Here is a 72,089-nt window from a genome sequence, read left to right as displayed (position 1 = left end):
CATTTTCTTGTGTTACTTGATTATCATCATCCTACTAAATATCATAGCAAAGAACAAGATGAAACAATGGTGTGAAGGGACTTACTACTAGCACAAGGCTAGGGTAACAATCTTAGTGCAAGGATGATGAAGAAGTGATGGTGCTAGAGACTTGAACAAAGCTTCTTCGTGAGCCCTTCAACTTGTAACTACTTTGATTGTTCTTCAAGCTTGGAGGGGAAACTTGTATGAAGAAGATGAAGGTTATGAGAGAGGGTGGTGGTGAAATCGGTTATGGGGGAGGAGGGAGCCGAAAATTAAGGGAAGGGGGTGAGGTTGAGTGAAGGTTTTGAAGTGATGATGAGTTTCCTTGGAACTAGAAGCAACCTAATACCTAGTGTCATCATTCATAAGATTCTTGGCCAATAGAAGTTAAGATCTCCTTTACAAAAATCTAAACAAAATATATATGTAATCATGGCAGATTTTTGGTTGGGGGGGGGTAAAATGAAAATTTTGTTAACTAATAGGTATTAAATTAGAAGGTTAAGGGTATTATCAAGAATAGTGGGTGTATGCCATGTTTACATGGTGTATGCGGATTTTTGTGACCATAATTATTTAAGAATAATAAAATAATATTTCTGACAAAATTTCGGTGTCCCGGGTAATGTCCGGTTGTTCGGTCGGATACTGTTTCGTTAATTTGTTTAATTGTTCCGTAAGATGTCTTATAGGTATATTTTTGTAACATAATTAATTCCTAACACTTAGGAAAATATTCAGGACTATTTAGTCAAGTTTTCTGCATACTACTAGTATGCAAACACGCACATGTAAGTATGACACAGTAACAGGAAACAGTTAAATAATTCAACACAGTCACTAAGCACTTTAATTATCATTAAATAATCGTACGGATACATGCAAATACGAGGGTTGTCACATCTGCAGCAGCAGCAACAGCAGCAGGATCCTTTCGAGGATTCCCGATTTGTGGCAGTCACTCCGCCACCACCACCACCAGTGGAACAGCAACCGCCTCCGGAGCCACCGAGGCGGAGAAGGTCAAACGCACGGATGTCCGTGCGAGGAGGAGTCCGCATCAGCACTCCCCAGCCCTCGAGTGGCAGCCACTATCCGCCACTCCAAGAAGAAGAACCGCAAATGGGAGGGCCATCAAACCCCATCCCAGAGATAAACTCTGCGCCTGTGGCGCCACCATTGGGTTTTGACAACCCAATCCCTGCCTACGCAGGTTAAGCGGCGTATAACCCTTTTGTACAGCCGGCTCATACCCATTACGACTATGCCAATGTGGACCCATACCAGGAGGCATGGGACTACAATGTTCGCCATCCAGAGGGACCCTATGGTGGTCTTTGGACCACTGGTTACCTAACTTATGGGTACCAGCGTCCGACACCTCCTCAACCTCTGTATCAGCCGCCGCAGCCGCAACTGATCCCGCCAGAACGCCAACAAGAGGTTCTCGATAGGTTGAACCAAGTTGAGCAAGAAGTTCGAGAAGACTGCAGGGAACGTCAAGGCTTCTTCAAGGGTCTGTCAGACCTACTCAAGGGGAAGTCCAAAAGAAGGGGACATTGAAGACCTTTGTTTATTTAATTTATTTAGTTGTAATTAAGTCCCTGCGTGGACTTTTGCTTCAGTACTCAGCCCCTGCGTGGGCTTGTCTTTTTTACTCTGCCCCTGCGTGGGCATGTCTTTTGTTAACCCATGTGTGGGTTTGTTGTTTGTTTCGCCCTTGCGTGGGCATGTTATTTTTTTGTAGAAATCCCGTTTAGGGCAAAAGTTGTACTTGTCTAATTTATTAATGAGATGTTTAATTTAAATTTTCATTTTGTTTGTTATTAATTATGTGCATGAAACATGTAAATCTTTTACAAGTTTATATTGTAAGAAACATGTAAATCTTTTACAAGTTTATATTCAAATAATTATCCCAAGTTATAAAAATCTTTTTATGCCATGTGCATTTAAATCAATTTTAAACCTTTTCAAAATAAGTCAGTTAAATTGTATTTACCAGTGTAAACTGACATATTTTTCCAAAAAGATTAAGTGCAGGTACTACGCGTAATAGGTTGGCCTCTCCTTAGCATCACTTAGAGTCTCGCAAGCTTGGATGCCAAATTCTGTTGAACTATGTTTCCTCTTTATTTTTGATCCGCCTGTGGATCTGTTTCAAATACATTGTGATACTTAAATATTACAATATTTATTCGGTTGAAATAAATCTATCTTTTTGCTTCTGCTGTGCATTTTAAATTTGTGTTGTTTGACTATGATGATATCAACTACGTTACGATACTCTCCACCGGGCCCACCGATGATACGTGGAAAATAGGGGTGTGACAACAACTCTCACCAAAACTATTATTTATTATTTTAATTGTCTAATAGGAAACCCTAATTAAGACCCCCAAGTGATCCTGCATAAACCCTAAAATTTTCAGAACAATCGGAATCAGGATCAGGGCCCCTAAAATTCAGGGGGGGGGGGGTAAACCCTAGTTGGTATTATCTCGACAGCTTGCTGTAGGAAAAGAATTAAGTCGAAACGTCAACTCACCTAGGCTACAAATGAACGTGGCAACCCTATGCTGGAAGGGGTCCCCTCGCGCCACGCGACAGGCCCTTGCGCCACGCGAGGGAGACCACTTTCCAGTATAAATAGGGGAGGTTGGCACTTAGCTTTCTGCGTCGGTTCGACGTACAAATTCGCTTTACACACTGAGATATCGTTCAATTACTACAAAACACACACGAACACGAAACGATGCCGCGACAAACAGGGTAATAACTCGATCGCTGCTACGATTCAATATCTGATCGATTGAAACTATCCAATGGATGTTTAAGTGCTGCCCACATTAGGGTTATACTTTGTCATTCGTCGTAAATACGATGGATGTTTAGTATTGCACTTTGTCATTCATTGTGAGGGTTTGTATCTCGTGAGTTATCGTAAATGTTGTATTAGTTATTGACCTAGTTTTCGTGTGCATTGTTATTTGAATTAGGTTAACAAGGCTAATCAGTAGGCTAAACTCTGCCCGTTTAAATCTGCAATGTGAGTCATTCTCTTTTTATCAAATTGTTTTCTTAAAACTCTACTTGTTCTTAAAGTTATAATTACAGGGATTAAGTTTTTGTAATCTTCAATTACTGCCGGTATGTGGGGTTTTGTATACATTACTTGTTACCCGTCACCAATGGACAACGAGATAGCCAATGGGTGATCTGACCATAGTCACAGATACAGTCGAGTGACAAATACCGATTTGGGGTAATTGGTTGATAGAAACATTGTAATCACCCTTAATACTGTGGATTATAACAATGTGTCATTTTGTGCAACTTGAATGACTCGCCAGTATTTCTTGCTGATAAAACCTTTTTAAAACATGTTTCATGTGATCTGCTGTGAACTAAGGAAAGTGCTGTAGAGCACTAGCAAGCTTGAAGTAGTGGCTTAATAAAATAAATAAACATGTTTTGTAAAATAGGGGTTTCTCGGTGAAATTCCCTTATTGTAAATTACGGGTTTTATCCCGAACTGTGAAATAAAATAATCGGGCATTTCAAGTTTTAAAAGATCCTGTTAAAATTTCCGCTGCCATAATAAACAATACCACGGGTTTCTGTCCTGCGGCTCCTGGACCGGGTCAAACCGGGTCGGGGGCCGTGACAGAAAAAGGTGGTATCAGAGCCACTGGTTTAAGCCAATTAAGTATTTAGAAATACTTAATTCTTTGATTGCCATTCTGTGATTTTGTGAAATTTTTAGTTTACAAAATTTTAAACTTAGGATTGTGTGCGTCTTCGTGTGTGCTAACAGAATGAACGAACTATCAGAAGCCCTTCAGAATTTTTCTATCCATAGCACAGATATGGATACCACGGGTACTGTCACTGGATACCAAGCAGATGTTGAGGAGCCCATGGTGTTCAAAGCCCAACCATAGGAGAAACCAAAAGTAGTGAAAAAGAGGCATAGGTGGGTAGGCTGGAGGCGTGTACGCAGGAAAAAGCCAGCAACACAGAAAACTATGAAAAAGGAAGACCCAAAAGACAAGGGAAAAGGCATAGATACTGGGGAGAGTTCCAGGAAGAACCAGGAAATGCTATCTTGGGAAGAAGAGTTGGACCGTAAATTGGCACTTGGTGACATCATCAGACCTGCCGATGAAACTCTCTTTAGTTACCCAGCTGAAGCCCTACTTCCTGTTAACCTAGAACCTACCATTCCCGACCCCATTGTTCACCCTAGACCTCTACCAGGAGCACTGGAAGCATGGTGGACTGCCGACTGGCAATTCCAGAACCTAATGAATAACCCTAATACTTTCTTCCCTCAGTTTGACCCGGAACCTGCACCGAACCCACCAATGAGCAATGAAAACTTAGCTGAACTCCGCCACTATGGTGAGGAGCTGGTGGATGCCGGAAATAGAATTCGGGAGGTGGGAGAACAGATCTCCTGGAAGTACGACGAGAGGGAACGTCGTTTCTGAAATGCCAGCTAACAGGGATAGTAGGGAGTGGGGTGGTTGTAGCTGTATAATAATAATAATAATAGTAAAAATAAAAATCCTGTAAAATAGCTAAAAATAAAACTCTGTAAGATAACGAGTGTGTACGGATGCATAATATAATATAAAAATCAAATAGTCGCAAGGTCGACAATTTTGGCTATACGTGTTAGCTTGATTATGTGTAATTTGTGTTATTTGACTACTTGTTAATTTACAGAATGGGTAAGCAAAAGATTTCGGACATCTATCGTCAACTAGATAACGCCCAAAAGGATAAGGGACCCTCATCTCAATCAGATACCTCAAGATATTCAATAAATACTAAGGAGGGAATATTTATTCGTAAGGCACAGCATGAGAACCCACTTACTACCAAGAAAAGAAATTGGATTATTAGAAAAAGCCACGAGAAAATAGGGACGTCCAATTTAAAAGAAGTAATAGTTAATAAAGAGACTCAGGAAATGGGTAAAAACCCGCCGTGGGAAGATGAATTAGATGAAAAATGAGCAGATCTCTATATGTTAGCCACTACAGCAGTAAATCTTGATCCTTAATTAAGATAAACTGCCAAACCCAGACCAACCCCGGAAATTAGATAAATAAATACGAGGCAATAAAATAAATACGGAGCATAATCGTCCTAGCCAAATTAGATAACAGTATTTCAGTTGTAAGTTGTAATAGATATATAAGGTTGTTGTGTGTGCTATTTAAAATAAAGTCTGGTTGTACAATGTACCAAAATGTTTGTACTAAATAATAGTTTGTGATTGATATACTTTCAGATGGAACACGCTGTTAATGAACCAGTTAATGAAATTAATCAATTGGAACACAATAACGAGGATCACTTCCTAAACCGGCAAGACATAGAAAACATCGTCGCTCAAGGAATAGTTAATGCTATTCCAACCATCGTCGCTGCGGTAAAAACTCATGTTGAGCCTTCACAAGCTCACCCTAGTAAACGCACTGTAACACCCCGAAAACGGGTTTGGTAATCAAACCCCGTTAATACTAATACACGGGTAAAATACCGTTAGCGGTAAAGGTAACCCGGTAAATATTAGGATTTAAAATAAATAAACCTAATATTCAATAAAACGAGAATAAATGCTTTTGAGGAAATAAAGTTTATAAGAAGCCTGAATTAACAGGACTTAGAATAGACTGAGTCATAATTCCCCGAACCCACTAAGTTAACTAGGAATATTTAACCTAGTTAATAAGTGGGAGTAGTGTTAGAAATAGTTAGATTGTGGCTTACTTAATAACTAACAAAATATGAGGGACCAAACTAAGATATCTTGAAAATGGTTTTAATAAAAAAAATAAAATAACACAACACACACTAAAAGTGTGTGTGTGCGTGCGTGGGGATGGCCAGGAGAAAGCTCCCATGGAGCTCTAGCCCTAAATCCAACAAATCTCTCAAATTGAAGCTCAAATCAAACCTAAATTGTCCGCATGTTTACAAATTCGTGATCACCTAGTCGTGGGGATTAAAAGGTATGTTGAATTTTATGATTTGGTGATACTTTGAGATTATGATGAACAATCATAATCAAAATTCTGGAATGAATGTTGAATCTATGAGTGTTATTGTGATTATATCTTGGTTTAGAAACAAACCCTAGTAGAAAATTTGATCAATTGTTGTCAAAACTAGGGATTTAGTAATTACCCTATTATGTGCTAAGTGGGTTTTATGTTAATATGATGAACACTCAGATTAGAATGTATGATTGATGAATATTGAGGTTATAATATAAGTTCTAGATGTAGTTCATGAACACTCGACTTTGTGGTTTGAATGTGTTGATGTAAATCTTGGTAAAGATAACTAGTTATGAACTAGTTAGTAAATATGTAAAATTATGCACATTAGGTGTTTGTTAAAATGCCTAAATGAGAACTAAAGTGTTGAAATTTAGAGTGAAAACGCGTATTTGAATGATATGGTAATTATGCGTAATATAAAGAGATAAGGGTTCTAAACATCACGTTGATTTAGATTTAATGTTGTAAACCATGTGATTGAAAATAGTTAACTTTGATAAATTAAGTTAATTAATCATGAAGTCGAATAGAAGCTTCGACATAGAAAATAAGTGAGGTGGAATGGTCGCGATTTTGATGACTAATTTAACCACCATATAAATGTTGATGATAGTTTGACTCAGGACAAGCTAGATGGAGGCTTGGGGTGAAGCGGGTCAAACGAAACAAGAAAGAAGAAAAGGCGTAACTTGGATACAAGGTAAGTAAAACTTACACCCCTTTTTTTAATTACTATACACTTAGTAGCGAAAATTGATCGTGAATAATATTAAGTAATCGAAATGCGATGATCCGGTATGATACAATGCAAGCCGGAATGAATAAAAAGGTAGGAAATCATGAATTATGGAAAAAGGGGCAAAAAGGTAAATTAGTCATGTAATGACGAACAAATAAAGATGCTTTTATGTAAAACGAGTTAAAGGGAAAACCGGGGTAGTTTAAAGGGACGAAATGATAGCTAAATACCATCTCATACGAATAAATGGTCAATTAGGCTAAATGGGTCAATTGGTGTTGTTAACACCATTTGACAACTCATTTGACAAACGCTTGTTGAGTTTTGTAATTACAAGAGATAACATAAGCTTGCGTTGCTTTAACTAGAAAGATTTAACGCAAAAGTTATGTAAACGGGTCAATACTTTGACCCGAGCCAGGTACGTATAAATAAGCTTTTAGTTAAACATGCAATTTTGGTCAAATATTTAGCGAGAGTCCTTCGTCGTAATGTGAGGGACTAAAGTTGACCAAAACACCCTTGAAGGGTATATTGGGCAAACGACCCATAGGGGTTGTTTAGGAACTTGCGTTAAGATTATGGAATCATTACATATGATAAAAGTCATAGGAATGCACATTCGTGGGTCAAATGCTCAAAAATGGTCATTTGCGTAAAATGACCAACCGATGAGCAAAATTTGGGAAAAAGGGGTACATTACGTCAAATCCACCACAAAATAGTTGTGGTGGATTATTTGTAGTTAATTAGACATGAAATTTTTGTAGCGTCAATAGAAAAGCACAGTTCTAGTCTAAAATGCACAAATATCCTTAACGGGTCAAAATAAGCATTTAAGCGTAAACGGGATTTTATTATGTAAGAAACCCGTGATTTGAGATTAATATGATAGGAGATATTGAAATAATTAATTTCATGAGTTTAAAGGTCAAATAAACATGTTGGTGTGATGAAATCATGAATGGGTCAATATTTGGTAAAAAGGGTAGTAAACCGAAGACTTAAAAGTCTGAAATTATGTTAATCCGGTTGTAGGATTTTAACTCCATAAGATAGAGAATTAAATTACGGACGCGTAGGAAAAAGAATCGGGTAAAACGGATCAATAACGAAGAAGTTATGGCCGTTTCCGTGAAATCGGGTTGAGCTGGGTATGTACAGCAACTGATTAAGCATCAGTCTGTGAAAAAGGGGGCCTAGCGTCACGCGACGCCCCCTGTTCCGGTAATAAATTTGTTTTGTTGTTGTTTGACCCATGTAACTTGCTTATACTTATTATTTAACTATCAAAACTAATTTTTAAGTTGGTTTTGATTATAGGTGATCGCCAAGAGTGCCCGGATGAAGATCAAGCTCGAAGAAGAACCTAACACACGAGATTAAAGCTTCTGCACGGCGTTACGTCGTAACTTTTAAACGACGAACTTATTATATAATGTTGAAAAATTTTAGGTTGTAAAAGTTTTAAATTACTCGTATTTCCAAGGATACTCAATCGTAGTTACATGTTTATTTTCGTTAATTATACGAAAACCTTTAAAATAATAACAAGGGTGTTACAAGTTGGTATCAGAGCTCATGGTTAAAGAATAAAGTGTGTTCGGTTCGAGGCTTGATCGCAAATCCGGTAAGTACATGTATATTAATGGTTTAGTATGATTAAAGTGTTGAGAACAACATATATTGTTATCGTGTAATACACGTTACACCAATAAAATCGATATAGAATAGATATAGTCAACGAAATTACACGCGTTGATGCGTATAGTAGAAAAGCCTCGTATTATAATACGGGCATCCATTAATGTCGAAATTACCAACTATTGTAAACGTTTTAGATTGAAGGACACTCGCATATGAAGATAGCGAGAGTTTAACAAATCATGGATTTGACAGAGGAACGGTCCAAAGTACGACAAATAGAGCACGCTCACCAAGGACCTAAATCGCGCAACGATTACGAATAAGTTAATGGCAAGGAGAAGCCCGTTAGGGCAAGCATTACCAGGTGTACATTTTAAATTTAATTGCACAAATAGTAATATGCAACTAATATGTAGAAATTGAAAGTTGCATATGTAGATTAAAAACTTGGAAAAACCCGAATAGAAAATGTATTCGGGATATTGTTTCCAAGAGAAATAAATAGAGGCATTACTTACATAGGGCGTGATGTGAAAACTATAAAAAGGTCATGCGTGTCATGTGTTAATCGCTTACTCTGGCCAAGTAAGTAGTGGCATATGATACCATGAACTTCTTATAGCGGACACATTTACATCCAATGTAGTAAGGACGGGGTGAATGGGACAAATTAAAAGGTACCCAAATGAAACAAATGAACAAAATAGTTGATAATAATGTAAACGCACAGCCGGGTGACGGAAGCATATTACATTAGGATAATGAGCCCGAGAGAAGGGACAAGGATTAATGAAAATGATGATATAAATGAATGATCAAAAGAAAATTCACGAAAATAAGTCATCTTGGACGAAAGGGCCATGGTGAACGAAATGGGCAAGTAAAACCAAAGTATAGATGATCCGCCGGGTCATAAAAACAAAGGTGTTGCCCACACGAAAAAGATAATCAAGGTTGTTAACTTTAGTCGTAGTAAAGCAAGGATAACGATGATAATCGTCACTCATAATTAATAAGGCCGCCAATGGTGGTCACGTAAAGAACAAAAGACATGGTCGAATAAAAGCGACGGATTTCACTAAGATGACCAAGAAAATCGAAATGAAGTCTTAATGCATACCGGAAGGGGTGCAATGATAATGATTTCTGTAAAACACCCGGTTGATGGGTAAGGAATTAAACGCATGCGTAGACTGAGAAACAGGAACGCGTATGCAAAGTCAAAAAGACTCGGGTTTTGAGTCATAACTAAAAGACGATGAGATGATGTAATTAGAAATTTTGAATAAATTACGTTCAACTATTTTAAAGTTGAACGGGTTGAATAAAGACTGAAGTTTGACATTCATAAGTGATGAATTTTCACACGAACAAGTCAAACAAATTTAATAAAGAATGACACTTGCTAAAGTAAGTAAGCGTGAATCGAATAAATAAAAGGGTGAAATATTAATAAACCTATGTAAAGGAGTTATAGGCATAAAAAAACATTAAAATAAAAGAACCCGGGTAATGGGACGTAAAGAAGTATAGGTAAGAACCGGGTAACGGTAAGTGTAGGGTAAACCGACGTATAATTGACATGAGAAGTCAAGAAGTCGGAAAGATAATTCGAAAGAAAACAATGTAGCCTTAGACTATGGTCAAGGTAAAACGAAATGCAAAAGCGAAAATAAAAGATTTGAAAGATAAAAATGGTACCTTGACACCGTAAATATATATATACAGTTGAATAATGACTAGGATAAAAGATGATTTTCGGGATCATCACAACTTATGATATTATAAATAATGCTAAGGTCTACGGGACCAAAAAGACCTTCGGATCACAAATAGAAGGAAACGAATTGTTGGGTCTCACCTTAAAAAGGTGAAAAATATAAAGAAATAGCCTATGAGGCTAAGTGAAAGAACCTACGGGTCAATAATGTAAAGCGAGGAAACTGGTTGTAACTCCCTGCGTAAAGTAATATCGGAAGGAAAAAATTGTATAAAAGCGATGAGTTTCGGTAAGTTAACCGAACGGGTTAAAATGAAGAGATCATGAAAAAGTTTGGTGGGCAAAAGTGGAAGATTTCACTAAAACATCTAAATGGACTAAAATGACAAAATAATTCATAATTATTAAATTGTGTTATTTTCACAAAGGGGCGAAGGCATTGCCAAAATGACAATAGAAAGGAATAAGTCATCGAACGTAAAATTCCTAGATACGAGAAAAGATGTAGGACAAAGGGAAGACATAAACTAAAAATTTAATTTTTAGTCAAAAGCAACGTGTTAGCTAACATAAGTATTAAGAAGAGGTTTAAGAAATCGTAAACACACATAAGGACGAAGATAGCAGTATAGAATACCCGGGTGACGGGTATGAAGCGACGGTGACTAATTAGTCTAGTCGGTAAAACTATGCAAGGTCAAGATAGTGTTATGACCAATATAAAGCGCTTGTCAACATAAGACAAACGCAGAGTAAACGTGTTTATGGACTAACGTGACTAAATGGTCGAGTGATTACTCGGTCAAATAGGCGACAAGATAAGAAATACAAGACGAAGGTTATGGTTCGTGAGGACTTACACATGAAAGACACTCACGTCAATACTAATGATAAAATAGTGACCAAAAAGAACGAATGCTTTAAAAATGAAACCAAGTTCGTTTGGTTTAAACTAATGAACTACGTAAGCAAGGTTTCGGGGATGAAACCTCTTTAAGGGGGATAGACTTGTAACACCCCGAAAACGGGTTTGGTAATCAAACCCCGTTAATACTAATACACGGGTAAAATACCGTTAGCGGTAAAGGTAACCCGGTAAATATTAGGATTTAAAATAAACAAACCTAATATTCAATAAAACGAGAATAAATGCTTTTGAGGAAATAAAGTTTATAAGAAGCCTGAATTAACAGGACTTAGAATAGACTGAGTCATAATTCCCCGAACCCACTAAGTTAACTAGGAATATTTAGCCTAGTTAATAAGTAGGAGTAGTGTTAGAAATAGTTAGATTGTGGCTTACTTAATAACTAACCAAATATGAGGGGCCAAACTAAGATATCTTGAAAATGGTTTTAATAAAAAAAAATAACACTGCACACACTAAAAGTGTGTGTGTGCGTGCGTGGGGATGGCCAGAAGAAAGCTCCCATGGAGCTCTAGCCCTAAATCCAACAAATCTCTCAAATTGAAGCTCAAATCAAACCCAAATCGTCTGCATGTTTACAAATTCGTGATCACCTAGTCGTGGGGATTACAAGGTATGTTGAATTTTATGATTTGGTGATACTTTGAGATTATGATGAACAATCATAATCAAAATTCTGGAATGAATGTTGAATCTATGAGTGTTATTGTGATTATATCTTGGTTTAGAAACAAACCCTAGTAGAAAATTTGATCAATTGTTGTCAAAACTAGGGATTTGGTAATTACCCTATTATGTGCTAAGTGGGTATTATGTTAATATGATGAACACTCAGATTAGAATGTATGATTGATGAATATTGAGGTTATAATATAAGTTCTAGATGTAGTTCATGAACACTCGACTTTGTGGTTTGAATGTGTTGATGTAAATCTTGGTAAAGATAACTAGTTATGAACTAGTTAGTAAATATGTAAAATTATGCACATTAGGTGTTTGTTAAAATGCCTAAATGAGAACTAAAGTGTTGAAATTTAGAGTGAAAACGCGTATTTGAATGATATGGTAATTATGCGTAATATAAAGAGATAAGGGTTCTAAACATCACGTTGATTTAGATTTAATGTTGTAAACCATGTGATTGAAAATAGTTAACTTTGATAAATTAAGTTAATTAATCATGAAGTCGAATAGAAGCTTCGACATAGAAAATAAGTGAGGTGGAATGGTCGCGATTTTGATGACTAATTTAACCACCATATAAATGTTGACGATAGTTTGACTCAGGAAAAGCTAGATGGAGGCTTGGGGTGAAGCGGGTCAAACGAAACAAGAAAGAAGAAAAGGCGTAACTTGGATACAAGGTAAGTAAAACTTACACCCTTTTTTTTTAATTACTATACACTTACTAGCGAAAATTGATCGTGAATAATATTAAGTAATCGAAATGCGATGATCCGGCATGATACAATGCAAGCCGGAATGAATAAAAAGGTAGGAAATCATGAATTGTGGAAAAAGGGGCAAAAAGGTAAATTAGTCATGTAATGACGAACAAATAAAGATGCTTTTATGTAAAACGAGTTAAAGGGAAAACCGGGGTAGGTTTAAAGGGATGAAATGGTAGCTAAATACCATCTCATACGAATAAATGGTCAATTAGGCTAAATGGGTCAATTGGTGTTGTTAACACCATTTGACAACTCATTTGACAAATCGCTTGTTGAGTTTTGTAATTACAAGAGATAACATAAGCTTGCGTTGCTTTAACTAGAAAGATTTAACGCAAAAGTTATGTAAACGGGTCAATACTTTGACCCGAGCCAGGTACGTATAATCTTTTAGTTAAACATGCAATTTTGGTCAAATATTTAGCGAGAGTCCTTCGTCGTAATGTGAGGGACTAAAGTTGACCAAAACACCCTTGAAGGTATATTGGGCAAACGACCCATAGGGGTTGTTTAGGAACTTGCGTTAAGATTATGGAATCATTACATATGATAAAAGTCATAGGAATGCACATTCGTGGGTCAAATGCTCAAAAATGGTCATTTGCGTAAAATGACCAACCGATGAGCAAAATTTGGGAAAAAGGGGTACATTACGTCAAATCCACCACAAAATAGTTGTGGTGGATTATTTGTAGTTAATTAGACATGAAATTTTTGTAGCGTCAATAGAAAAGCACAGTTCTAGTCTAAAATGCACAAATACCCTTAACGGGTCAAAATAAGCATTTAAGCGTAAACGGGATTTTATTATGTAAGAAACCCGTGGTTTGAGATTAATATGATAGGAGATATTGAAATAATGAATTTCATGAGTTTAAAGGTCAAATAAACATGTTGGTGTGATGAAAGCATGAACGGGTCAATATTTGGTAAAAAGGGTAGTAAACCGAAGACTTAAAAGTCTGAAATTATGTTAATCCGGATGTAGGATTTTAACTCCATAAGATGGAGAATTAAATTACGGACGCGTAGGAAAAAGAATCGGGTAAAACGGATCAATAACGAAGAAGTTATGGCCGTTTCCGTGAAATCGGGTTGAGCTGGGTATGTACAGCAACTGATTAAGCATCAGTCTGTGAAAAAAGGGGCCTAGCGTCACGCGACGCCCCCTGTTCCGGTAATAAATTTGTTTTGTTGTTGTTTGACCCATGTAACTTGCTTATACTTATTATTTAACTATCAAAACTAACTTTTAAGTTGATTTTGGTTATAGGTGATCGCCAAGAGTGCCCGGATGAAGATCAAGCTCGAAGAAGAACCGAACACACGAGATTAAAGCTTCCGCACGGCGTTACGTCGTAACTTTTAAACGGTGAACTTATTATATAATGTTGAAAAATTTTAAGTTGTAAAAGTTTTAAATTACTCGTATTTCCAAGGATACTTAATCGTAATTACATGTTTATTTTCGTTAATTATACGAAAACCTTTAAAATAATAACAAGGGTGTTACACGCACGCGCGACGATACCTTCAGTAATAGTATTAATGGAGGAGGTAACAATAACAATGGCATTCAAGCCCCAGTATACAAAAGAATGAAAGCTGCAACACCTGGTTGCACTTATAAAGAGTTTCTTGCCTGTAAACCTGTTGAGTTCGCAGGCAACGAAGGAGCGACTGTGGCACTGCGTTGGTTAGAGAAAACCGTGGCAGTAATCAAAATAAGTAAATATGCCGAGGAGGATAAAGTTATGTATGCTTCTCACCTTTTCAAAGAAGAAGCATTAGAATGGTGGAATACGGTATTGCAAGCCAAGGGAAGTGACATGGCCTACGCCATGAGTTGGGAGGAATTTATGCGTCTGGTGGAAAGGAAATTCTGCCCTGAATACGAAAAAGAGCAGATGGCGAATAAGTTTTGAGCCATCGGATGATGGATGTTAACTGTCGAGGGTATACTGCGAAATTCTTAGAGTATGCTCGAATTGTACCTACTCTGGCTTCGCCAGAACCGATACTTATCTCTCGCTATATTTGGGGTTTAATTAGCGAGATTCGTGATATTGTCAAAGCTGCGAGACCCCGCACGATCGATGATGCAGTGGAGTTAGCTAACACTCTAACTGACGGGCTGGTGCATACGAGGGAGGAAAATAGGAAGAAGGAATTGGCTCAGAAAATTACCCAGGGATTTCGTGTGGGTAATAATAGTAATTTTAAGAAAAGAGGAACTGGACAATCTTCCATTCCGCCACTTTGCCGGAATTGCAAGAAGAAGCATTTTGGAAGGTGTAATGAAACCTGCAACTTTTGTAAAGCTGTAGGACATCGTGAAGAAAATTGCCGGAAGAAAACAAAAGTTTGCTTCAACTGTGCAGAAGCTGGGCATTTCCGACCAGAATGCCCTAAATTGGTCAAACCAGCAGACAATAAGGCTAAACATGCAGAAGGAACTACTAAGAAAAACGCAAGAGCCTTTCAATTGACTACGCAGGAAGCTGAATTAATTCCTGACGTCATAGTTGGTACGTTCTTAGTTCACAACGTTTATGCGAAATTATTATTTGACTCTGGTGGAAACCAAATTTTTATCAATACTTCGTTCTGCCAAGCTCTTAATTTACCCTTAACCAACCTTTGGCAGATTTTTACAGTCGAAACAGCAGATGGTAACACACTTAAAATAGATAAAGTTTTACGAGAAGGAAAGATAGAACTTTTAGGCTACAAATTTACTGCAAATCTGTTACCTATGGATTTAGCTGGATTCGATGTTGTGTTAGGAATGGATTGGTTAGTAGCCAACCATGCTCGAATTCTCTATGATAAAAATTCCATAGAAATCCATACACCCACAGGAGAATTAGTAATGATTACCGGTGATAAGCCACAAAAGCCATTGAAATTCATTTCAGTAATGAAGTTGGCCAGTTATTCAAGAAAACAAGGAATATCCTATATGATTTCGGTAGTTGTTAATACCAAAAGTAAGGAACTTAAGGACATTCCCGTAGTATCAGAATACCCGGATATCTTTCCAGAAGACTTACAAGGATTACCACCCAATAGGGAAGTAGAATTTAGAATTCATCTAATTCCAGGAACTATACCGATAGCCAAGACACCTTATCAGTTAGCACCCACTGAAATGCTAGAGTTAAAGAGACAGTTAGATGAATTACTAAGCAAAGGGTTTATACAACCAAGTTCCTCTCTGTGGGAAGCTCCAGTGTTGTTTGTAAAGAAGAAGGATGGGTCAATGAGAATGTGTATTGATTATAGGGAATTAAACAAGGTTACAATTAAGAATCGATACCCATTACCTAGGATTGATGATCTTTTTGATCAATTTCAAGGAGCTAGATATTTTTCTAAGATAGATTTGCGCTCTGGATATCATCAATTGAAGGTACAAGAAGAAGACATACCTAAAACTGCTTTCAGAACTAGGTATGGACATTACGAGTTTACAGTCATGCCCTTCAGATTAACCAATGCTCCTGCAGTATTCATGGACATGATGAATAGGATCTGTAAACCGTACTTGGATAAATTCGTAATCGTTTTTATCGACGATATATTTATTTATTCCAAAAGTCAGAACGAACATTGTGAACATTTGCATGCACTCTTAACTTTGTTAAGAAAGGAGAAGCTTTACGCCAAATTCTTAAAGTGTGAATTTTGGCTCCAAGAAGTACAATTTTGGGTCATATGGTGAATCACGAAGGTATTCACGTAGATCCCTCCAAGATAGAAGCAATCACCAAATGGAAGGCCCCGCAATCAGTTACGGAAGTTAGAAGTTTTCTAGGATTAGGTGGATACTATAGACGTTTTATTAAAGATTTTTCTAAGATAGCCGTGCCATTAACTAAGCTAACCTGTAAAACCGTAAAATTTGTATGGGGACCCAGACAAGAAGAAGCCTTTAAGATTTTAAAGCAAAAGTTAACAAACGCCCCAATCTTAGCATTGCCAAAAGGAACAGAAGATTTTGAAGTCTACTGCGATGCTTCTAAGCTAGGATTAGGATGTGTGTTAATGCAACGCAAAAAGGTAATTGCGTACGCCTCAAGACAATTGAAAAAGCACGAAGAAAATTATACAACTCACGACTTAGAATTAGGAGCAGTAATTTTTGCCCTAAAGATTTGGAGACATTATCTGTATGGAAGCAAGTTTACCGTTTATACAGATCATAAAAGCTTAAGGTACATTTTTGGGCAAAAAGAATTAAACATGAGGCAAAGAAGATGGATGGAAATTTTAAGTGATTACGACTGTGATATTCAATATCACGAAGGAAAAGCAAATGTAGTTGCAGATGCCTTAAGTCGTAAGTATCATGAAAAGCAAAAGCGAGTTCGTGCTCTTAGATTAAATCTACAGTTAGATTTAATGGAGCAACTGAAAAATGTTCAAGCAACAGCAATCAAGGAGGATGCTGAAGGAATGAAAGGACGAATAAAAGAATTGGAGCAAGGAGCTGATGGAATTTGGAGATTCCACAAGAAGAGAATTTGGGTACCTAAGCAGGGAGATTTAAGAAATAAGATTTTAGAAAAAGCCCTTAAATCTAGGTATACCATGCACCCTGGAAATAATAAGATGTACCAAGATTTAAGAAATAATTTCTGGTGGATAGGAATGAAAAAGGACATAGCTAGATATGTATCTAAGTGTCTTACTTGTTCACAAGTTAAGGCAGAACACCAGAAACCTTCAGGGTTACTTCAACAATTAGAAATGCCTGTTTGGAAGTGGGAACTAATAACTATGGATTTTGTTACTAAGTTACCCAAAACCAGAAAAGCTAATGATGCGATTTGGGTAATTGTGGATCTATTAACCAAATCAGCTCATTTTCTACCCATGAAGGAAACTTTCAGCATGGAAAGACTAGCCAAATTATACGTAGACGAAGTAGTATCCTTACACGGAGTTCCACTCTCCATTGTATCGGATAGAGATAGTCGTTTCACTTCACATTTCTGGAAAAGTTTCCAAGAAGCCATGGGGACACGATTAAATTTAAGTACAACTTATCATCCCCAAACAGACGGACAAAGTAAAAGGACGATCCAAACTCTAGAAGACATGCTCAGGGCATGTGTGATAGATTTTGGTGGAAATTGGGATGACCACCTACCCTTAATCGAATTCTCCTATAACAATAGTTATCATGCAAGCATTAAAGCTGCCCCATTCGAAGCACTGTATGGACGAAAGTGCAGAACTCCGGTCTGTTAGGCAGAAATAGGAGAAAGTCAGTTATTAGGTCCTGAAATAGTACAAGAAACTACCGACAAGATCACGCAAATCAAGGAAAGATTGAAAACGGCTAGAGATCGCCAGAAGAATTATGCAGACAACCGACGCAAGCCACTAGAATTTCAAGTCGGTGACAAGGTACTCTTAAAAGTTTCTCCTTGGAAAGGAGTAGTACGGTTCGGAAAGAAAGGAAAACTAAGTCCAAGGTACATAGGACCATTCCCAGTAATCCAGCGAATAGGACCAGTCGCCTATCGCCTACAACTACCAGAAGAGCTAGCCGGGGTACATGATGTGTTTCATGTATCCAATCTAAAAAAATGTCTATCTGACGAATCCCTGGTAGTACCTCTTCAAGATGTGGAGGTAAATGAAAGGCTGAAATTTGTAGAGAAACCACTGCAGATAGAGGACAGAAAAGTCAAGTTTCTCAAGCACAAACGACTAGTGTTAGTCAAAATCAAGTGGGATTCAAAGAGAGGACCAGAGTACACCTGGGAACTGGAATCGGAAATGAAGCGGAAATATCCTCATTTATTCCAGTAAATCTCGAGGACGGGATTTTTATTAAGGTGGGGAGGATGTAACAACTCTCACCAAAACTATTATTTATTATTTTAATTGTCCAATACGAAACCCTAATTAAGACCCCCAAGTGATCCTGCATAAACCCTAAAATTTTCAGAACAATCGGAATCAGGATCAGGGCCCCTAAAATTCAGGGGGGATAAACCCTAGTTGGTATTATCTCGACAGTTTGCTGTAGGAAACGAATTAAGTCGAAACGTCAACTCACCTAGGCTACAAATGAACGTGGCAACCCTATGCTGGAAGGGATCCCCTCGCGCCACGCGACAGGCCCTCGCGCCACACGAGGGAGACCACTTTCCAGTATAAATAGGGGAGGTTGGCACTTAGCTTTCTGCGCTGGTTCGACGTACAAATTCGCTTTACACACTGAGATATAGCTTAATTACTACAAAACACATACGAACACGAAACGCTGCCGCGACAAACAGGGTAATAACTCGATCGCTGCTACGATTCAATATCTGATCGATTGAAACTATCCAATGGATGTTTAAGTGCTGCCCACATTAGGGTTATACTTTTTCATTCGTTGTGAGGGTTTGTATCTCGTGAGTTATCGTAAATGTTGTATTAGTTATTGACCTAGTTTTCGTGTGCATTGTTATTTGAATTAGGTTAACAAGGCTAATCAGTAGGCTAAACTCTGCCTGTTTAAATTTGCAATGTGAGTCATTCTCTTTTTATCAAATTGTTTTCTTAAAACTCTACTTGTTCTTAAAGTTATAATTACAGGGATTAAGTTTTTGTAATCTTCAATTACTGCCGGTATGTGGGGTTTTGTATACATTACTTGTTACCCGTCACCATTGGACAACGAGATAGCCAATAGGTGATCTGACCATAGTCACAGATACAGTCGAGTGACAAATACCGATTTGGGGTAATTGGTTGATAGAAACATTGTAATCACCCTTAATACTGTGGATTATAACAATGTGTCATTTTGTGCAACTTGAATGACTCGCCAGTATTTCTTGCTGATAAAACCTTTTTAAAACATGTTTCAGGTGATCTGCTGTGAACTAAGGAAAGTGTTGTAGAGCACTAGCAAGCTTGAAGTAGTGGCTTAATAAAATAAATAAACATGTTTTGTAAAACAGGGGTTTCTCGGTAGAAATTCCCTTATTGTAAATTACGGGTTTTATCCCGAACTGTGAAATAAAATAATCGGGCATTTCAAGTTTTAAAAGATTCTGTTAAAATTTCCGCTGCCATAATAAACAATACCACGGGTTTCTGTCCCGCGGCTCCTGGACCGGGTCAAACCGGGTCGGGGGCCGTGACACCAGTTGAACTCAATGTAACCTGTATAAGCATTGTGATTGAATCAAACGTAAAGTAAATCGAATTCATATCGAAAAATCATAACGTATTATGTGACCCAACTCATACATAGAAAACGTAACGTGTATGAAGGAAAATCTGCACATGTAATCGAAAGGGATTAATTAGAGCTTTCAAAAAATGGGAGAAAAAGAAACCATAATTTGACTCCACTCGATTCGAAACAAACTTTACGAAACATACATAAAATAAATATCGAAAAATATTATATTTGACCTGAATCATTTCCCAAAAAAGTTTACGTCAAAACGTAGAACAACTTGAATTTACACCAAAACGTACATAAAAATATGCACGTAAAAATGGTTTCTTTGAACGAAAACGTATTATATCTGACCTGACTCGTCTATAAAAAAAGTTTACGTTGGAATGTAGAACAAATCATATTTATACCTACCGGTACATAAAATATGCACGTAAAAAATAGTTTTTAAGTAAAGGAAGTATAGGGGTAAACCGAAATAAAATATTAGTAAAAAATTTAATAGGTTAAAAACGTTCATAAAACCGTGCCAAGTAGCACCAATGCCACAACGGCATCGACTTTCAATATCGTAAAAATAAAATAGATAAAATGGGAAAAATTACACTGAACGAAAAGCAGATTTAAAGTCGTTGAACCACGCACACCCGTTACAGTGTGTTAATGCGAAGAAATTAACCAGAAAACGTAAAACGTAGAAAATAATAACTTAGTCGATCTAGGACCCGCCCGTTGCGGTGAACTTGTCAAAAGCGAAAAAATGGACACGTTGCGAGGGTCTGTCAAATATGAAAAAATATAGAAAAAAACGTTGAACCTCACATGCACGCTACGACGTGTTAACTTGCAAAATTTAGAACGAAACTTAAAACTTGCGAAAGAAAGAAAGTATGGGGGACCAAAGTTGTAAATAATAAAGTGTTGTGTTAAATTATAAAAGATGGAAAAGTTTGGGTTAAAAGTAAAAAAATTAAAAGGGGTTAAAATACAAAATAAGAAAATATTTGAGTTAAAAATGAAAAATCAATTTTTTTTAAAAACTCCCTAAGCTTAGGGTACAAACCACAATGCAACAAAAAGTTGCTAATTTATAATATGGGAATTCTCAAAGGAAAATGTCTATGGAGGCCACCCAAGTATTCAACCTTTTTTTCCAGAGGGTTGCAGGTCACCCAAGTATGTATATGGTAGAGGGGACAATCTTGACCCAAAGCCTTCCAAGTGGGTCACTTTGGGTTACTTTTAATATTATATGGGTTGGTTTCGGAAAGATATTATAACTAGATGGGTCAGTTGAAATTACATCTTGTTATTTCCGGGTCAAAGCAGGTCGACAACTTTAAAGTAATGGATCGATGTGGGTTAGGGGTGAGCAAATTAACCACCATAACCGATAACCGAACCATAACCGACATAACCGAACCACTAATAACCGATAACCAATATAACCAATGGTTATGGTTATGAAACTTTGTATAACCGCTCAATCGGTTATGGTTATGGTTATGAAGCTTTGGTTAACCGAATATAACCGAAACCGAACCGAAGTTGTGATGTTAACTTTATATAATAGATATGTGTTTTACAAAACTATATAGAGGGTTTTTACTAAGTTAAAAGTATGTTAGTAACAAAATGATCCTGATATAGATGTCATTTATTTTGATAAAGAACTAAGGTGTTATGGCCATAATTGTTTTTGTTTGAGAATTACCTTATTAAAAAGAACTCTAAATCGGTAGTCTAACCAAAAAGTTTAGTCTTCGTTATCTTATAAAATAGGCTCAATTTAAGTTCGAATCGTGCACAACCCTATTTATTTCAAACCTTGTTGGTTACTTAACCGAAATTAACCAAAACCGAACCATAACCGACTTCATACCCGATTAACCATAACCGAAGTTTGGTTATGGTTATGGTTACCAAAATTCAATAACCGAACTAGCGGTTATGGTTATGGATAATAGTAAAAACCGACCCAAAGCGACCCATGCACACCCCTAATGTGGGTTAGTGTCTTAAAGAAATGAGACAAGTTTCGGATCGAATGGGTTTCGGGCCGGCACAACTATCCGCACGAGACGGGTTAAGACACGAAACGAGTTTCGGATCAGAACGAGTTCAATTAGGATTAACATTCGGGCCGGGACGGGTTTCGGATCGGAACGGGGTCGGTTCGGATCGGGTTTTGGGTCGGCACGAGCGTTTTAAACTAACATTAATGCACATGCAACTCCCCCCCCCCTTTTTTAAACGTCAATAACTTTTTATACGTAATCTTTTTTAAAAAATTACACCATAATAACGAGCGTTTTTTTATCTTTAATATGAGTACCATATTGCTATACTTATATAGAGAAAAAAATATCTTTCGATCAGATGCTTAGTCCATGATGTTTTGTCTAGGTTCATACAGTGGTGTTTTAATTGTATTGTGATTCAAAGCGCGGTGTTTTAAACACATACTGGAAAGCGTGGTGTTTTTTTATCTACTGGAATGTAGGTTTTAAAACACCACGGTGTTTTAACATATGGAATCTAAAACATCTACTAGCATGCAGATGTAAAACACCATGCATGCAGGTTTAAAACACCATATAGAATAACCATACTATGAACATTATACTAAGAACACATTCTGGAAATGGAGGTAGTGTCTTTAATAGTGTTATATACTTATTGAATGGTGTTATATATGTGCTGAATGGTGATTTTGCAGTGTTATTCGTAGTGTTTTTATAGATATCTTTAAAATGGTGTTATATACTTATTAAATGGTGTTATATACTTATTGAATGGTGTTATATAATTATTGAATGGTGTTACATATGTGTTGATTGGTGGTTGCAGTGTTATTCGTAGTGTTTTTATAAAAAACTTTTAAAAAAATCATGTTCCTATAAATAAGGTGGCGGTTATGGAAGGTTTTGAATTAATTGAATCAATGATAAAATTACTTGTTTACCTTTTTGAATTAATTTATATTGAGGACACATGTCATCTGCACAATATTTCTCACACTTCTAACCTTTTTACAATAACCTTACCCTAAAAGATAAATATATTATAAAACTGCCCAATTTGAAAAATAAATAACCTAGATGAAAGTTTAACAAAAAAACAATACAATATTATGTGGTGAAAAACTATTTACGTATAGTATTAATTCATAACATCACAAGCAATAGTGATATTTGAATTTCTTGACTTTAGCCACTGAACTATTCAAAATTCTTCAATTTGACCTATAACCTATGGAATTTACACGGTTACCTTTCTTCTGAAATTAACATGACACTGGTAGTGCGTCCTTCGACCAATTTGATGACCATCGGAAAATCATCTCCGGTGCTAAACCCTTTAAAGAAGATAAAGATGGGCTAACATGACGCTGGTGGTGCGTCTTCCGACCAACTTGACGACCACCGGAAAATCATCTCCGTCGCTAAACCCTTTCAAGCAGAGAAAGAGGGGACAATCGATTCCCTCGATTAGTTGTCGGATCTATACGCGGAATCTACGACGTCTATGTTTCATTTTCCCTATATAAAGTTATGTATGTTGATGTTTCAGCATTATTTTTTCTGTGGTGCGTAACGCACGGAGAAAAATGCTAGTTTTTGAATAAAAGATATCATGTGAATAAAATAGTTAATAATAATAATAATAATGAAAGTTAACATAAAATAGTTACACCATATGCAATTGATTTTATACAAACTTGAATAGTGAAAAATATACATAATAGAAAGTTGGTATATTATGGTAGGGATAATAAAAGGAAAATAATATATTATTTAAAACTTTGGATTACTTTCCTATATAACATTACAAACTTTAAAAATAATATACACACCCATTTAAAACTAAAAATATGATATGTACTCAAGTTGAATGAAATTTTATTTCATGACTTTTTCTTTGATAAGTGAGCATTTGTCCGGTAATATATTCCAAAAAGGACGTGTTACAGGTTTTAAAGAGGCATACCCTCCCGAGACTCCTAAACGAGGACATCCAAAAACAAACTTTGGAAACCTCAAACGACAATTATACTACACCTACTAGACAAGACTAGTAGGGGTAGTATCACTTCTACCGAAGAAATAAAATAAAAAAACACACCTGAAAAACTAAGGAAATACATCCAAACACAAAACAAATAAACCCACAAAAAATGGGCCTTCAATGCAGCAGACTACAGGGAGAAAACCCAACAGAGTTGGGCCTTCAGCTAAAAACCACAGCATCCAAACTCGGAGCTTGACCAAAGCACGGAACAAGAAAGCAGCACAAGGAACACCGGTAAACCTTTTGAAGCAATCAAATCGTCTCCCTCCTCTTTCGAAGGTCTATAGCATCAGATCGAAATAGGTAAATCAGCAAATCGAAAATACCAACCGTTTATTGTACGCAAATCCTAATCGTTTATTGTATCTGTTCGTTTTTTTGTCGCATCTCGTTCGACCAGGCGTAAGGTTTATTGCATTTGATCTGTTGTGTTTAAAACCTCGTTTTTGTTAGCATCAGTTGTTTAGCATGTTTTTGTTCATCTAGAGCATTCTTAATGCAAATTTGCAGAAAATGTGTATTGAATTTTGGAGAGTCATGGACATCAGAATCCAAACAAATCAAATGAGGACAAAAAATTTAACAAAATTCAATCATCTTCAACGCAACCTATCTCGGTGATCGAAAAATTGTACAACAGCCAGTTGACAATGTCTTGGAGGTTTAGAGGAATTCCTATTCAACGTCTCACTGAACGCCGATTACAACATACCGCCGGCTATCTCTGATTCTCCGGTCACCTTTGATCAAGTTAACTCCAACGCCACATGTTCGACAACAATAAAGATAAGATTTAGAACGATTTTGTGTGCGACTTTGGGATTTAAATTCGCTGGTCTTTCACTATGTTCCCGAGTCTCATTTAACAGGGGGAGGGGAAGGAAAATTCTCTCCTAATCTCTTTAATTTGGGAGGATGAATATATGGTCATATTTTCTTTCTTTTTCCCTCCCCTCCCCTCCCCCCCCCCCCCCCCCTTGTTAAATGAAACTCGGGAACATGCTTTTTCATATTTTCATCCTTTTCTCTCCTCTCCCCTTGTTAAATAACACTCTGGGAACAAATTTATCAGGGCCGTCTCCGTAAAGGTTAAAATTTTTATTGGCCCTGTGCGAGTTAAAATAAACGGGCCCTACCCGCCCTAGTAAAACAAGAATTTAGGGTTGTTGTTGCGTCACTCAATAATTCGATCAGATCTTTTGCAAAATCTCACGTAATTGCTATTGTTGTTGCCTCAGTGAGTCTTGCGTCGCTGGGTTTTTTGTAGCTCCCCATGAGGTTTATTTTTATTGGGATTGAATGTTTAAATATTTGGCCCTGTGGGTTCGGTCTAATTGTTTAAAAATATTGGCACTCAAAATCTGAATCAAATTTGAGCCACTTAAACAGATTGGGCCGATTGGCACCCAAAAACTCAAGCAAACTTCGGCCAGTTGAAGTGCTAAAGAGATTGGCGAGGGCCTACTTTGGGTTTACTTTGGACCGGATTGATTCGGGTATCGTAATGGACTAAACCAAATTGGGTGAGCTTCTAATAAAACTTATATTGAAAAGCAGAGAAACGTAAGCGTGTTGTAACGCTAAATTTAGAAATTTGTAAAACATTATACATACATTAATACCATATTACAAGTACTATAACGAACCAAAAATATTAACGTCATTTTTGAATAATTTGTAAAAAAATATTTTAGAAGTTAAAAAGAAAACAAAAAAAATGTTTATGGTTAACAATAATATTAAAAGAAAACTTAAGTGAATTTAGTTGTCTAGAAAAGAAAAAGAAAACTTGAGTGAATTTGGTTTTCTCATGCTTGAATGTTTGATATCACCAAAAGGTACAAATAGTTGCAGCATCAATATGAAAATATACCATCATACAGAGTGAAAAAAACAGTTGCATATTAATCTAAAAGTATCTCTAAAAATACTCTTAAAGAGAGGTTCGAACCCGAGACCAACGAATTAAAAGGCAAGCCGGCTGTCACTGGAATAGACTGCAATCGATGATGAGTTTGTGTATTATTTATATAAACATATATATGTGTGTATATATAACATTTAAATTTTTTTACGGGCCCTTTCACGTTTTTGGCCCTGAGCCGGCACTCATCCGACACATGCTCAGGGCCGGCCCTGAAATTTATGTTGATTGCGCTAAAGCCTATGGTTAGATTCTATTAAAAAAAATACGTGTGAGATGTGGTGGGGGAAGAAGATAAAGGTGACTGGTAGGATTTGGTAAAAAGTTAAAGGTGATTATTGGTAAAATGTTCATTTATTAAATTAATTCTAGTGATTGGATATATATGATAATTTATCTACTTTGGAAGGTATATATGTAATATTTTTAGTTTTGTATGGGTATATATGATATGGGTTAAGTTATAATACAAAAAAGTTTAAAAATAAGAAGTGTAAGTAGCCACTATAGAGTGATAAGTGTATAAGAAAAATTCAAGTGGAAAGATAATTTTGTCAAAGAGAATAAAAATATTATGTACATGCAAGTCACATGCTATTTTCTCCTATTTTTAAACATCCGTAACTTTTTTTATACGTCATTTGTTTTTTTAAAATATATCTTAAAATCGAGCATTTTTATCTTTAATATGGGTACTCTGTTGTTATAAAAAAAATTTTGAAAACACAGTTGCGTATTACATAATGGACATAACGTAAAACACAATGAGTATCAAACTAAAAACACAATGGAAAGTAGACAAAAAACACAATCGATGACAACACATAAAAGACACAATGGACATCAGACTAAACACAATGAGTATCAAACTAAAAACACAATGGAAAGTAAACTAAAAATACAATTGATGACAATTGATAAAAGACACAATGAACAATGATCAACGAACTAAAATACAATGAACAATGATCAACGAACTAAAACATAATGAACAACGGTCTAAAACACAATGAACAACAGATTAAATCACAATGGGTAACAAAACAAAAACACAATGAGCAACATATTAAAACATGATCTATAGCATAATAAACGTAATGACTAGAACATATAACACAATGTATAGAAAACCCAAATATAACATCATCTTTATTGTGTCATACATTGTGTTTTAGGTTCTGATAATAACACAATGTATAGAAACCTTAGTAAAAAAACGTAAGAACCAAAACCCAGTTGAAAGACACAATGACCGGAACTTTTAACACATACAAAAAAAACCCAGTAAAAATGAATTTTTTTATTTTATTTTTATACAACAACATCATACTCATATTAAAGATAAAAAACATACGTTATTATGGTGATTTTTTTAAACAAATGTCGTATGAAAAAAATTATGGACGTTTTAAATTGATGGGGGGATTAGCATATGATCTTTGCATGTGAAGAGAGAAAATCAATAATGTAGGATTCTTTTTATGCCCTTTCATTATTAATTTATTTTCTCTAAAACTAATCTCAACCTTCCAAATCTAAGAGTAATCGACTAAAATCCTACATACCCTTCTTATTAATGTTGTCCTTTATATTTGATCATAGTCCTATATGATATATAAGGGTATATATGAAATTGTCTCTACAACTTTTATTCAATTTTTATGATGGTTCTGTTAAAAAGAAATTCTAAAAATCACTAAAATAAGATAAATCAATTCTGTAATCTTTTATTCTTTAATTCCTTGGATGGATGATGACAACTTTATCTGGCATGAGGATATGAGAACTTTAAAAAAGTTTTGGGGTTGTGTGTTTAAAATTATTAGGTTATGATGCCGGCATTAAGATTTTTATTTTAATCAAAATATCATTTTTATTCAATAACTTTTAATGTTTAATAGGTAAGCTATATAAAGAGTTAAATCTCATTTTAGTTCTTGTGGTTTGTACCATTTAGTTTAGTCCAAAGGTTTCATTTTTCGTCTGTGTGTTCAAAAAAGTTTCACCGTTGCCATTTCAGTCCACTAGTTTAATTTTATCCATTTTTTTGTTAACGAAAAGGGCAATTCGGTCATTTTATATGTAACTCTGTTAACTAGAAGGGCAATTCGACCATTTAGAATGACCGAATTGCCCTTCTCGTTAACGGAAATAATGGATGAAGTTAATCCAATGGACTAAAATGGCAACGGTAAAACCTTTTTGGACCCACAGGCGAAAAATGAAACATTTGGACTAAACTGATAAAATGACCCAAATCACAGGGACTAAAATGCTTTTAACACCTATATAACTCCTATATAAATTTAAATATAAATATAAATACCTAATTATGAGGCGTTAATAGTTCAATATAAACTTTATAAAAAAAATAAGACCATATCTTAAATGAAACGCTCCAGTTTTAATTAAATTTTATAGTAAAATATATCTAACAATAGACACATCACAAAACTATATTCAAAGTATATAAAAAGTTATATCTTAAAGGAGAAGCAAATAAAAAAAAACTAAAAAGTTTAACAATTACATGGTGCAATTGGTTATTTTAAGGGTACAGTAGGCTTCAGTTTAATATGCCCCCTTAAGCTATATCCTTATTCATTTTGAAACCTTATTGTTGATTGGCAACATATATAGACCACAAAAATTTAATATCATCCATCAAATGAGATGTGATAATTATTTTACAAAAGAAACATAAAAAAAAAACAAGAATGCCAGCTTTAGTAAAACTAACATTGATAGAGTTTAATGCTCCGAAAACTAGAGTTACTCCTCAAGGTTCGTCCATAGAGTGTGATTCAGAGCCTAATATCAGGTCGAAAAAATGAGCATAACATAGCTAGGTTAAGAGGCAATTAAGCACACCACGATGTTGTTAGGATCTAACATAGGCCTTTATGGCCTTGTCCCATATCCTACCTTTATGAGCTTCTAGAATATATTCTAGTCTATGTCTAATGCCCGAGTTGATCCTATACATGTGACCCCCTATCAAAAAAAAAAAAAAAAAAAAAAAAAAAAAAAAAAAAAAAAAACTGCAAGAACTAATAATAGTGTTTAATGTTGGTTAGCCATGGACGTCTAGTTACAAGATCTGATCCTCCATGAAAAGTACAAAAGTCTGCATGTCATGTTATACCTTTTATCTTACAACGCCTTGTCCTTAATGCATTGTATAGTTTAACAATTTTTTTCACAACTAGTAAACAATTAAAGAACCAAAATTTGGTAGCATTCTTTTGTGGAATGAAATAGAATTGGAATTTGAACTATATGGAATTGTACATTCCTTTTCTTATATCGTTGTTAAATTCTAATTCATTATGTAGTTTATTCGTACACTACTTCCCAACAAAACTTTTATGTTTCGTGAACTTTTAAGAACACACAAGTTATAGGGGGTGTTTGGCCTAGCTTTTATTTTTTGCCTTATGCTTATATTTTAAAGTAGCTTATAGCTTATTTTCTATCATTTGATAAGCTATTTTTAAGTGTTTGAATTAGCTTATAGCTTATTTCTATCATTCTTCAAATAAGCTAAAAAACCATCAAATAAGCTTCTTCAAATTAGCTTATATAAGCTAATAAACATAAACTTAAAAAAGTAAACCAAACACCAAGGTAAACTTATTTTGTAAAAAAAAAAAAAAAAAAAAAAAAAAACTAAAAAAGCTAGGCCAAACACCCCCATAAAAGAGAAGGGGGCATAGTGTAGTTAGAACATAATATTAGTGTTGAAGTGTTAATCAAAGCTATTGAAGCAGCATATTATATTGAACAATAACTATCTTTACACACACATTCATTTCATTCGTCTGGAGTGCAGAAGCATAACATAACAAATGGCTGAACAAACCACCACCACAACCATCGATTTGCCATTAAAGAGGCCAAGGGAAGGAGAAGAAAACGGCGCCGTTTCGCATGAAACCAGTGCTCACATATCGTCCGGATGGTTTTCCGAAATTAGCCCAATGTGGCCTGGTACCTTACTCTTCTCCAATTCCCATTTCTTTCTTTCTTTCTTTCTTTCTTTCTTTCTTTCTTTCTTTCTTTCTTTCTTTCTTTCTTTCTTTCTTTGTGTATGTATGTATATATTTATTTATTTCTTGTGGGATTTTTATTTCAGATTGTTAAGTTGATTGGGTTTTATTTATAATTTTAAAAAATATATTTATTTTTATTTATAATTTTGAGGGTTCATTCATTCTAGTGATATTTAAGATAAGAAAAATGGAGTCTTGTATAATGGTTTAAAGTAGAAAATTGATCTGTTGTGATACTTTTGGCTTGTACTTTATTGTGGTTATGGGGATTTTCTTCAAAACCAAAACATTTGATTTGATGTTCAAATTTTTTTTTTTTTTTTTTTTTTTTTTTTTTTTTTTTTTTACAAGTGAAAGGAAAAGGTGGACTGTAATCATGAAATGGGATTTGTACTCTACTTTACATTAATGGCTTATTCATTGCTGTTTCATTATTGCTTGTTTGTAGATAAGTCTTTCTTTTGTTTTGTTTTGGATTGCTTGGAAAAACATGTAGCAAAAGCTTCAAATGATAGAACCGTTTATTGAATCGGAATGCACTAAGCAGAGAAGTGGTTGTTATAAGCAATCCCAAACCGCCAAACACCCCCTTTACTTACGTTTGGATTTACTGAGAGAAAAACGCAAACGCTTTTGTTTCTTTTTGTCGGGATGCAAGCATTTTGATGGTAGACTATGTTAGTCCGGTTGTTTGGTGTGAACTCGGTAGTTATAACTTTGTAATATACAGATAAATGATATTCAATTTGGTGATCATTTTCCGCGTACATATTGCAGGAGAAGCGCACTCTTTGAAGGTGGAGAAAGTGTTGTTTCAGGGCAAGTCTGATTACCAGAATGTCATGGTATTTCAGGTATGCGAAATTTCATTTTTTTTATTTCTATTTCTTTCATTTTTCACCTTGAAAGGAGAAAACATGATGATTTTTGGTCTAGTCTGAAACATACGGGAAGGTTCTTGTTTTGGATGGTGTAATTCAACTTACCGAGAGAGATGAATGCGCGTATCAAGAGATGATTACTCATCTTCCTCTTTGTTCAATTCCGAATCCTAAAAAGGTTTCCTTCTTCTTTTACAACTATTTACCTGCAATCTTTGTTGTATAAGAAATGTCAATAATTACGTGAGTTTGTTCATATTCATCATAAGTTATTAACTTTACTGTTTTTGTGATATTCATTCGTAGGTTTTGGTTGTTGGAGGTGGAGATGGTGGCGTCTTGCGTGAAGTAGCTCGCCATTCTTCTGTTGAGCACATTGATATTTGTGAGATCGATAAGATGGTCGTTGATGTGAGTAATCATGATTTTGGAAATTTTGAACGTTCTTTTATTTAAAAGGGTTGTACCATAAAAAACCAACATACTTTCTCATTCTGCACGAAAAAAGTCCCTTAACTAAAAAACGGCTGCATGATGTCTACATATATGCTGAGTCAGTGGCGAAGCTTGAGATTTCCGACCGGGGGGTCGAAAACGTATATACCTAATAAAATTATATAACCGGGGGGTCGAACAAATTCTATACGAAAACTGCATACCGGACACTACTGAGCGAAAAGTTAGGGGGGTCAGAACCCCCCCCCCCCCCCCAAGCCCCTAAAAAGCTGCACCCCTGTGCTGAGTTTGCAAGTTACCAACATTTACCCTTCATTTCAGAAGTTTGTATACATTAACAATATTCAGTCAAGGGACTTTTTTCGTGCAAAATATGAAAGTTTTGTTTTTTTTTTTTCTTTTGGTATTAACCCTATTCAAAATAGCTATTTGCATTTACTTTTCAGAGTTTAAGGGCTAATGTGGAATATTTGTCCAATTTTCAGGTTTCTAAGGAGTTTTTTCCTGATGTAGCTGTTGGGTACGATGATCCGCGTGTCAACCTCCACATTGGCGATGGTATATACATGAATTAACTTCGTCGTTGTTTTCTTTTTTCTTTTTTTTTTATTTTTTAAATCTTGTAGGAGTTGCATTCTTGAAGGCTGCTCCTGAAGGAAGTTATGATGCGGTTATAGTCGATTCTTCTGATCCCATTGGTATGCATATATTCACAAACCCGCCATCTCCATATTATCAATTCGATATGCTGACATGGCAATTATACCTCAGGTCCCGCACAAGAGCTTTTCGAGAAGCCTTTTTTCGAGTCTGTTGCAAAGGCGCTTCGGCCCGGTGGTGTTGTGTGCACACAGGCCGAGAGCATATGGCTTCATATGCACATAATTGAAGACATTGTTGCAAATTGCCGCCAGGTGTTTAAAGGGTCAGTCAGTTACGCATGGACAACTGTTCCTACATATCCTAGGTAAGCTCTCATGTTTGTACATCAAGGAACAAAATCATATATTAACTAAAACTCGTGTATAAAATGGAACACAAATGCAGCGGTGTTATTGGATTCATGTTGTGTTCGACTGAGGGACCCGAGGTTAATTTCAAGCACCCAATCAACCCAATAGATGAAAACGATAACGGATGCAAATCTGTAGGACCGTTGAAGTTCTACAACAAAGAGGTATTTGCTTTATCGACAAATGTTGTATTTTTGGGTGTGAATTTTTGTTTTTATTGATGTTTATCGGTTATTTGTGCGCATAGATTCACACGGCTGCTTTCTGTTTGCCGTCTTTCGCGAAGAAAGTGATCGAAGCAAAGGCAACAAAGTGAAGGCGGTAGATTGCAAGGCGAGAATAGGTGTTTTATGGTTTCGGATACGTCTTCCAAATGTGTTTGAAGCCTTACCTTGTTACAGGATAGTTTGAGGGTTCTGTTTTTGTTGACTATCTTATATTCAGTCAGTAATGTATGGACTTTTGATTTCTGCTTAGTTTGTGCTCGTGTATATAATTTACTCGGTAAGATCATTTGGGTTTTTGGGCCAATATTGGTTCTGGGCTACAGAAGGAAGAATCTTTTGATTTGGTTTTATATGAATAGTAGTTTTTTAATAAGATAAACAATGCAAGTTGTTATTATTATTTTTTTTTTTTTTTTTGAGGAAAATGCGTGAATGGTCCTGAGTTTATGTCACTTTTTGCCACTTCAATCTAAAAATGAAACATTTTGTATATGGGTCCTGAGGTTTCATTCTTCTTGTCATTTTCATTCAATTGGCAATCTGGCTAAGAATTTTCTATTAACTTCTTCTCTTTTTGTCGGTTTCATCATTTAAATGAAGGGTATAATTGTCATTTTATGCCATAATATATTTTAATTAAATGAGGAAAACGACAAAAAAAAAATTCACAGAAAATTCTAACCTAGTTTGTCAATGGGATGAAATTTACAACAAAAATGAAATTTTAGGAACTTAGATACAAAAGGTTTCATTTTCAGACTGAAGTGTCAAAAGTGGCATAAACTTATGGACCATTTTAGCATTTTACTCTTATTTTTTAATCAAATTTTTGGAGTTGAATATGTTATATAATAAGATTGAAGACAATTACTTTAAAGAGATGATTACAACCACCAAATGAAAGCAAGTTATGGCTTTGGAATGTCGGAGACATGATAATTAAATTACCAAACTATTATCATTAATTTTCTTCTCACAAACAAGGTCTTTAGGAAGAATGCGCATAATCCTACTCATGTCTATTTTTGCTAATTTCTTAACATACAAATAACCAGAGTGACTATGCTAACACTTGAGTAATTATTACTACTCTACTTCATTTTTTGTAGCGTAATTACTCTAGTTATTTGTATGTTTAGTAGGTTAATTTCATTTGAACAGGATCCCACCCCATTAGCATAAATTGATTTTTTTAACGACATATTTCTTTTAATCCCTGTCGTCTATGAGACTTAAACCCAAGACCTTCCTCTCTCAACTCCAAGTGTTTTAAATGTTTTGCATTTGCCAATGGAGAACCACCTGATTGGTATTAGCATAAATTGATTAATTGTGATGCAGGTTGCCTATGAATTGGAACCGGATTGTAGGGAAGGAGAACAAACAAGAACAATTTTGTTACAAACTGTAATTAATCAAAAAGATAACTCACCTTCAATTCCATGATAGAAAGTACTAAGGATGGTGGGGGCGCCTAACCTGCTTGTCCGCAAGTTGTTCCGAGTATCACCGGGTAGGGCGGGTACATCGCCGCAACCTACCCGAGTTGTGGTCACGAGTTGTGACGACGGGCCTATGGGTCACCCCATCTATCCGTCTTGGGCTACTGTCGCATGGGCCCAACAAGAAAAAGGCCCAACAGCCACTTACCTTGCCCATTAAGGTTTCCCTTACACAAAATGGGCGGGAAACAAGGATCAGAAGATGCAGACGATATTTAATGCATGATTAGAAAAGGATCTTTGGCTGGAATTGTACTTCCTAGCCGGAAACATTTAATGAGGCTGCAATCTTACCGTTGGGGGTCAGACACGTGTCCGAGCCCCCCGAAGACTCTCAGAATCCGTCGGATCACCTCGTTGAAATATCTCACATGGAAGATAAGGTCTCGGGGTTATATAAGGAAAGAAAGAAGTGATCATAAGGCAGGCGCTCGAAGGTATCACATTAAAAGCTCTCTCATTTACTCCTCTCTCATTTATTCCGACCAATATTCTCATACATTAAACACACACATATTTATTGGATTCACACCTTAGAGGAAACATTCCGGTGATCACACTCATTGGAATAAGCTCCTCCAACTCTCCGGCAAGTTTATTTATTCTCACGCCCCGGCTTGGTCACGGATCCCCCTCCCGGGGCCCTCCGTGACGAGGCTAACGGTTTATTTTTTTTTGTAGCAACGAAGGTCGGGATATCTTGACGTCAGCGAAGACCCCTTTGAACGTCACCAGGGATTTGGGTATTCGACAAGTTGGTTCCTCAGGTTGCTGAACTCGCGAGAAAAGGCCGTTGCCCAACGGTTACAATGTCGTTACCCCCTTAAAAATATAAAGATATATAAAAATACAAAATAAAACCCTATTTTTAAAAACTATATATATCACAATTTTTATCCCATTTAAATTACTCTTTTCTACTCTCTATATTCTAATCTTTACATTTCTATGAATGTGGTGATGGGTTGTTGGACTCTGATTACAGGGGTGCGTTGGACAATCTGCATAGTTCTCTTCCCGATCTTGATCTCGGCGGTTTCTACATTAAAGACACCGCCCCCATTAAAGCCCAGAAAATTCTGGCGAATGCCTTTTATGGCGAAAGCGTCAAGACAGTTGAAGAGAAGTTTGCTTTGTCCCGCGCCAGCGAGCCGTGTTTGAGTGTTTGCGAGCCCCCCATGCTCAGGATTTCCTGTCTGTTGTTCCCATCGAAGGTTTAGGGCAATGTATGTCGGCTGTGGAATACCGGGATATCCTCAAGTACCGGCTGATGGTACCGCTTTTCCCGGTTGATGACCCGTGTCCTGTATGTCGGAAGTCTTGCTTGGATTTAAATATCAACACGATTTAGTTCGTGATGTGCTTTATGATGTCCTTAAGCGGGCAGGGATCTCGGCAAAAAAGGAAGCTCCGGTGAACTTCTTGACCGATCCATTAGAAGGGAGATCTACCCTATGGCCCGCTGACATTCTTGTTTTTTGGATGGGAAGGAGGAAAACACGCGTGTGTTGATTTGACAGGTGTGTCCCCCCTCGTTGGGCTAAGGGACCACGGGTTTGTGGCGGGCCAAGCAATAACTAAGGCAGAGACGGCCAAAGTAGCTAAGTATGAAAAAGCTTGCATCGAGAATCAGCACGTGTTCGTCTCGTTCGCTTTCGATACTTTTGGCGCTCTCGCCCCTGACGCGGTGCGGTTCCTCAAGCGGGTTCAACAGGTGGTAAGCAGTAACACCGCGCATGTTAAGGGGCATAATTTTGTGTTTAGCAGGGTAGGGTTTGCTATTCAGAAGGGGTAGCGGCGCAACTTGTTGCTCGACTACCTGCCATTAATCTGTAATCGTCTCTGTTTTTATTATTCACTTGGAACATTAATATTAAAGTGTTTTTTAGAAGAACTTCAACTGAAGGGCTCATCACAAAAAAAAAAAAAAAAAAGAAAAAAAAGAAGAATAATGAAAAAACCCGCATCGTCAAAAACCAAAAATATTTAGGCTGAAGGTTTGATCTAGCCAAAACGGACCGTTTCCACCCATCCAGCTTGCTGCTCGCTTACCTGCGTTATTAATGTAACTCGGCCAGTTCATATATATAATTTATTTTTTCTTAAAAAAAAAATTTCAATTTTGTTTAGGTTTTTTTTTTTTAATTTTAATTAATGCATTTTGTTTTTTTATTTAATGAAAATGTCTTTTTGTTTAAATGGTTAGTTTTTTAATTTTAAAAAAAAATTGTTTGTGTAATGGGTTGAGCTAAGTGAGTGCCGTCTCCTCTTTGGGTTGAAATGGATTGAATTGATTTAAACTATATTAAATTAATCATAATCTACCTCTCATGTCATGAATTGAACTTTTATCTTCTTCTTCTTCCAAGAGACAAAAGCCTCTGCACCCAGCTACGGATTATCAGATTGTGTTGTATAATATTTTTAGACTATCTCCAATGCATAATGCATCTTTTGGAGGGATGCCCTTAAAAGGCCTTACCATTATAAAGTTATGTTCATAGAGTGCCATTAACAACTAAGCCATTCCACAAGCGCTTTATTTTTTGTTGCTTTTTGCATGTGGGTAAGTAGAGGTGTACAAAAAAAAATGGATTTAGAATCGTAACCGGAAAAAAAAAACCGAAAACCGGTTTTTTTTTAACCGGTTTTTTTAACCGCCGGTTTTTATACCGTTACTATTCTTGACTTCAAAAACCGGTTATTAACCGAACCGGTTATTAAAAAATCGGTAAAAACCGGTAAAAAACCGGTTTTTTTTTGGGAAAAACCGGTTCCAACCGGTTATACCGGTTATTGTTTTGGACCTCAAAAACCGGTTAGTAACCGGAACCGGTTATAAAAAAAAAAAACAGTTTTTATTTTGGGTGAAAAAACCGAAACTGGTTAATAACCGAAACCGGTTTTGAAGAAAACCGATTTGTACACCTCTATGTAGAGGTGTACAAATCGGTTAATCGGTTTTTAAAAAACCGGTTAAAAAAAAAACCGGTTTTTTCACCCAAAATAAAAACCGGTTTTTTTAATAACCGGTTCCGGTTACTAACCGGTTTTTGAGGTCCAAAACAATAACCGGTATAACCGGTTGGGACCGGTTTTTAACCGTTTTTTCCCAAAAAAACCGGTTTTTTTTTTCAGGTTTTAACCGGTTTTTTAATAACCGGTTCGGTTAATAACCGGTTTTTGAAATCAAGAATAGTAACCGGTATAAAAACCGGCGGTTAAAAAAAACCGGTTAAAAAAAAACCCGGTTATAAAATAAACCGGTTAAAAAAAAAACCAGTTTCGGTTTTTTTTCCGGTTTCGATTCTAAAACCAGTTTTTTTGTACACCTCTACCTCTATGGGTGGGTAAGAAAAAAATGTTTATTTAAATATTGTGTGTAGTGGGTAGGTAATGATATGGAAATTAAGAAGGGTATGGATATTTGTTGGGTTGGAGATGAAGTAAGAGTTTTTAAGGATTTGTAAGGATATGATGTGACAGATGATGTGGCAGCGAAGGACGCCTAACGGTGCAAGTAGCATTAGAGATAGTCTTAGGGATTGGATACTATTTTGGTTTCAAAAACTATCTAATTACACTCAAGAAATGAACACTTACATCTTGGTAGTACACCATGCTTAACTAGTTTAATACCCGTCCGATGGACGGGAATTTTATTGTCATAATGACATAAGATGATGATTATTTTTATTATTATTATTATTATTATTATTATTATTATTATTATTATTATTATTATTATTATTATTATTATTTTGAATAAAAACATTATTTGTTTAAAAAGAGCAAAGGTTTGGAGTGTTTCATCAAAAAGGTTCATATTTGATGTATAAGTCAAAATCTTTAGCAGATCATGGGTTCCAACTATGGATAACTAAATGTAACTCAGTTCCTATACACTTACACAGTTACATTAGATGTCCTGCATCATATGCTCAGCCACACCAAAACTTGACATCCACATTTGATCATCACTAGAGTTTACATTGACAATGGACTTGAATGAATTATATAATTGACACTTTCTGTTTTTCCTCTGCAGTATCAACATAATAATTCTCCTCGATAGATTGTGCAAATGATATTTCTTGAAAATGAGAGAATGGGCAAGCTACAAGGAGAACCCTGGCCCAGGAACTGAAGGTCCAGGTCCATCAACAGGATGAATCTAAAAAGTACAAAAGAAAATGCATTTTAATTAAGTGATGGGTCAATATGGATCATTTTTGTAAGGTCCAAAGTGAATTGGGTTATTTTTTGTCCCTGTTTATAAATACTTTCATTAATTACAGTTGGAAAAAAATATTATTAGAATATTAATACAAGTTTTTTTTTAATACAATCCAGGGTTTTCTTTGCATGGAAAAATAGACTTTTGGTAACTGTTAGCATATTTGACATGTTCCCCTTTTCCTATATATTTTTTCTTTATTTACAGGTTTGAACAAAAACATACTTACATGACCCATACGTACCCATTTATAAGTAAAAATGTTGAAATAACAGTTTGAGTTAATTCATAAACTTTTTTTTCCCATTTTCATAATTAACTATCGCGTTAATTATGATTGGAAAAACAACATCTTTAATATTCAAATAAACGATTTGGGAAGCTATATGCATAAAAAGTAGACTTTGGGTGACTCTCAAACAGTTTGACTCATTCACTTTTAACTATGATTTTCTGTTTTGACCCATTTAAGATAAAATATAACTCAAATCAACCCACTCATAGGTAAAAGGGGTGCCACCTCTATTGTGATCTATAAATAAAGAGGAAAATGCAAATTGATATATGTACCATGATATCTTTTAAATCTGATCTCATATACATTCCTTCTTGTAGTTCATAATATTTGGGCCCAGGCCTTAATCCAAGTGCTTTGGCCTTTTCCTGGTCAAATAAAGCAAATTTACTAAAGCATGCAAGCACACACTCACTGGACTCTTGCTTTACACTTGTGATTGCATCATGTTTAATTAAAATAATCAGTTTAACTTGATTAAAATAAATAATCTAAGCCTGATCAATATATCACAACAAAAACGATCCATACCTGAGGAGTGGCATAAAACTTGAGTCATTCAATAATGTTCTCTTTAATGCAATTGCTACTTCTCTCCTCCCGTCCTTCTCCATTCAGTTAGCCATAGGCATTATTCATTTACCTGCCAGCTTTAGTAATTAACATATAGAGTGGGGTAGTGGTTGGAGGTTACTCAAATTCACCCGCCATATAAGAAGAAAACCTTACAAATAGATCAATAACAAATTTTAAGAACAAATAATTTCACTCATCAGAGGCCTAAGTATCTTACATCCTTAATTAAGATAACTTACAGGTAGCGTCTCTTCATCATCTTTGCCATCTTCATCTTTCGCAAGAACCGCAGCACCAGATTTAGATGAAATGCTGACTTGTCACAAGTTTTCGTGCTTTGCAGACTTCATACAAAGTCAATTGCTTCATTGGTGGGTATACTTGTTGTGCAGTTATAGTCTTGGAGATTCCACAAGTTTACAACCTGAAGTTATCATCACATAAATCATTCCAAAATAAAGAAAAGAATAACATAAATCATTAGCTAATAATCAACAAATGCACTTGAGGAAACAAATGGTTCAAAATTATCTGATCTCTGCCGCCACTCAACAGACACGTATGTATCATCGTATCCAGAAAAAAGCTAAAAAATGAAAACAATAAGTAAAATTAGTTTCCAAGCAGTAAAAAACAAATAAGAATTGCAACGCTACTAACAATGATCAAAGAACTATTATAATCACAGCACAACGGTTATTGAAATGGGTACAAAATCCACCATCAACATACCATACAAGTATTTTGGCATCGGCTCCAGCTGTTACCAGCAATCCACCAGAAGCGTGACATGCCATCTCGATGACTGGACCATGATGATCCTGACAAGTAGAATGAGTAACACTGAAATAAGTACGTTAGCACCAGGAAGCAAGAAAATGAGAAAATATAAATTGATTCATTTGAACAATTGTAATGACACCTGAATAACATTGGTTCTGAACCATTGACTACTTTGCGATGCGATGAAGTAGTAGCGTTGTTGGTAACGAATCCCATGGATTGGTGATGAAATCGCACCACTCCAATGGACTGTAAAGTTGGATGAATTTTGAATTGCTTTAGGGTTTGGGGGAATAGGTGAAGAATGTAAGTATGAGAATGAGAATGGAATAGGAGGGGCGGTTGTAGTAGCGAGGATTCAGGAGGAGAAAAAGGAGAGTGGGGTAAACCGACAGTGAGAATAAACTGCCCGCAACTGCTGCAACAACAGTTAAAAAATGGAGTTTAAAAGGTCATGATTTAATCTCAGCCAAATCCAACAAAAGTTTATAGTTTTATATTAGCTGGACGGATTGATCACCACTATGCAAAGGCATACTCCTCTTTTCTTCACCTTCTCTTTTGTCACCTAACATTCTATATACAAAAGTTTTATCGATCATGATTCAAAATTATTTCCAGCTTACAAAATTAGTCTGTAACAAATTAGATAATTACCATTGCAGTCTTTGTTGTTTTACATTCGGTTGAAATTTTATCACTGAAGTAACACCATGGAGCTTGCCCTGCACGTGTACGCAAAAAAATAAAATATTAAATAAATAGAAAGCAAAACACTAGGACCGAGGATCGGACCCGGGTTGTTTACTTTCAGTGGAGGCAAAGCAAATAAGTAAAGGAAAAGAAAACCATTTCACCAACTTTAATCTTGTAGTAATACCTGAATTTCGTGATATATATGTAAAAAAGACGTGGGCCTGGCCTTTTTACCATATTCGTAAAGATAGTGTGTTTCGGTTATACCCCTGTGACAAATTGGCATTCATGAGTTAATTTAATTTTTGATATTGAGTTGATATAGATATATTTATATAATCAACAATAACCCAATACCTCAAAAAAAAAAAAAAAAAAAAAACAGAGAGAGCATGATGAGGAAACTCATCAGTAGGGCACTCGAAACATCCTTCGAAACATCCTGTAACATTTTTTATAGGTACCAAGAATTTTTTGTTGGTACCAAGAGGGCAATCCTATAAAAAATGCATGAAAACGAAAGGTTATACACGAAAGTTAAACATAAGAATCACAAATCAGATTTTATATTGCCCCAATAGGCTTGGAAAGTTGTGTATCAACAAATCCAGTTGCTAAAGTGTAAATAAACATACATTTTCAGGCCTATATCAATACACAACATCCAACACAGTAGCAGTTAATATAAACTTATAACAAAATACGAACCTTCTCAAACATATTATGGATCTCCGATGCTGTTGTCGACTTCGAGGAAGGTGGAGGGTTTGAATTTTCACCATTTTGACGCCCTTCCGCCATTTCATCTACCTGCATCTCCAAATTAGGTATAACTGAGAATACACAGACGAAAAAACCCTAAATCCCTAATATTCCTACTGTGGAAACAAAATCAGTTGATCAGAATTGTGTACCTGTTGGATCAGAATCGTGTCGGAATTGGGTTCGGATAAGGCTGATAGGAGTGTATCACTAACCTTGAACTCGCAGGAAGAGAAGGAAGACGTCCTGGTGATAAACTACACCAACTGATGGAGGCTTGAGAGCATAAAAATTGCAATCAGAAGAAACCCTAATATGAATCTAAATGCTTACCGTGTCGCGATTGAAGAACGCTTAGCTGTAGTAGGCGGTGGGCTCTTAGGGTTCTCGTAGACCAAATCAGAAACATGAGGGAACTCTGTGTTTATCTATGTGTATATAACAACTGTATAAGGAGGTTATGGGCGACGTGGTGAGTGAAAACAGGGTTCCAATAGTAACTGCTAATAACTGCTTAAATAGCAGTTAAAAATGTGAGTTTAAGTGGCTGAGATTTAATCTCAGCCAAATCTAATGGTGGAGATTGATTTCAAAGGTAACTTCCACTTAATGGGTTCCATATATATATATAATTGCTTATACAAATCAACACTAGTTAATGACAAAATTGCACATCCTCATGACCCCATTTGCCTCTGTTGGGTCTACTGATAGAAACAAGCCAACTTAATTTCCAAATTCAAACACACCCACAAAACCCCCTTTCAAAATGTTCACTAACACTTCCCCAAGACCACCAAAAGTTTGAACTTTGAAGGTATCTTTATGCATTAGAACACCAAAACTTTTGAAATTTCTGGTAATGTAAGGTGAGTAAGCTAAAGTACTCTTTTTTATATCTATCTTAGTATTATAATTTATGGGTTTCTTGGAATTATCAACTAGTTATGTGTTTTTGATGAAATCTTGAAAAAGTTTGAAGCTTTTTGTAGCATTTCAGTCTGCTAAAATGCGCCTGACTAAACCCATTATTAAACAAGAATCTTTTTCACCTCCTATCCATCCTCCTCCTCCAAGCAATTCCACTTTGTTTGCTAAAAACATTGTGATAATAATAGTAGTAATGTTCTTCATATGTGGTGTGCTCCACTTTCTTGTGAGGTTTATCTTAAACAAGATAAGATTATCCTTAAATCCTCATCATGAATCCAGAAGATTTCAAGAAAGCGGTGATGGTGAAAGTGTTAATGATGCTGCTATCTATCAAAGACAGTTGCAACAACTCTTCAACTTACATGACTCTGGGTTAGATCAGTCTTCCATTGATGCACTACCAGTGTTCAGTTACAATGAACTAAAGGGGGGGTTTAAAGAACACCACCATTGTGCTGTTTGCCTTTGTGAGTTTACTGAACATGATAAGCTGAGGTTACTTCCAGTGTGTAGTCATGCTTTTCATACTCATTGTATAGACACTTGGTTGTTGTCAAACTCAACTTGTCCTTTATGTAGAGGAAACCTTTTTACTCCTGGGTTTTCTGTTATAAATCCAGTCTTTGACTTTGACTTTGACTTTGAGTTTGACCATGTTCATTCAAGAGAAGAAGAAGAAGAAGATGATGATGATGATGATGATGTGGTTTCTGGTAATACCAATGAATGTGAAAGGGTGTATCCAGTTAGACTTGGTAAATTTAGAGCCATTGATGGTGAGAAAGAAGAAGATAAACAAGAGGTGGGGCAGACTAGCAATGGGAATAATAATAATCTTGATGAAAGAAGGTGTTACTCAATGGGATCTTATGAGTATGTGGTGGCAAACTCAGATTTACAAGTGGCATTTTGTGGTGATAAGGGTAGGAATGGAAACATTGATTTGAGAATTCAGAAAGATAAGATGAATGAGGGTACAAATGGTAAGGAGATTAGTAATGGAAGTAAAGGTGAGAGCTTTTCTGTTTCCAAGATTTGGCTTTGGTCCAAGAAAGATCATCATAAATTTCAAGATTCTTCAACAAACACATGGTCATATCCTCTCTCAATGTAACGTGTCATTATACAAGTCAAATTATATCACATTACATGTATTTACTTCTTGATTTTGAATCCCATATGTTTAATCCTAGTTGAGTAAGTGTTATAGGACCGCGTTTAACACACGTTGTCTTACAATTAAGCAAACATAACATAAAATGTTGGAACATAGAACCAAATGGATTAGTACGCTGACTTGTATTGTATGTGGTACTATTTTCAACATGTGAAAACCACTTAACATTCTCTTGAGAATTAATTACAAGGGAAAACATAGGTGGGATCCATGAAAAGATGAGTGACATTCATGATATTAGAAACAAAGAGTTGACATAAGAGTAGCACTCAAGGCTTGTGGGGTAATCATATAAGGATTGAAAGAAATTCTTCAACCACGAGCTTTTATTTTCCATCCAAAAATATTGACTTTGTCCCCTGCTTTCTTCAACACTCAATTACTTGGTTATTAAAAAAAAAAACAGCAATTACAGAGATTGATAACAACTTAACAAGCATCTAATGTATGCATCACTGATGTTAAAACTTAAAAGTATTAGCATCCAACAACATTAGACCTCTTGGAACATGAAACTTGTATAGACATGCCTCTCAATGTCAATTGTTTGTGGACTTCTGATTCGGGTCACTTTTAAAAGTCAACATTATGGATATATGGTCAATGGTTACTAGTCTTATGAAAGAAATGTTTGTGTAGTTTGAATCAATGTTTTAAAATCCGGTAAATACCGCCCGGTTATACCGGTATTACCGTTTCCAAATGTAAATCCGGTACGAAACACCCCGGTAAATAAGTGAAACGACATAAGGTTTGTACCGGCGGTAAAATCCGGTATACCGGTTTGAAACGTAATACCGGTAGCGGCGCAGGGTTATTTTAGTTTGGGTTGTTACTTATTTTTATTATATATGTTATTTATCTTACGTAATTTTTATATATTATGATTATTCGTAACTAAAAGTTCTTATTTAATATTGTATGAAACGAAAATAGTTATCCTCTAGTTGATGAGGATGGCGATAATAGTGAATTTCATCTTTTATGCGATCGTGAACTTGATGTATTCCAAATGGCTTAAACATATCGTACATTTTCATTTAAAAGAGCTTGTTGGAAAATTGAATGATTTTCAATTATCTTTTGTATTATTTTTTTATTATGGATTTACTTTTGGATTATCTTTTAATATGTAATTATGCATTTTTGGATTAACTTTTGAGTTGATGTTGTAATTTATGAATTATAGAGTTAGTTAGTCAACTCGGTTGAACTGCTCGGTACAACCTGGTTCAACCGGTTTAACCAGTTTTTAGCCTAATCCGGTTTGATTTAAAAACCGGTTTTTAAAACATTGGTTTGAATAAAATGTAAGAAATACGTTTAGTGTTAGGACTTTGGACCAAATCCATTATAGGCGTTATACGATGACACCTAATTATGATTATCTTATTATTTGACGCAAAGCGGAAGCAAATAAATTTAAAAAATAATTTTTGAATAACTTTTATAGAGTAACTGAATGATAAAACCAATACAATCGGGTGCTCTTTTACAGGGAGTATTCTAAATTTGGGAGGTTTGCCAAATTTCCGAAATTACAAATTGACTGATAATTATTAAGATTAAGACCATAAATAAATGGGTAAATTAGGCTATGCGGTATGGTAGAGGCTTATCCTTGGAGGATGACCCGACACGTAAGCGGCACCTCATAGTCCTTGGAGGATGCCCCTCTAAGGATGAAACCATGGAAATGGAGGATGTGTCTATCCCACCAACTTTATTTATTTATTTTTTTAACTTCATCTACTTTTTTAACATTTATTAAATAAGATATAAAAATAAATTCATTAATTAATATTAAAAAACCAAACATTACATAAGTTAAAAAAACATAACCTAAAAAAATAAAAATCCTACGAACTACCCCACGTTTTGATGATTCTTTCTTGCATTTTTTTAAAGTGGCTCGCTTTTCTTCGGGATAATTTTCAACATCGGCTGTCATTATGTCCCATTCTTTTAGTTCGTTTTTTTCTTTGTTCAACCGAACATTTTCTTCCACCACGCGTTCCTTCGCCTTTGCCTTTTGGGCCGTGACCTCCGTGGTTGAATTGGATTTGGGCCATAAACGCCTCCATCTTGGAATCGCCCCTCTTTGCGGCTTGTTTTTTTTTTTTTTGTAGCCGCCTCCTTTTTTGATTTGTCCCGGCCCGTGGGACGTTTCTCCTCTCGTACCGCGTACTCTTCTTCGTCAAATTCGGCCTCGTCATTTATATTAATTTGACATCGTGCGTCCGAGCCCCTGGCATTAAAACTACCGGTCTCTCTGAGGTTTTTTGTTGAACGGGTTTCGCATCATCATGTTTTGTAACGATTGCATTTGTTGCATATTCGAAAAGGCGTTTGAAGATTGTTGAAAACCCGCAAAAGTGTTGACAGAAAATTGCGAGAAAGCGTTCGGTTCCATTGACGGATAGTAGCCGGGCACCAAAAAAACGATCGGGTTTGGGTTTGGATCCATTGTAAAAAGTAGAAGAATGTTTATAAAAAAGTAGAATAATTTATAAAAAGTTGAGAGAGAGATGGGGTTGAAGTGGGTAAAAAATGGGGTATTTGGATTGTATTTATAGAAAAGTTTGATGAATTTTTGGTTAATTTTGAATATGGCCGTTACTTTTTGAAAAAGGAAATTAAATTATTTTTTTTCAACGGTAAAAAAGGCCAACGGTCCCTTTTTTTTGTCTTCACATGCCCGTCGACATCGTCTTAGGGGCGACGAAAAGGACGACGCGGGGGGGGGGGGATTGGTGTTTGGGTCAGCGATGGGGCAGGCCGAGCCCCATACCGCCTAGCCTTATGCTCCCCGTAACTCCAATCGTAGCCTAAGTTATGTGTGTTTGAAGTTTGAAATCTTTCTGTCATGTTTCCCTTTATGTTGTCAGCTCTTGGGTTACTCTTTATCATATGTTGTTAACATTTGGATTAGCTAAAGCTTAGCCAAGTGTGTGTGTGTGTGTGTGTGGGGGGGGGGGGGGGGGGGATATTCCACGGTCCTCCCAACCGCCGAGGGGGGGGGGGGGGGTTACTCTTTATCATATGTTGTTAACATTTGGATTAGCTAAAGCCAAGTGAGTGTACATTAAAATCAGAGCTTGAACGAAAACTCAGTGTGAGCCGAATCCTCAACTTCCAGTTTGACAATTTTAACCTCTCAACTATCATTGATCGTTTGACTTGTTTAACAACCGTTTACGATCTTTGTTTAATAAAATATGTAAGTCATATGAATAGCTAATGATTATCACAACAACAACAACAACAAAAGCAAATCCAAACACTGCATACTACGGTGGGCTTTGTTACAACTGATTATTTGATTTTGATTCTCCGAATCATGTGATCACTTTCAAAACGCAATGTCAAACACTCCATAAGCCAAGATCTTTATTGAATTTACACAATGCCGTACGAAGCAGCATTCTGTTAAAACTATGATGCTTTTCTTACAGCAATGCAGCTGCAACAGTTCTTATTATTCTAATACAACATATGCCATGCCTGGCCAATTTAAAATAAGTTCCCATTCATTTTGATTATTTGGGCTTCAATAGTCAGTTTAGGAGTAGCTATAAGAAAAAGAAAAAAAAAACGGACTCTAACTTTCTCATTATTACTTTTTTAAAATTTCATTTTCTTCAAAATATTTTGATGTTAAATATTTTAGTGTAATCGGGATTAACTTGATGACCAAAGGGAATTATAATATAGCTCGAACAAGTTAGGAGGTGCGGGAATGCACGCTTGTTCGAGTTGTTATAATTCCAAGTATTCGGGCAGAGGCCCGAATGAGGGTTCCAAGGGGGCAGCGCCCCAGGGAGCAGGGTCCAAGGGGCGGCAGCCCCTGGCGGGGTCTAAGGGGGAGAGCCCTTGGCTGAGGTCGAACTTTATGCAAAATGCCTTAGGGTGGAGGGTATAATCCTCGGGGACTTGTGCGGTGAGTAGAGTCACCGAATCGGTGACTATACCTTGTGATTGTGGGTGAGTGTTTGAGTTGGAGAGAGAGTAGGAATTCAGTGAGTGTTTACCGAAAATGGTGAGAGAGAGTGATTGAGAAAATGGTGGGTCCCAACCCCTTTTAACCAATCACAATTTTTTTTTTATTTTTTAACCTACTCAAACACCCTAGGGTGATTGACTATACCCTCTGATTGAGTGCAAAATGTGGAGTGGAATGGGAAGTTGACATGGCATAATATTATTGGGTAGGATTTCACTCAAACACCCTAGGGTGATTGACTATACCCTCCACCCTTAGAATTTTTTTTTTTTTTTTCTAAAATTTCGTAAGTTTTTTGAGACAAAAAATAAAGGCAGTTAAGGCAATTTATTTAAAATTTGAATTAAAATTGCCCAGAGGCAGTTATCTGCAAATAATCCGTAAATTCGTAGATACAGTTTTTGATCTTCTTCCTGGTTCATTACGAATTTACCACAAACATACTGTTGTTCTAATTCTCGAAATTAGAGTTGTATCCGATTGAATTATTCGGTAGAACCACAAAAATAATTTAATCTGAGAGTGATTACACGCCTCTCTAATCGTCCAATTTCATAAAATTCCCCAACAGATCTTTATAAAAAAAGGAAGACAAAGACAATAATAATAATAATGCTAATAGTAGCAGTAAGTGATAGTATTTGATTAACAACAAAGAACCGAAGATCACAAGACATTCTTGATCCCACATGTAGGGCTGTTCAAATTGCTCGTCGCTCGCTCGCCGCTCGTTCGGAAATTGCTCGTAAAATGCTCGTTCGATTTAACGCTCGGTTGTAAACGAGCCGCTCTGCTCGGTTCGGTTTGTAAATGAGCCAAGCATGAGCAAAGGTCCGCTCGGCTCGGTTCGGCTCGAATTATTATTTTAATTATATATATATACACATACATCTATAAACATGTATATACACATATATATGCACATATATATACACAAATATAAATTATACATATATATATACCCACATACACCTATATGTATACACACACACTTACACATACATATATATTTAACTATAAATTAAATTTATAGTTTTATATGTACCAATCTATTAGATTTTGGTCAACTATATACAAATTTACAACTATATATATACGTACTAGCACAACCATGCCAATAAAAACTTAAAATCAAAACTAAAAGTTAAACCCTAAACCAATAAACGACAGTCCATTCATCGCCTCAATGTTTCATGTCGTTACCCTAAGTCGATCTTCTCCTACTCTCAACGTAATTGTTCGTGCAATATGATCATCGCCTCGTCAGCCACAACATTGTTATTCATAAGAAAAATATTTTGCCATGAAATGTGAATGTTTTTAAAGACATAAAAACTTGAGACCCAACATTGTCACTATCTCTCTCAGCAAATTTAAATTGGGTGACACGGTTGTCCAAATCGCTCGAACTTCGCTCGACGCTCGCTTGGAATTTTTACTGCTCGAAAAATGCTCGCTTGATTTGATGCTCGGTTTTAAATGAGCCGCTCCACTCGGTTCGGTTTGTAAACGAGCCAAGCACGAGCAAAGGTCCGCTCGGTTCGGCTCGGCTCGTGAACAGCCCTACCCACATGCACATTTTTAATTTAATTAGCATTTAAAAAAATATACCACCCACCTAACTCATGTAGATACACCACCCTAAGATATTATTTATCTGAATTATTGATTGGCCCGCCAAAGTAATTTTTGGCTTTATTCAAGTCATGAAAACCATGATTTTAGGGTATTGTTTAGATATATAATTTCAAATAGTTCACTAAAGCAACTTGTTAGAGCTCTCATCCAAACCACCAAAATCTGTGTGAGGGGTTTTTAAAATATAAGAAGTATAAAAAGTGGTTGTGAGTGGAGGAGAGAGAAAATGTTACTGTTCATCTGTATATTCGGGGGGACACTGTTCACCCCCTATACTTTTTTAATATATATTGAAAGTGGTTGTGAGTGGAGGAGAGAGAAAATGTAATATATATTGAAAATGAGAGAGAAAAAATATTTGTTTTTAGTGGAAATATATTGATATAGGAGTTGTTTTTTAGTGGAATGTATGTATATTTTTAGTGGATTGGATGTGAATGCTCTTATACCTCCTTTAAAATAATCAGATCAGTGTCAACCGGTCAATGACCCGCATGTGTTTATGACATTTAGACTGTGGGGTGGGGCGTGGGTTGGGGCAGCGGTTTGGGCTCAACGCTGGGCAAGCGTTGGGCATGGCGTTGCCCCTTTGGCGTGGGGATTGAGCCTAGTGGGGGGGCCGGGTGACATGGCTGGTTTTGGTTGGTTGGTTCGATCTAGCCGTTGGGGGTAGCCGTTGCCAAACCAAAAAAAAAAAAAATCCACATGGCTGGCCACACCAAGCTAAGCCACGCCACACCACACCCCTAGTTTTTGACTATTACCTTGTGGATCCCACCCTCGCCACGTGTCAAACAATGCCCCCAACCAAGCCCCTCCACACTCCATAGTCTTACACACCTCAAAAAAAAGTGACTAAAAGCTCTTGTAAGTCATGCCTACGTGACAATGACGTGACAGCCACCTTTTTACTTTTTGATGAAACCATTACACATGATCTAGCTTAAACAACATGCCTAAACAAAGAAACAACATATTTTTTCTGCAGGAATTTCATATTCACTTCTCATAATGGCAGCTTCTTACAGATATGACCCCCTCCAATGCTGCACCATATATGATATATAAGTTCTATAACATCTACTACTATACCCTTACAACATTGCAAATTTACTTATCACAATCAAATAATTTCCCAATACCCATGTTTTATCGCATCAATCACCACGAGCAAAACCACGAGAGCGTGACCGAACCCTACCACGATGATCATAAACTGAATTTCCATGATCTAATGGCTTTATGACCATTGACTCAGCTTGTTCTTGAACCGCTCCGAACACAATCTCTTTGGTTTCCTCTCTACTTTGTTCATAGTACGTTTGCGGCATGGAAGAATAATATCTGTTGTGATGCTGCTGCTGCTGCTGTTGCGGTGGTGGTGGTGGTTGTTGATAATTGTGGTCCCACCCGCTGTAAAGATGGCGACTTTGACGAAACTGTTGTATTTTTTCATCGTTGTTTGTCATAAACGGGTATGTTTTTTTAGGAGTCGGGGTTCGGGTCTCTATAGATGGGGGAGCCTCGTCTCCGTCTTGGATCACATAGCTATCCTGAACGGGCCATGAGTTTGACACGTATCTGTGGTCTTGGTGAAACGGCGGTTGGTTTTGGTACGGATAGTTGACTTGTTTCTTTTTGAAGCCCGGGAAGACATTCGACAAGATTTCTGAGAATGATGACGTGGCGTTGGCCATGAGTTTCCCGAGAGATGCAATGAAACCTTCTTCTTGTTTTTCGGGCTCGTTTTCTGATGGAATTAGTGGCGGCCTCAGCGATGGTTTCTGGTATGGTGGCATTGGAGCGATGTTTGGTTTCATTGTTGTTTGAGATTCATCCTTAAAGAAATTAATCATTAGACAGGTCTAATATGAATATATGATCACCGATTTTTAAAGAACGTATGTTTTAACGGAGTCAATAACCTAGAACTTACCACTTGATTGGAAATCATGCTACCAACTCTGCGTTGCAGCAACGCAAGCATGTAACCAAAAAAGCCTGCTGCAACCAAAACCGCAATCCCTGCAACAATGTTTTATAAACTATTAGTTATCTCAAGGAGTCAAACGATTATCATTAAACTATGTGACACATTCAAATGGATATTAATTTACCAATAGGGAAACCGCTTCCATACTGATAAGCACAATCATCAAACGGTAGTTGGATCTCACGGATGGCTTGGTTTCCTCTGTCTATAACAAGAAGAGAACAACTACTTCCAATGTAGACAACATCAAAATCATTCGAAAATCTAGCATCTTCACTTGGCCCATCTACATGTCCCCCACGGCCCGATTTCCCACCTCCCGCAATTGTCGTCACGCCTATACCAAAACAATATACGCTTAAGAAAAATGCCATTGTTCGACACCACTTAGTTTACGAAACAAAGATGTTAAATAACGAGAAAAGTGAATAACCTGTATCACTTATTTTCCTAATGGCCATGTTGTCGGTATCTGCAATGTATATGTTTCCTTTGTCATCAACCGTAAGGCCTTTCGGGTGGTTCATTTTAGCGTCTCTAAGCCTCCCGTCTACATGCCCTGAATACCCGTCTGCCGACCCGGCGACCAATTTCGGTCTACTATCTGAACATATCCACATTGATTAATTACAGTACATCAAACAAAGGAAAAGCGAATCAACAATCAAACCCAATTTTACACATACAAACACACAAGAAGATGATAGTAACTTACAGAGAGACAAAGAGGAAGAGATCTTGTAGAGATTGCTATTAGCAGAATCAAGAACAAGAAGCTCCCCATTAGGCAAAACCTCAAGAGCATGAGGCTCAATCCCAAGTTTACTTCCATCAAAAACTGTATCAACACTGTATCCACTCTCAAATTTCATCAATGGCCGCCCGCTAATCGCTACAACAACAACAACAAAAACCCACCCACAAACGAAAATCAACAACAATTAAAAAAGCAACATAAGAAAGAAAGAAAGAAAGAAAGAGGCATTGATTACATGTTTTGGTAGTGGGTGTGAGGGAGGAAGCCCATTTGATGAAAGCAGAAGCAGCATTTGAGAAAAGCCCATTAACAATTCCTGCAAAAAAGTGAAATTAGAATGCAACAATTGCAGCAGATCTTATGATGAAATGTGGGTAGGTAGTTACTTGGAGGAGGAGGAGCAGCTGAGGATGCATCGAGTAAGAGGAAAAGAGAGAGTGAGAAAACGAAGATGATTTTTACGAGCTGCATTGCAAAGGTGAAAGAAAGAAACCCTAATGAAATTTTTTAGTGAAAGGGGAGGGAGTGTGAAAAATAATTGGAAGAAAGAAGCGGGTGCAAAGGACAAGAGATGAATGATCAGAGGGAAGAGAAGGTAGGGGCCAGTGCTGCTGCTGCTGGTGGAAGACACTACTTCTACTTGTAATATTATTTAATATATATATTTTCTTCGAGACTGGTACGAAACGCTTTAGCGGTATCCGATGGCTTTTCCTAGAGAAGATCGTCGGTTGAAGTGTCGTTTGTAACAAAATGACATGTACAGGCCTTGGGTTTGATCACAATCGGCCTTTCGGCAATGAGTGTCCCCTGGAATTGGTAACGCGCCAGGCCATCACCGTTGTCTGCGATCGCGAGGGTGGGTGGTTTTTGCCTACGGATGTATCCGGGTGGCTGGGCTTTTTGTTTGATGTTAAAAAAACATGAGATTTAGTAGTATTTTAATTAAAAAAACCAAACAATTATGGTTCATTGATTCACTTAAAAACACCATGAAGAGATATGGTACCGAACCTGTTAATCCGGGTTGGGCATGACCTATTGGATCCGGATCCTGTATCCAAATTGTGTTGGAAGTAATGTGGAGCTCTGCTAACGTAGAAAGTCTCGTGAAACGTATGAACATATGGCCACCAATTAAAGAAGAGATGTCATTAGCAAAACGGTTATGCCCTCGCCAATCTTGACGATGTAATAATACATAGTATATAAACTAATGACTTTATGAGAATCATGTCATTCAATCTCTCTTGACTCTTTCTTTTATATACTTATTTTCCCCGATGATAAACAAGTGCTTATTTCCATGCTGAAGGGTGATCACAAGGATTCATGTGACGAGGGTAACCGTGATACTATTTTGTGTGACGGGTCATTGATTCTTCGCACGCCTAATGATATAAACAAAAAAAAGGTATTTTTTTTTTCAATGCAAGTTAAACATGCTTAAATCTATTATATAAAATGTTGTATGTAAAAATTATTTTGACATGATTTTGGTCGGATCGGATCTAAATGAAACATGATGTCTATTTGAAGACATGTAAGACAACTTTAACATATGGATGAATTTAATTTAATGATTGATTTATCTTTGTTTTATAAGAATAATAAAAAGTGGTTTTTCCTACAAAGTATTATGTTGAATTGAATGTTATTTTTTTTTTTTCCTACAAAGGTTCTAAAAAGTTAAAGTTAAATAATTTTGTGGTTGTCATTTCTTTGTTGGTAGCAACTAGCAAATCCTATCTAACATTTAATGCCACTGGTATATCTGTATTTTCATTTTTTTTTTTTTTGAAAGTTTGTTTCAGGTCATATTCCATACCATACAACCCAGGTCATAAATAGGGAGGGCAATTATGTAGAAAAGATAAACCCCATTCTTGTTGAAATGAATTGAATTGAATTTATTTTATTTTATATTTTGTATAGAGTAAATTGTCAAAATGATCCCTGAGATTTGGTCATTTTGTCATTTTTGTCCAAAACTTAAATCTTTTAAATCTGGGTTCTTGTGGTTTCAATTTTGTTGTCATTTTCATCCAAAAGCAAAATCTGGTCAGATTTTTCAGTTAACATCAAACTTTTTTTGTCTTTTTCATCTCTTTTAATGAAAGGCAAAATGGTCAGATTTTTTTAATTTGTTATAATAAAACGTTAAAAGACTATTTTGCCTTTCATTAAAAGAAAGGAAAAAGACAAAAAAAAAAAAAAACTGGATGTTAACTGAAAAATCTGAGCAGATGTTGATTTTGGATTACAATGGTAACAAAATTGAAATTACAAAGACCTAGATTCAAAATGTTTGAGTTTTAGACTAAAGTAACCAAACATTAGGGACCATTTTGATAGTTTACTTGTAAGATTAAATATATTATGTATCAATATTTAATCTATAGCCATCATAATCATTTACATTATAGAGATCAAAATATATTAGAACCTATTAAATAATTAGTTGGTAATTGTTGATGGACCATATTACCCTTATTAACTAATTAGGTTTCCTCCTGGGTGCTTATATAAGGAGAATCATGTGGAGGTTAAGGGGTTACTCAGTTACACAATTACACACACCCCATTAGCCATAACATCATAAGTTCGGCCTCCTCTCCTAGCCGATACCCCTTTTCGGTTTTCTAAGTCCCCATCATCAGTCAGCACCCTAAGGAGGAACCAGATCACGATGACAAGCATGTCGAACTCCATTACTGGATTCTCCAACGCACTGTCTGCCATAACAGGTATGTTTTATTGTTTTCCTTCATGTACAAACAGAACTGAACCAACATGTGGTATCAGAGCATATGTTGATTAGTCAGTTCTGTTTTTCGTATCCATAATTCTGGGATTGAAACTTGGAAAACGGAATTTTTGAAACCGTATGAATCTAACAGCCGGTTTCGAGTCGGTCATGTCCACTCGAGATCATTGTTTTTGGAAAAAGATTAATCATATGTTCATTCGGAATTAACTGGTTTATGTTTTAGCCGAAATCTGTTTAGAAAAATTATTAAAATTCAGGTTTCGGGTTCCAGAATTTTATGTTTTAATTTTTTAGGGTTCATCATGTTCTTGGAAAAATTCGAAGAATTCTGTTATGTTTTGGAATGTTTTAGGATTAATGGGTGTTTTTTTTCCATGTTTGATCTAATTTTATCTTTTAATTTTATTCGAAACTGTTATTAGATAAACAGTTACCATTTTTTCGAAATATGTTGATAAAATTAGATCATCTTAAAACAGGAAATAATATCTCATAATCCCTCAGATTTCGAATTTTCAGTTACGTTATCACAATTAACAGCTGTTGACAGGAAGCTTCGAGATCATCAGATTACGACTCGAGACCATCAGTCTCGACTCGAGACCATAGGGTCTCGACTCGAGACCATAGGGTCTCGACTCGAGACCATAGGGTCTCGACTCGAAATCATCAGGTCATTAAAACCTTCACAACTCGAGACCAACAGATCTCGACTCGAGACCATAAGGTCTTGACTCGAAATCATAAGGGCTTAAAGGTCTCGACTCGATGTATCATTAATCAGAATCAGATAATGTTTTGCAAAACCAAAATAGCTTAACTTGAATGAGCTTCTGATGTATCATTTCTGGCCAAAGCTGACTTGATACATCTACTTATCATTCAAGTATTACGAAAGCTATGTTAAGTGTGCATCATAAGCATGAATGTTTTAATATCTGGCCAAAGCTGATTTAATTATTTCATAGATGGCATACTTAACAAGTGCATAACTAAAGTGATTGTTTCAATTTCTGGCCAAAGTTGATTTGTTACAACCACTTTGCACATATGCTTAAATGATTACACTTCTGGCCAAAGCTGTTTTGTTTTCGTTTAAGTAGAATTTTTTAACTAAGTCTATTATTTTGATGTTAGTAATAGACATTATCACAGCTTCAAAATGTAAAATGGTCATTATTTATGCCTGCCTTAGTTTAACGTGCCCTTAGATCACATTAGGACTTCTTCCTTAGTATCATAATTTTGCTCATCTTATTTCCACTATCAGCGCCCAATCAGGGAATTCCATCTTTGACTGGTGATAACTTTGCTGCATGGAAGGATGCTCTCATGCTTACGCTTGGGCTGTTGGATTTCGATTACGCTCTTAGGGAGAATAAGCCAGCGGACCTTACCACTCAGAGTACTGCTGCTGAGCAGATACTTCATGAAAAGTGGACTAGGTGTAACCGCATGTGTCTCATGTTTATGAAGCAGTCCATAAGCAATGCTATCAGGGGAGCTATTCCTGATTCTGAAGATGCTAAAACCTACTTGGCTTCTGTGGAGGCGCAGTTCAAGGGGACGTCTAAAGCACACGCTAGTACTCTCATTCTCAAGCTGGTGACGACTAAGTATGATGGGAGGAGCGCCATTCGCGAGCACATCATGATGATGAATGACATGGCCAATAAGCTGAAGGGGCTGGAAATGGAACCAGTGATGGTTTCCTTGTTCATTTCATCATTACTTCGCTTCCTTCGTCCTTTGAAGCATTCAAGATCAATTACAACACTCAGAAGGACAAATGGACAATGAGTGAACTGGTCGCTATGTGCGTGCAGGAGGAAGAGCGTATGAGGATGGATCGCCATACTGATGTTGCAAACTTCACTACCTCCAATTCTAAGAAAAGGAAGAACAATTATCAGAGGAAGGATGCTTCAAAAGTCCAAAGGCCTAATCCTAACTCTAATACAAGTGCACCTTCCAGCTCTAAGAACTCCTTAGGCAGTATCCGCTGCAAGTTCTGTAAAAAGACAGGACACATGCAGAAGGAATGCCCTGACTTTAAGGAGTGGCTGGCTAAGAAAGGTAACGATTATTTTATGATACTTGAGTCCTATAATTTAAGTGTTCCTGCTAATTCTTGGTGGTTTAATTCTGGTTTTATGGTTCATGTTACCAATTCTACTCAGGGATTCCTTTCAATCCGGAAGCTGGAAAGAAACCAAAGAACGCTTAAGGTTGGGGATGATCGAGAATTAGAAGTGAAGGCCATTGGAACATTACAATTAGTTATGAAAACTGGTTTATGTATTAAACTTTATGATACCTTATATGTTCCTGAGGTAACTCGGAACCTTGTATCAGGACCAAAGTTAGACATGGACGGTTTTATTGTTTCCCATGGTCATCGCAAACTCTCTATCCTCTATGATTCTGTTCTTTATGGTACTGGTATTCTGGATGGTGGTCTCTATAGATTAGAACTAGAGGATAACTTTTCCAAATCTTTGTTGTCATATAACATTAATGAATCACTCACAAAGATGGAAGAGAAACGAGACTTAGAGACTTCATCCATGTTGTGGCATCAGCGTTTAGGCCACATTTCAAAGGAACGATTAAATCGTCTCGTAAAGGATGAAGTCTTACCTCCTCTCGATTTCTCTGATTTTGGAACATGTGTCAAATGTCTTAAAGGTAAAATGACATTAGCGAATAAGAAAGGTGCCACTAGGAGCTCTAATTTATTAGAACTCATTCACACTGACATTAGTGGTCCCTACCAAATCGCTGGCATAACAGGACATACTTCATTTATCACTTTTATTGACGATTATTCTCGTTACATGTACTTGTATCTTATTAAGGAGAAATCTGAATCTCTTACAACTTTTAAAGATTATAAAGCTGAAGTTGAAAAGCAATTAGATCGTCAGATTAAAGTTGTGAGATCAGATAGAGGCGGTGAATATTATGGAAGACATACTGATGTGGGTCAAGCTACTGGTCCATTTTATGAGTTTTTTAAGGGCCAGGGGATTGTGAACCAATACACCATGCCTGGTACACCTCAGCAGAATGGTGTCGCTGAAAGAAGAAACCGTACCCTTATGAACATGGTGCGCAGTATGTTAGCCAACACTAGTTTACCACTATTCCTCTGGACTGAAGCGTTAAAAGCAGCTGTTCATACACTCAATAGAGTTCCTTCTAAGTCTGTCCCTAAAACTCCTTATGAACTTTGGACAGGAAGGAAACCGAGTCTTAAATATATGAAAGTATGGGGCTGCATTGCTGAAGCAAAACTTTACAATCCTTTCCTAAGGAAACTTGACCCTAAAACAGTTACCTGTTTCTTTATCGGGTATCCTGAGAACTCTAAGGGTTATCGTTTCTATTGTCCTTCCCATGTCACCCGTATTGTTGAAACCAAGCGTGCCGCGTTCCTGGAGGATTTCAAGGTCAGTGGGAGCAGTACCAACCCTTACGAAGAATTGAAAGAAGTACAAGACGCGGGGGGGAGAGACTCGTCGCTTACCATTACTCCGATTACTCCTCTTGTACCCAATGGAACTACTGCACCTGAAGCTACTACACCAACTCCAAATTCACCTCTACAATCAGAACCCATTATACCTCATGACGAAGGCACATCAAACGCTCAAAACCAAGACAACGCTGAACCCGATAATCCACTCAGGAGGTCATCTAGGCAAAGAAGGCCTACTAATTGGGATGATTATGTTACCTACCTGACTGAAATGGATCCCGGAAAGCTCAATGATCCTATCTCTTACAATGAAGCCATTAGCAGTGATCAGTCTTCTGAATGGAATAAAGCGATGATTGATGAGCTTGAATCCATGAAGAAAAATGACGTTTGGGATTTGGTAGAATTACCCAACGGAGTCAAACCCGTAGGATGCAAATGGGTGTTCAAAACAAAACTGGATCCGAATGGGAACGTTGAACGCTACAAAGCGAGATTGGTTGCAAAGGGCTACATTCAGAAAGAGGGAATTGATTATCAAGAGACGTTTTCACCCGTCTCTCGTAAAAATTCATTAAGGATCGTCATGGCCCTAGTAGCTCATTTTGATTTGGAGTTACATCAGATGGACGTTAAAACCGCTTTCCTTAACGGAGATCTGGACGAAGATGTTTACATGAAACAACCTGAAGGCTTTAAACCTGAGGGTCAGGAGCATCTAGTCTGTAAGTTGAAGAAATCCATTTACGGGTTAAAACAAGCATCACGTCAGTGGTATCTCAAGTTTGATGAAGTCATGAAGATGCAAGGTTTTATGAAGAATCAAGTGGATCAATGCACCTACCTCAAGATGAGTGGGAGTAACTTTACTATACTTGTCCTTTACGTAGATGATATTCTATTGGCAAGTAATAGTTTAGACATGTTGCATGAGTCGAAGCGGTTACTTTCGCATAACTTCGACATGAAGGATCTTGGAGATGCTTCTTATGTCATTGGCATCGAAATTCACCGAGATAGAAACAAAGGGATCTTAGGATTGTCCCAGAGGGCTTACATAGATCGTGTCCTTACACGATATAACATGCAACAGTGCAAACCCTCCGTCGCTCCAGTAGTTAAGGGAGATGTTTTCGGTTCATTCCAGTGTCCGACAACAGAGGTTGAGAAGGAGCAAATGAGCCAGATACCTTATGCGTCAGTAGTTGGGAGCTTGATGTATGCTCAAGTTTGTACTCGTCCAGATATCGCTTATATTGCTGGAATGCTAGGTCATTATCAGACTAATCTTGGCCTAGATCACTGGAAAGCAGCTAAAAAGGTACTTCGATATCTGCAAGGGACGAAAGACTATAAACTGACTTATAGAAGAAGTGATCATTTAGAAGTGGTGGGCTATTCTGATTCTGACTTTGCCAAATGCAAAGATGACAAGAAATCCACTTCGGGCTATATCTTTATGTTAGCAGGCGGCCCTATCTCATGGAAGAGTCATAAACAACAGTTGACCACAACTTCCACAATGATGGCAGAGTACATTGCTGTTTACAACGCAACCTGTCATGGAATGTTACTTAGAAACCTGGTCACTGGACTCAAAATTGTTAATTCCATTTCAAGACTATTGAAGCTTTACTGTGATAATTCAGCTGCCGTTAGTTTCTCGAACAGTAACAGTTCGACTGGAGCTGGTTTATATCTCGATACGAAATATCTATTTGTACGTGAACGTGTTGAGGAAAATAATCTTTGTATCGAGTATATTAGTACTAAGAATATGCTTGCGGATCCGATGACTAAAGGTCTCCCTCCTAAGGTTTACGAAGAACATGTTCGGAATATGGGATTTAGCAAAGACCTTATTTGAGCATATTGTACTAGCTTATGTTTATGATTAATGAAATTTCCTCAGTTTGATTTTGTATGTCTGTTAGAATATGTTCAACCGGTATAATGACATATAGACAAATAAAGTTACAAGTCAAACAAAGGGCTTACGCGTATTTTGATCATGATGATTAGGTTTTAAATTAAGGCTATAGTATGATTAATGGGGGTCCTGAGTCGCATAATGATTCAACGGCTGTATTTCTCTGCTATAGTACTTGTTTAAGGCTAAAATGAGTGTTAACTCCTGATCAGGCTTATCTAATACTCATAGTAAATGATTACTCGGCTAAGTGGGAGAATGTAAGATTAAATATATTATGTATCAATATTTAATCTATAGCCATCATAATCATTTACATTATAGAGATCAAAATATATTAGAACCTATTAAATAATTAGTTGGTAATTGTTGATGGACCATATTACCCTTATTAACTAATTAGGTTTCCTCCTGGGTGCTTATATAAGGAGAATCATGTGGAGGTTAAGGGGTTACTCAGTTACACAATTACACACACCCCATTAGCCATAACATCATAAGTTCGGCCTCCTCTCCTAGCCGATACCCCTTTTCGGTTTTCTAAGTCCCCATCATCAGTCAGCACCCTAAGGAGGAACCAGATCACGATGACAAGCATGTCGAACTCCATTACTGGATTCTCCAACGCACTGTCTGCCATAACAGGTATGTTTTATTGTTTTCCTTCATGTACAAACAGAACTGAACCAACATTACTCTTTTGTATATCTTAATTTAGCAACATTTTTCTTATCTTGTATTAGTTAAATAAATTCCGATATTTTGTCTTGTGTATCAAAGCAGCACCGGTAACTGCAAAGAACCAATATACTTTACAAAAGAGGTGTGCATGGGTCGGTTTTGTCCCAAAACCATAACCATAACCGGTCGGTTATGGCGGTTTTGGTTAATCGGTTTTGAAGATTATAGCTGGTCGGTTATGGGTAGTTAACCGTGAATTTAGATTTAGATAAAAATAACTCAATTTTTTTGAACCTGGAATAAATTATTATTACATGTTTTTATACATTAGTATATTAAATAGTATTACAAATACATATAATTTATAATATTAGTACCGAATATTCAAACAAGGTGATATGATATATTCATATACATATATTCAAATAAACATTTAACCAAAACGATATGAAATAACCCCTAAATACTAAAACCGTTCAATCAAAAACATCAAATATTTAAAAAATGGTGAAAAATCCTAAATCCAACTAAGATTTACTACATGTTGGTTTGGTTCGGTTATGGTAGGTATGGAAATATAGATAACCATAACCGACCCGCTACTTTCGGCTTTCAAAAAAACCATTAACAGACACACTGGTTTTTTATTTGGTTCGGTTTTTTCGGTTTGATTTTGTCGGTATTTAGTTATGGGTCAGTTAACTCGATTTTTCGTACACCCCTACTTTACAACCACCATACCAAATATAATATCAATTAAGAATTTTATTGTTTTTATAAAGCATGCTCTTTCTTTTTACGATATTGTGAAGTGATTTTAGAATTTGTATTTCTTAAATCTCACATCTTTGAAACCAACTCAACTATACGTTAGACACTATTATCGACACTTTGTATAACCGATGAGTATACATTTATCAAAAGAAGAGAGTCAACTTCGTGCATTATACATATTACATAGGTATATGATATATCACCTTCTATGGCTGCAAAAAGATCAAGCATGAGTGATAGTGGTCCTTCAATAAAATAAAGTAAAAGTGTTAGATCCACGCAATTTTTTAGATTTTATTAATTCAATTTTTTTAACGCCTTCAAAGATTTTGATTACTACAATTTATAACTCATATTTATACTTTGTTGCAAATGAAAATCATGAAAAATATACACAGGATATACAAATCATAGAAGAGATGATTACATATAAAATAACTAATTTATGACAAAACTAACATTATGTATTTGGAAGGTTTGGTTGAGAAAAAAATGTTGTCACATAGCGATACGTAGGCGCACTTCTTTTTTCACCTTGAAATCCCCAAAAGGTGTGTAGTGGAGGGTAGGGTTGTCCAAATCATTCGCCGCTCGACGCTCACTCAAAAAATGCTTGTACGATTTTCAGCCCGACTGTAAGTGAGCCAATCGGCTCGGTTCAGTTTGTAAACGAGCCAAACATGAGCAAAGGTTCACTTGGCTCGAATTATTTCTTAACTTATTGTGTGTATATATAGGATTAAGCTCAAGGAAAAACCCCTTCGAGTTGTGAGAACTTAGAGAACTCAATCTTTCTGTGCTCCATGTCCGGTGTGCACATAGCAGGGGCGGACCCAAGCCCACTTCAAGGAGGGCGGGCGCACCCCCGGGGAAAAAAAAATTAGTGTTAAATTCCGTCGAAAATCCCGTTCGCACCCCTTGGAATTTTTCGTCCGCACCCCTTGGATTTTTCGACCGCACCCTTGAACGCACCCCTTAGGTAAAAAGTGTTATCAATTTATATTTTAATTTTTTGGTAAACTCTTATTTAAAAAAAAAATACTACCTAAATTATATATCTTTTAATACCTAACTAACTAAACCCAAATACCATACGTTTACCCACTTATAATTCCTAACTAGCTAGCCCACTAAGTCTTAGCCCATTAACCAAACCCAACAATATTTCAAACTATAATAAAATAATTTTCAAACTATAATAAAATAATTAAAGCCCAAAACCTTTAGAAATTCTCTCCCGCTCTCTCCCTCTCTTGCGTCCCTGCACTGCCAACGAACAACATCACCCAGCGACAACAGTCCAGCAGCCGGCGACCACCGTAATCAGCCACCATACCACCGTCGTTTGACACCAAATCTAACCGGAATTCGAACACGGGTAAGTTTCTTTGTATTTTGATGATTTTGGTTGATATTATAGGAGAAAAAAGGTAATAAAATTGTTAAATATGTTTGAAATTTTGTGTGTTTTGACGTTGTTTATGGTTTTTTAGATGATTTTTAGGGTGATTATGTTGTTTATATATTTTTAGGGTGATTACAAGTAACGTTATGATTTCTAGGCTTGAATAGTTGAAAATTAAAATTGAAACATTATGTTATGGAGCGATGAACTTATGTTATATAGAGAAAGAATTGTTTAAAAAATTTAGTTTTAAATGATGTTTTGGATAGATTTCAAAAAATGAAAACCCGTAGGGCGTCGACGTTTTAATTATGTTTGTAACAAAGTTTACATGTTTTTGATTATTATATAAATTTAGTTTGATATTCGTTTGTTTTACATGACCGACCCGACCCGACCCGATACGAACCGATATTTTTACTCATATACCTAGGGGCCTAAAATTTTTAAAAATGTTCCGCACCCCCATGGAAAAATTCCTGGGTCCGCCACTGGCACATAGCGCCATGATAGCACATAGCCTAATATATAGTAATACTATATATGGGATACTGGCTTTTTATAAGAAACGTTTAAGGGATATTTATAAGAAATAAGATAGAAGGGCAAATACGGGTTGTGCCGGTTCATCTTGGATGGGAGGCGAAGTTTTACTGATTATTCCACTGTCGTACCTTCGGGCGGGTGGTGGTTGGGTTTCCGCGCATCTGGGAGAGCCAAGGGGCTAGTGGCAGTGGCGGAGCTTGATCAAAAGTTTCGAGGGGGCGTAAAGTAATAGTACCCAAATTTTTTTTCCTATCGTTATGTTTCGGGTCGGGTTGGCTATTCGATTCAAGTCGGGTCAAATAATAATAGTTCCAAATAAAACAAAGTGTATATTTACCAAACTACCCATCATTTATATACAAAATTTATAAATATTTAGGATATACAATTTAGGAAAAATAATCGGGGGCGATCCTATATAATTTTAAAATTTTCGGACGAAAAATCGGAACTTATACACTTCTAATCGAAACATTGGGGTGGGCGGGTGCACCCTCTGACACCCACAATACTTCGCCCCTGGCTAGTGGCGGTCGAGTAGTCGACCTTGATCACAACACCCAGTGTCACAGTGGTTGGCACGTCGTTTCTTGCCGTTAAAAAAAGATAAAAGGGGCTTTATGGCAATGTGCCTAACGAAAAGGAGACTTGAGTGCTTCTTTTTGGGAAAGAAGGATGACAAAGTTAAAGGGTCAAGATTCAAATTATGGCCATGTCCAAAAGTAATCTAATTCTAGGGTCAACATCCATTTCTTTATATGCTCGTTATTTGTTTCAATATCTTGAACTTAACGCAACAAATGTAGTAATATTTTTAATCACACTAATGATGTTATTATTAGCTAACAGTCACTATTTTTCATTGAATCCTCCCTCTAGTTGTTCGAAGGATAGTGGTTGTTAAATGTACAATGTTTATGTATTGATCACTTGGATCCTAAAAAATATTAATATGAGTACACGATACGCTAAAAAGGCTTTAACGACTTCAAGGCTTCCTATAATATGAGTACATGATACGCTAAAAAGGCTTTAACGACTTCAAGGCTTCCTAATACATAGATAACTAAATCACTTTATGACTGATCAAACTATCTTAGTAATTCAATCGTTTTCCTTTTTGCCATTGTGCACATTGTCGTCTTTTACCATGTGTTACAGATTTTAGGTGGCAACTTGGACTTTTGAAATAAGTCGGATAACAAGTTGAAATGGACATTTGTATTACGAGTCGAGTTAGATTGGGTAGACTACCAACACTTTCTTCATGTCTTTAATTTTTGTGAAGACTTGAAATTGGACTTTTTGAAATAAGTCGGATAACAAGTTAAAATTGACATTTTTATTACGAGCTGAGTTAGGTTAGGTAGACTACAACACTTTCTTCAAGTCTTTAATTTTTGTGAAGACTTGAAATATAACACTTGAGATACGTTTTCTTTTACGCCAATTTCTTTATTTATATATATAAGCCGAATCAACCTAGATATAAGTAAATGAGACAAAATTGTGACACTTGAAACCAGAACAACATCTCTCCTTAAAATTCAAACCAAAAGTATCTAGGATTCTAGATGCCCTATATAAGTAAGCATTTGTAACTAGTATCTTAAAAAAAAAATCATTTTCTTTTTTCTTTTTTTTTCACTCCAACTGAAAACTGTACATGTTGCTAGAAGTATTATTATCTTAAAAAATGGTGTCAAATGTAATCTGAAATCGGGCAGTGTTACCAGGTTTTGGATCCGAAGCATTAGCAAGCCCTCCCAGCAATTTGATAACATCAGCAGTATCATCCAGGTAATATTTGGCTTTACTAGGTTTTTGTCCAACCGTACAAGCAAATATTTCCGGACTTGACGACGTTACAGACGCATTTAAAACCGTCCTCCGTATGCTTTCAAACATGTCTTCGTCTGATCTGTCATCCCCGATGCATGTTACAAAATCCGGGCTTTCTCCTTTTTCCACCATTCTTGATAGTATTCTCTCTGCAACTAATCCTTTCGTCACACCCTGAGGTTTGACTTCAACTATGTGTTGACCACGTTTGACCACAGCCGGTTCGTTAGCCAGCACGTTTTCTAAATGCACCACCAACTCCTTAGCTTGACACGAACCAAAGTCGGGATCGGCATCTTGGTGGTGCCAAACCAACCCACTTTCTTTGACCTCAATGCTCGAACCGTCAGTTGCTTCTGTATACAGTCTCATTACCGGTTCAGCAATCTCCTTCCACTCTAGATCAGTAGCCGGGATGCTCGACTCCCACTCGGAATTCCCACTCCATCTACAAAACCAAGATTAAAATTATTCGACAAAATTACATAGACAGTATGATGTTATATATATATATATATACACACACACACACACACAATACCTTGTGAAATACCCATGTTCAGCGGCTAGACCCAGCCACTCACAAGGAGCAAGCCACTCGCTTAACGAGCTTCTACCTCGTCCACTCACTATGAAAACCGTGTTTTTAGGATCATTGCAAAGTGTACTCAGAATGCTAATTAGTTCTTCACTAGGAGCCTTTACAATAGACGATTGTGGGACAAGTGTACCATCGTAATCAAGAAATATAGCCCGTCTGTTTGACTTCTTATACGCCGAAACGATATAATTAGGAGAAAGTTTTCTGAAACTCGGAGAAAGAGAAACGACTCGAAAACCAAGCCCGAAACCGATACCCCAACAACGTTTATTATAATGGTCTTTCGATGCTCTTTCTAAATCTTGCATGAAGATACGGGCCCAATAAGCGACATCGTGAGAGCTTACGTATTTATAGTGTTTTTCGTGTCTTAATTTCTTCTCTGAATCTTTCATTGTTATAGCGGAATTTATAGCTCCAGCTACAGATTCTATGTCCCACGGGTTGACCCGAATAGCACCGCTTAACGACGGTGAACACCCGACAAACTCGGAGACAACCAACATGCTTGACTTTTCCAAATGAGGCGAGTGTTGTCTGCAAACGATGTACTTATACGGTACTAAATTCATTCCGTCCCTAACAGCATTGACTATGCAACAATCAGCCATTGAATAATAAGCTGACTTTTCGTAACGCGCGACAGGACGGTCGATTAGAACCACGGGCTTGTAATCCGATGAACCATATGTCTCGTTGATTCTATTTACAATTAAATACGTTTCTCGTTTTGCTTCATCTACGTCTTTTCCTGTACTTCTTGCAGGATTTACAATTTGGATCAAAACAACGTTACCTTGTAGCACGGGGTTCATCTGTAACAGATACTCAAACGCGAGTAACTTAAGACTGATGCCTTTAAAGATATCCATGTCATCAACCCCTACTATCAGCTTTTTCCCCTTGAACCGTTGACCTATCTTGTTGACTTTACTTGATGTGATTGGAAGATTTAAGACGGATTCAAGCCGGCCCATGTGAATGCCCACAGGTAAAATTTTGATATACACTGTTCGACCAAAGTAATCGAGTCCGATATGTCCTCGTTTGGATTCATAATCCAGGCCCATCATTCTACTGCAGCACGACAGAAAGTGTCGTGCATAGTCAAACGTATGGAACCCGATTAGATCACAATTAAGAAGTCCTTTAAGAATTTCATCTCGTACAGGAAGAGTTCGATATATTTCCGATGAGGGAAATGGACTATGAAGAAAAAAACCGAGTTTGACCCGATTGTAACGTTTTCTTAAAAAGGTAGGTAAGATCATAAGATGGTAATCATGAACCCATATATAATCCTCATCCGGGTCCGCAACTTCCATAACTTTATCCGCAAATATTTTATTTGCGGATACATACGCCTGCCAGAGAAGGCGGTCAAACCGGTCAGCATGATCAGGGGAAATAGGAAGCATGTAATGAAAAAGCGGCCATAACTGTTGTTTACAAAAACCGGCGTAGAACTTTTTGTGAAGGTCATGAGGAAGAAAAGTGGGAACACAATTAAATTCTTCTAAAAGCTTCTGAGCGACTTCTTCCTGTTCGCTCGCATCTACTTCAACCTTGAGTGAACCGACATAGACAACGTCGGTTTCAGGAGAAAACCCGTCTTTTAGTTGCCAATAGAGCGAGTCTTCATCGAAACGGAAAGTCAACTTAAGGGTATCGGGATCACGCTGAATATGTAACGGTAACATATTTGTCACGATGATTTTTCTCTCGCGACAAGCAGATGAGACAGTATCTGAATCACCATCATCACAACCGTTGATAACTCCAGGTAGGGTCATGACCCGTGGAAGATTTCTTGGAGTTTGCGGGATATCCAGTAGTTTATCAGGAAAAAAATCCAAAATATTTGCACAAGATTTTGATGCCATTATCAGTTGAAAGAAAAGGATGCCCACAACACAAAAGGTATATCTTGTTCAAAGATCCTGAATAACATATTACAAAAGGGTAAAGGTGTGAGAAAAGATCAATTTGTAGTATGGCTAACTAACATTCAGATATTAATATTTCAATCATCCAAAGTAGGATATAACAAAATGCCAAAAATATAACTATATTTTTTTAATACAACTTAATGAACCAAAGACTGCATTTTCCATATCGTAAGACCCCCTGTAGTGGGGCGTGATATTTGGTTTTTTTTTCTCCCATAACGCCCCGAACACCACGACGGGCGGCGTTATGGAGGCTCTTTTGGTGGGTGGCGCTATGTGTGTTTGGTTTTCAAACTTTGACCAATCAAAAATAGTTAAGGGTTTTTATAATTAATTAAAAAAAGTGAAAATTAATAATTAGGTAATGATGGGTAGGGCTTTAGGACTACGGCTTAAGTGACATAAGGCCCCATAAAGCCCCTGTGTTACGTGGCACGACACGTGTCGCATACCGCCCACAAAGGGGCTTTATGACTACGGATGGCCTAAGCAACGAGAAATCACATGAAGCAAATGCAAGGAGAAACAGTTATTAACTCAAATAGGGGTGATTTAGCCCGAACAATAATACGGTTACTTTTGTAATTGTTTAGCTTGCCTGTGCTGTGATGATAACTGAAAATGCAACACGGATCTTCTTCTTACACTCTTATTAACGATCAACGATTTACTGCAAAAGAAGTCAATAGCTGGATATGTAAGTAAGTAAACAGAGCACGTATTATAATTAAAAACTTAGTGAAAAAAAAACGAAAAACCTTAACGAATTAGCGTGAAATCAATGGTAAGGGAAAAAGGACGATTTGGAAGTAGTAATCAATGGTGAGGGAGGGAGGAGATAGAGATAGAAAGTTGGGGTTTGTTTGTTGTTTGTTTTAGAGAGAGAAACAGGATAAAGTTGCCAGACCACTACTTATACTTAACCCTAGTTAGTTACTTTTCCACTTCTTAACCATGGTTGTTTCAACAGTGCTCTATCTTATTTACTCAAACTTTGTTACAAAGGGGCTATTTGTTTTCTGGGAGAGAGAAGGGCTTCTAGCCTTTTATGTCTACATTGCGTAGATTACGTGCAAACATTTAGGTTTGAGGACTGTTTGTTTTTTTGAAAACTTTTCATTTAAAAATCTCTGCGCATCCTCTTTTTACTGCAGATGTGGGCAAGGCTCTTCTTACCTCTTCTCCCATTTCCTTTAAGCCTGATATCACAAAACATAAAAAAAACCCTAACACACCACCTTCTCCTCCACCACTCTCCTCCATCCTAGCCGCCACCGTCAACCTCCCTTCTCCACGACAACCGCTGCTGCTGACCCCCCCCCCCTCCACTCCAGCTGCAGTTGCCGGCCTCCCTTCTCCAGGCCAGTCTTTTTCTTTAATTTATTATATGATTTCTTATGAATGCAAATTATTGTTTGCATTTAGTTCATTGCAGATATTGTTGATTCGTATAAAGTGGATAGAGCTTACTTACAACTATAGGTATATTGGGGCTAGCAATAGATATCTGTATAAGACACGGTTAAACCTGTTTACTGAAAAAGTATACTATTTGGTTTTTTACTTTTTTAAAATAAATTGAGTCAGGAGGCTACGATCTATCATCTCTTCTCCTTGGTACATAAAACATACAACAGTGTTATTAACATTAGATATAAAGTAGTTAAACAGGTTGTATTCATGTTTAATACTTGTGTTATTCGCGTCGTCAGGGACCTGTTAAACCCGATAAGACACGATTTGTCAGCCCTAATGTATATTTCGTTCCCTTAATGATTTGTGATGTTTCGTATTTGAGATAATAATCCAAATCTTGAATGATAAAGATGTGAATTTTTGGTGTTGTTTATGGGATTTTTTGGTGTTTTTTTTTTCCTATTTTAGACCATTCTTTGCACGCAGATTAAAACAAACAGTCTTTTTCTTGAAGACTGCAGAGGTTTGGTCCACCTCTTCTGTTACAGATGTCTGCAGATGTGGTCCACAGACTGCAGACGTTTTACCTGTGAAAAAACAAACATCACCTAAATTATTAACTTTTCTAAAAGAGTTAACTGCCATTTTCGTCTATGTGGTTTGTTCACTTCTGCCATTTCAGTCCAATTTTCCGATATGCGCCATTTTCCTCCCCGACGTTCTAGAAACGTGCCATTTCAATCCAAAAAGTTAACCCCGGTTAAAAAATGTGGATAGCATAGTGAATAAGACTACACCAAGTCTCCAAACACTATCCATGTTTGGAATGCACTCGTCTAGTCACGTCACTTGGTTGTTTAGATGAATTAGGCGATTTAGTTTATGCTATTAAGTTCACATTTCGAATAATCTAAGTCACCAAGTAACTTTCAAGTAATCAAAGTGGACAAACTACACCAAGTCTCCAACCATTATCATGTTGGAAGCATTCGTCTAGTTGAACCCACTTGGTTACTTGGTGAATTAGATAAACTATTTACATTCTTGTACTTATGTTTCATAACAATCCGAATCATCCATGTGATGATTTGTGCATTGGTGAACTATAGGGTTAATGGGTTCATGCATGACCATACTTGACAATCTATGACTTAGACACAAAATATGACTATATACATATAAGTATATTATCTAATTAGAACCAAACCATGATACCAACCAAAATCATGGCTGAATGTTATGGTAAGGTGGAACTTTTATCTTAGTTTTAAGCCTCCTAAATTTAGGCTTCCAATGAGTGCAACACTCAACACTAACAAAAAATGGTGTTCAAATGAGTATCTAAACAAGATATACTTTAGTGTATTTCATATTTACAACTTCCCGAATTCATTTCTGTCATCAAACTCCATGAGCTTACACACCTTTGCTTATCCTTTTAGGATAACTTCGGTGTTCCAACCTCCCAAACGCTCACTCGCTCTCGGTGGAATTAACTTCGCAAACCGTAAGTATACTTGACCCGTTTTCGCTTTAAAATCACTTTGGGTGTAACATGTATAATTTAGTAAACTCACAAAACACACACAATCAAACTCATGCAAACACTCAATCCACCAAACATGTTATTTATCATACGTTAGGTTTATACTGTAACGCCCTGCGTTTTCATACTTTCCACATTTAGATACCTTGCTTGAAATTCTAATTTTGGAAATCTTGTATTCTTGTAATTGTTTCCTCGTTTCAAGCCATTATAAATCCGAGACTTTGATGATAATAAAATTCGTTATTTCATACAAATTATACTTATAAGTATCGATTCATTATACATTTTATACATGCTTAGACGCTTTGCAATACTTAGGTTATACGTTACTAATGTCAAATGCATACGCGCAACCGATGCTCGACATACTGGTAGTCATACGTACTTGTTAACTATTAAATATATGGTTAAATAATAATAATAATAATAATAATAATAATAGTAATAATAATAAAATATAATAATAATAATAAGTTAGACATCAACTTACGTTGATGTTTGTTGTTACTATAAAAAAAAATTTAAAGAATATAGATGTTGTCCAAGCTAGCGATCGAACTAACCAAACATGTTCTAAATTCTTTTTTTTATTTTATTTAGACACCTAACACATGAGGCTTAATAGTAAATTATATGTGTATCTAATCTAATATATTGTATTATGTACAATACTTAATTATTTGTCTCAAAACAAAAGAAAATAGAAGGATAAGTGGCTGTCAACAGCCTAACTTACGACCACCACCTGTAGGTGGTATTTGTTCTTTTGTTTGTTTTAGCTACAACTTATCAACATTGATTTAAATAAATAGTTAGGTGAATTAATCAACATCACTTAAATAAATATATTATGCAAACTAAAAAGAAAGATTGTGGCTGATTAACAGCCATGTTCGGCCAGCACAACTATAGAGATTATTTATTTAGTTTTTATTAGTTTAACCCCCAACAACTCTATTAATTGCCAACCAACTTTAACCCTAATCCTTCCCTATAAATACCACTCTAATCCTAGCCACTTTTCCACTTTTGCAACACTCTAATCTCTCCCAAATCACCCAAAAACGCAGCTGAATTCTGAAGTTCGAGCAGATTGTTCAAGCTTCACGAAAATGAGCATAACTCATTCATTTCTTGTCCGATTTAGTCCATTCTTTTTCCTATGTGCTTGGATTGACCTTGGCTTCGATTCCATGGGTTTTTCACAGTAAATAAGTCCCTGGAACTCCGGCAAAAAGGCTCTAAAGTCCACTGATTGTTTTTGTTTTCATGAAATCTTTGTTAAACTTAACCAAACTTGAGTTTTCTCATCTCAAGCCTATGTCCTAATGCTCATAATCAAATGAATGGTTAGTTGGGCTTAAAAACAAGGTTGAGACACTTAAAAA

General features: G+C 36.5%; 4 protein-coding genes and 1 long non-coding RNA gene across 10 annotated transcripts; 2 read left to right on the top strand and 3 right to left on the bottom strand.

Moving 5' to 3' along the window:
* Positions 1–29,579: 29,579 nt before the first annotated feature.
* LOC110895040 (spermidine synthase 1) lies at positions 29,580–32,802 on the top strand. The gene is made up of 9 exons (XM_022142299.2): positions 29,580–29,766; positions 30,606–30,682; positions 30,765–30,887; positions 31,016–31,120; positions 31,651–31,723; positions 31,792–31,863; positions 31,937–32,132; positions 32,213–32,342; positions 32,426–32,802. Exons 1-9 carry the CDS (start codon positions 29,625–29,627, stop codon positions 32,492–32,494), a joined length of 987 nt encoding a protein of 328 aa, XP_021997991.1. The 5' UTR covers positions 29,580–29,624; the 3' UTR covers positions 32,495–32,802.
* A 4,980-nt stretch (positions 32,803–37,782) lies between these two features.
* LOC110895039 lies at positions 37,783–41,760 on the bottom strand. Of its 4 annotated transcripts, none has more exons than XR_004874126.1 (13): positions 41,590–41,760; positions 41,409–41,522; positions 41,203–41,327; positions 40,852–40,991; positions 40,679–40,763; positions 40,456–40,523; positions 40,319–40,374; positions 39,938–40,213; positions 39,748–39,836; positions 39,255–39,601; positions 38,971–39,082; positions 38,715–38,807; positions 37,783–38,081 (listed from the first exon to the last, which is right to left on the bottom strand). It is a non-coding gene; the product is annotated as an uncharacterized LOC110895039 (long non-coding RNA). The 4 variants fall into 4 exon arrangements; XR_004874127.1 differs by having other exon boundaries at positions 41,203–41,304; positions 41,409–41,513; positions 41,590–41,759; XR_004874128.1 differs by having other exon boundaries at positions 39,938–40,216; positions 41,203–41,304; positions 41,590–41,757.
* A 132-nt stretch (positions 41,761–41,892) lies between these two features.
* LOC110895038 (RING-H2 finger protein ATL46) lies at positions 41,893–43,381 on the top strand. Its single transcript, XM_022142298.2, has one exon. It carries the CDS (start codon positions 42,266–42,268, stop codon positions 43,301–43,303), a length of 1,038 nt encoding a protein of 345 aa, XP_021997990.1. The 5' UTR covers positions 41,893–42,265; the 3' UTR covers positions 43,304–43,381.
* Positions 43,382–49,966: 6,585 nt separating this feature from the next.
* Positions 49,967–52,435, bottom strand: LOC110895037. Its single transcript, XM_022142297.2, has 7 exons — positions 52,144–52,435; positions 51,993–52,073; positions 51,716–51,892; positions 51,434–51,604; positions 51,125–51,337; positions 50,944–51,032; positions 49,967–50,845 (listed from the first exon to the last, which is right to left on the bottom strand). The coding sequence occupies exons 1-7, from the start codon at positions 52,226–52,228 to the stop codon at positions 50,165–50,167; spliced, it is 1,497 nt and encodes a 498-aa protein (XP_021997989.1). The 5' UTR covers positions 52,229–52,435; the 3' UTR covers positions 49,967–50,164.
* Positions 52,436–64,857: 12,422 nt separating this feature from the next.
* On the bottom strand, positions 64,858–68,624 carry LOC110895035 (probable alpha,alpha-trehalose-phosphate synthase [UDP-forming] 10). Of its 3 annotated transcripts, none has more exons than XM_035980578.1 (4): positions 68,495–68,624; positions 68,274–68,406; positions 65,728–67,727; positions 64,858–65,634 (listed from the first exon to the last, which is right to left on the bottom strand). In XM_035980578.1, exons 3-4 carry the CDS (start codon positions 67,668–67,670, stop codon positions 65,034–65,036), a joined length of 2,544 nt encoding a protein of 847 aa, XP_035836471.1. In that variant the 5' UTR covers positions 67,671–67,727; positions 68,274–68,406; positions 68,495–68,624; the 3' UTR covers positions 64,858–65,033. The 3 variants fall into 3 exon arrangements, with proteins under 3 accessions (XP_035836471.1, XP_021997987.1, XP_021997988.1); XM_022142295.2 differs by having other exon boundaries at positions 68,335–68,406; XM_022142296.2 differs by lacking the exon at positions 68,495–68,624 and having other exon boundaries at positions 68,335–68,420.
* Positions 68,625–72,089: the final 3,465 nt, after the last annotated feature.

This window comes from Helianthus annuus, chromosome 12 (assembly GCF_002127325.2).
Source record: "Helianthus annuus cultivar XRQ/B chromosome 12, HanXRQr2.0-SUNRISE, whole genome shotgun sequence".
In the NCBI taxonomy this organism is placed as follows: Eukaryota; Viridiplantae; Streptophyta; class Magnoliopsida; order Asterales; family Asteraceae; genus Helianthus; species Helianthus annuus.
Note: the sequence above shows the minus strand (reverse complement) of the source record. Positions and strands in the feature narration are given on the sequence as shown.

Excerpts from the sequence above, each read along its gene's own strand:
- LOC110895038 (XM_022142298.2), top strand. The coding sequence starts at position 42,266 with ATGCGCCTGACTAAACCCATTATTAAACAAGAATCTTTTTCACCTCCT.
- LOC110895040 (XM_022142299.2), top strand. The coding sequence starts at position 29,625 with ATGGCTGAACAAACCACCACCACAACCATCGATTTGCCATTAAAGAGG. Across the intron at positions 30,888-31,015 it reads CAATTCCGAATCCTAAAAAG|GTTTTGGTTGTTGGAGGTGG; the intron begins GTTTCCTTCTTC and ends ATTCATTCGTAG. Across the intron at positions 31,121-31,650 it reads TCGATAAGATGGTCGTTGAT|GTTTCTAAGGAGTTTTTTCC; the intron begins GTGAGTAATCAT and ends TCCAATTTTCAG.
- LOC110895037 (XM_022142297.2), bottom strand. The coding sequence starts at position 52,228 with ATGCAGCTCGTAAAAATCATCTTCGTTTTCTCACTCTCTCTTTTCCTC. Across the intron at positions 52,074-52,143 it reads AGCTGCTCCTCCTCCTCCAA|GAATTGTTAATGGGCTTTTC; the intron begins GTAACTACCTAC and ends ACTTTTTTGCAG. Across the intron at positions 51,893-51,992 it reads CACACCCACTACCAAAACAT|CGATTAGCGGGCGGCCATTG; the intron begins GTAATCAATGCC and ends TTGTTGTTGTAG.
- LOC110895035 (XM_035980578.1), bottom strand. The coding sequence starts at position 67,670 with ATGGCATCAAAATCTTGTGCAAATATTTTGGATTTTTTTCCTGATAAA. Across the intron at positions 65,635-65,727 it reads GAACATGGGTATTTCACAAG|ATGGAGTGGGAATTCCGAGT; the intron begins GTATTGTGTGTG and ends TTGGTTTTGTAG.